Raw genomic sequence first — 72,089 nt, 5'->3', positions numbered from 1 at the left:
ATTGCCGCCATTAAGTGCTTCGTCGTACAGCCGCTGTTGAGCCCCATGAAGCCGCCTTATGGGGGCTTAACGGCGCCTACACCTCATCTTCCCACCTATTTCCCCCTAAATTTTCTTCCACTTTCCCTCCCTCTGTAAGCTCCCTCCCCCCCTCCCCCCCCCCCTCTCCCCCCCTCCCCCTCCCCTGCCAGTCATCAGTGTTATCAGGCGGTGTTTACAGTGTTACTCACGCCCTAAACACCAGGTGAGGCACCACACTGCAGGGGGCGGACACCTTACCTGGGAGGGCGGCCTTCACCTGCCCGCTTCCCCCCTGTCATCACCTGACCACCTGATTACCACCTAACCTTGGATAAGAGTCAACCTTCCTAAGTTCTATCCTTCCTCCTTCCTTCTCTAGCCTCTCTCCTTCCTAGTCTTCCTCTCCTTCATCTTAGTCTTCCCCCATCCTTCCTAGCTTCCCTCTTTCCTAGCCTCCTTCCTCTCTACCCTCCCTCCTTCCCAGTCTTCCTCCTTCTTAGTCTTCCTCTCCTTCCCTCCTTCCCAGTGCCAATACTAACAACTGCCAGTGTCAATAAAAATAAACTACAGTGCCAATAACAGCAATTTATAGTGTTTACTGTTTCCATTAAATCAGTGTAACTTGCCTCGTCTTCTGTATTGGCGCTGTTATATGGCAGTGTCAGACTAGTGGCACCTTGGACAGTGCCACAGTGACCAGCAAGTAGATGGCACTCTGGCGGATGGGACTTGAAACGCCTTTATGTTAATGATGAGTGTAAGTTATAGTATTTTAGTTAACTTTTGAGAGGTTAGGTTAGGTTAAGGTAGGCTAGGTTAGGTTTGGTTAGGTTAAGGTAGGCTAGGTTAGGTTTGGTTAGGTTAGGTTATTGTCTATGGGAGATCCTGTTAAGAAGGTTGGTGTGTGTGATCATGCTACTTCCATCAACCCTGTGCCCCCCAACCCTGCCCCCTCCTCTCCTGCCCCCTCCCGTTACCCCCCCTCCCCCCTCCCCCCATCGCTGCTGACTTTCAACTATATATAATGTTTATGATCAGGGGAGACAACAGCCCTGACCTACTGGGAGGGTCATTACACACTTCTCTCAACGTGGTCAGCAGAACCAAGGAAGAACTGTCAGTCTTGGGTCAGGAGTCACAGGTTTGCCGTACTTTAATTTTGACCCGTAATTGGTGTCTAGTGAACTCGTTAACTACACAAGGCTCAGTGAAATTCGACACGACGTGGCTGCCATCTTGGTCTCGTCAGTTTAATGAGACTCTAAGACGTGTTCCAACATCACCAGAAGGGAGATGATCTGAAGGTCTTATTAAGAATCCAGGTCGTTGCGTGGCTGGCCGGCCGGGAACACCTTCGGGCAGTCTGTGAGAGACGTGTCCGTGTGGAGGCTGAGAGTCGATAAAAGTTTATTGCCTGTACGTGGGTAATTCGCGCCCACCGACACCCTTGTAGGCACAAATTGACGGGGAATGTCAGGCAGTTGTTTATAGAGGCGGTGAGGGGGCCATCCGCTGCCCTCACCTCTCCGCCCAGTACTTAACACTTGGCCATTGACTCGGCCCGCCACGCACGCTACCCACCTTCCTCCCCGATACTTAAACCCACGTTATACGGGACCTGCATTGTGGCCCCCTCTATCGGCGCTGATGTTTACAGGGACGTAAATCATGGGGGTGAATGGGGGCTTCCTGGCCGGGGCGGCAAAGGTCCCCGTCGGGTCTTGTTAGCCCCAGGAGCGGCGTGTGGGCCTCACCCAAACTGCGCCGGGACCTGGCACTTCTGATTTACCGGTGTTGATTACCGGGCAGGGCGAGAGAGCGTGACAGAGACCCACCTGAAAATGTGGATAAAAAATCACGAAAGAAACAAAGCGAAGGAGGTGGGGAAAAAAAGAGGAAACAATCTGGTAGACGATGAAAAATAATTAATTTAGGACAGGTGAGTCTCTCCCGTAGAGTTAATGAGGTTAAAACTTGTCACTTGTTGAGATGTACCGTAACGCCACCACCTGTCTCCCTCCACCCTCGGCGCCTGCTACGACGACTACAGAAGAGGGGAGGGGTGGGGGAAGAAGGGGGGGAGGGTGAATCAGGACAACCTCGAAATGGAATAGCCGAGTCCCTACACAACACACCTCCACCTTAACACCAAAGAGAAGCAGAGGACAACACACACACTCCACCAACGGCGGATCCTTGGTCAATATTCCCGTTAGTAGAGAGAAAGTTTTTTGGTATCTAGGAGCGGGAGGAAGTGGCTGCTGAGTGGGAGGGAGGGAGGAGGGAACAGCGTGAGGAGGGAGTCTTAGGTGTTTGGTGGTGGGAGGAGAACACGAAGGCATCATTCTTTATGAGTCACGAAGAGGAGGACCACACACACACACACACACACACACACACACACACACACACACACACACACACACACACACACACACACACACACACACACACACACACACGTAACCTTTATCTCACTCCACCATCACCACCAATCAATTAGTATACCATTCACTATCGCCCTCACCATCACGCATCCCCAACACCATCACCACTATCACCATATCCCGTTATCATGGTCAATAGTCTTCACCATATCCTGTTATCGTCAGTGAAACAAATATATTTCTCTGTTCTCACCACCACAACATCACTACACCATCCTACAACACCATCACCACTACACCATCCTCACTATCTCACCATCCTCACCTCCTTTCTTACCTCACAACATTACCCCCTGTATTCTCCTTTATCTCCCCCTATTATCCTATTCTCGCTATATTATCTTCCTTTATCACTTGTCCCTCTCTTCCCGTATCTTCTATCAGGAGGTGAATGTGGATAGAAACGGGAGAAGGTTTAGGAGTATGTGTCAGTTTGTACCCGTGTGTGTGTGTGTGTGTGTGTGTGTGTGTGTGTGTGTGTGTGTGTGTCAAACATAAGAACACAAGCCGCCAACAAAATCAACCCAAACCACAAACAAGACCAACCAAGACAATAAAAAACAACCACAACAACCACAACTACAACAACCACAACTACAACAACCACAACCACAACTACAACCACAATCACAACCAAAATCACAACCAAGGCAACCAAAAACCCGTCTGGCAATCTTAAGGGTGACTCAGGATCGTGGCTGAGTCGTGAGTCATCAAATTATTGCCTTTACCGTGTCAACTGTGTGAGGGGGGAGGATGGGGAGGGATGATGGGGAGGAGGAGGAGGGGAAGGGAAGAGAAGGAGGGAGGAGGGTTAAAGGGAGGAGGGGGAAGGAATGGATAAAAGGGATGGTGGGGATGGTGCGGAAGAAAGGGATGGAGAGGGGGGGAAAGGAGGAAAGGGAGGGATGATGGGATGATGGGGAAGGGTGATGGTTAGGAAAGGGGAGAAGAAACAGGGGTGAAAGAAACGATGGAAGAATAACGAGAAAGATACGAAGATGGGAGTGGAGAGTAAAAAGAAGAGAGTGGAAAAGGAAGAGAGAAGAGGTAAAAAAACCGAGGGAAAATGAATGAGGGGGGAAATGTAATGGATAGAGACAAGGAGAATTAGGAGATCAGGAAGAAGGGGAGGGGAGATATAAGGATGGTGGAGGGAGAGAGGAAGAGGGAGAGAGAAGGAGAGAGGAAGGGAGAGAGAGGGAGAGAGGAAGGACGGGAGAGAGAGAGGGAGAGAGGGAGGGAGGGACCTTTGTCATTGACGCGTAGCAATACATTTTAACATAAAAACCTCACGAGCGAAAAAAACAAACATTATCACTCAGGTCAGAAAGAAGGGATAAAAAAGTACGAATAATAATAGCAACAAAAATAATAAAACAAATAGATAAATAAAGTTGTTTCAGACTGTGGTAGGAAATACATTGAGAGAAAATGAGATACACAGAACGGGTAACTCAAGTAAAAATGAACTTAATTATGACTAAGAGGAAAAGTTTGATAGGTGAGTAAGATCAAGAGTGAGAAAGGTTTAAACTCATCATAGGAAAGGGCAGGTCAGTGATGGAGAGAGAGAGAGAGACCAGTGTAATTGCATTGTGTGTGTCTGAGGGGGCGATGGTGGAAAGGTAGAAAGGTGGACGTACTCGTCTGCTTTGCGCTTTCTGCCTACCTGTCACGTCTCCCTTTCGCACCTGGAGGTTTAAAATGCCTCTTTAAGACCTGTCGCACCTTCCTTTCACACCTAGAGCGCGGAGAGGTGCGAGCCCCATCAGTTTGTTTGTGTGTGTGTGTGTGTGTATATGTGATGGGACCTCTATAGCCCACCTCCGCCGCCCACCATTGTCCCGCCCTGTCATCCAACCACGCCCCACCCACCCCTCAACACCGCCCACAAGAGGGAGGTGAAGTTTTCCATTTTTAAAGTTTATAAAATAATACTTCACTCTGCATAACGTGACACCCCTCCCCTCCCTTCCCTTTCCCCTCCCCCTCCCCTCCCCGGCCCCCTCCTCTCCCCTCACCTCCCCAAATGATGATGATGATGATGAGAGTAGGAGGGGGTGAGGGGTAATGGGGTAAGGGTCAAGGTAATTAAAAACCATGTTGATATATTTAAAGTCATCCTCGAGAGAACAATTGACCTGAGGATGACCCCCCTACCCCCCCCCCGCCCTCCGTCCAAGTCACTACCCTACCCCTCCCTTCGCCCATTCACCTGACAGCCACGCCCACACCAGTCACCTCCTTCACACACTTTTCTATCGACTCTTAAACACCACACAATCAGGTGGAGAGAAGCCAAAGAGATTACCTTGTCACCCTCATTACTCTGTTTTTAATATTTCCATTATCAGTTCACTAAACAACCTTAACTACTCTATCTAACTTAATTATTATCTTCAGTCATTATATATAAAGTTATTATCCCCCCCCTAACAAGTGTAAAACCAGAGGAGGGATTATTGAATTTGTGTGTCTGTCTGTCACTACACAGAAAAAAAACTCACCAAACCTGATATAAATTTTGAGGATAGTTGAGGATAGTTGAGGATAGTGACATAATAATACATCCTTAATAGACTATCTTATACTGATTGATATTTTAACTTAGTTTACCCTTTAATAATAGAAACAAACTGAAGAATTATTCGCGTTTTCTGTCTCGTGATATTAAATAAAAAAGTTGTGAAATTTTACCTGATGTTTCTTGAGTCCCGTTCAGGTGTCCTCCATCAGCTGTGAGTCTTTGGGAATGTCAGATTAAAAAAAAAACCAGAGAAGAAATTAAAGAGAGGAGAAGAAAATAAAATGAAATGAGAAGAAATAAAGAAGAAAGGGGGAAGAAAAAGAGAAGAAAAAGAGAAGAGAAGAGAAGAGAAGAGGCCTCTAAACAGTTGTTGTGTTGTGTGATGGTGACTGTCTGGGGCTAAGATGAAGCTGGGCCCTTCATGAAGTTAACCATCGCCTCTTCTCCTCCTCATCCCACTATTGTCCCCCACGTCACCTCTGCTGCCTCCACCCCACGCCCACACACATCAACCACGCCTACACACGCCCACCTTAACTAGAGTGAAAGTCTGAGAGAGTTTATTGTTTGATTGTGTTTTGGACCTAGAGGGACCTAACGGCGTTGTCATGGTGTTGGTGGGTGTAGCCAGAGCTGAGAAGTCCTAGTTATGGCAGCGTGGTGAAGTCCTACATCAGAGGGTCCTACAACACTCTCAGGGGTCCTACAACAGTCACAAGGGTCTTACAACATTCTCAGCGGCCCTACAATACTCTCAGGGGTCCTACGACACTCTGAAGAGATCCTACAAAACTCTCAGGTGTCCAATAGCATTCTGAGACCCTACAGCACTCTCAGAGATCCTACAACACTCTCAGGAGCCCTACATCTCTCAGGGGTGCCATAACACTCTCACCTAGTCTACTCAACACCACTATGAACCATTACCACCCTCGTTATGACACTAAATGGTTCTAGTATGCGCTAACTGCTACATTATGGCGTCGTTAAGTCATTAAATAAAGGTAGTATATTGGTGCGGGTAAACCATTTGAAGTACTTATGACAACAAACCAACCAACTATAATAATGTGGTTTTATGACGGGCCAAACACACCTCTACGCCAGGACGTTTTACATGAAGATTAGACACCCTAGTTTGGACCACATGAAGGGGTTAAATGAGATAATCTATTAATTTGTTTTAGACTGGATAATGATTCGACTGGTATTAGCTAGACTGGACAATAGTTAGACTGGCAGTGTTTTAGTGTTTCAACCATGATCCACCAGAGGCGCTACATCCAAAGAACTGTCAACTCCCTAAGACATTACCCCCATTCCCCCACACCCTACCCCTCCCCTTCCCACCACCCCCTCCCCACCCCACCTCCCCCCTACCATACCACCCCCTTCCTACCCCCACCGCTTCCCCACCTCCCCCTACCATACCACCCCTTTCTACCACCACCCCCTCCCCACCTCCCCCTACCATACCACCCCCTCTCTGTAAAAACGTAAACCGATAAACAACTTTCTCTTAGTCGATGTTTTAAGGCCAGCGAACAGCCTCACACTTCACGACTCCTAGAAAATTAAATACAAGTTTCATAGTTCGAATAATATTTATGTAGTCTTGCTGTATGATGTGACTCCTCCTCGCTGTATGGGAACTGACCCTATCGTTAGAGGTCTGAGTAGTAGTGTCATTAACCTAACCTAACCTAACGTAACCTAAAGTAACCTAACCTAACGTGACCTCTCTCTCTCTCTCTCTCTCTCCTAACGGCACAGAACATAACGGATACCTTAACGCGAGTCACATGACGATAGGAAAGTTGTGTACCCTCAATTCAACACACACACACACACACACACACACACACACACACACGGCAAACAGTGGGGAGAAAATATTGTGTTTTGATTTGTGAGGACATGAGTCGACCATTGCCATGTAAGGTCACTCTGACGTCACCAGGTCACGACTCAGCCACACCAACAGAGGGAACCACCCGTTTCACTTTCTCTGGCGTTTGTAACACTGTCCGTATGGGGGGGGGGGTCTGAACCTAACTTAATGTAATCTAACCAACAGCTAACCTAAGTACCTAGCTAACTCCATTCAGCTCGAAGCAGTTTGTAAATCCAGTTAGAAATTTAGCCCCACCCAGTTAAACAGTCAGCCCCACCCAGTTAGACAGTCAGCCCCACCCCTGAACGACCCAAGACCTTGTGCTGGTGACCTTTGACCTCAGCTGGTCAACACCCCCCGTGGTTTATTGAATATTCCTGCCTCCCTCACCACCACCCAGTCTCCCTCACCACCAATACCCCTCCTCACCATTACCCTGTCTCCCTCACCACCACCCTGTCTCCCTCACCACCACCCTACCTCCCTCACCATTACCCTATTACCCTCACCAGGTAATAACCCCTATCTAATTTCTGTTCGAAAAAAAAAATCCCACGAAAAACTTAAAATATTCGTTCGATTTTAAGATGAAGTATAACGAAGGTGTAGTGAGCATGGCGGCCACTCTGATTCACTCACCTATGTTGGGGTTGTTTCTCCCTCACCCCCATTACCTCCCCCCCCTTACCCAGACACACAGACATAAGCGGTGATCAAGGTGCCTATGTGGCGTCCACCCCCCACCCACACCCACCTTGGCGCCACCCCTTCCTCTTTCATTTCTCCTTCCTCCACCCTCTCCCTACCTCCTCCCCTCTTCTTTTCCTTCCCTCTAGTATACCTTGCCCCTCTCCCATCCCATCCTTCCCTCCCTTTCCAGTAGTCATCCACCACAGGGCAGGGAAGGATCATCATAAATTTATGTACTGGTAACCTACCCTACCCCTAACCTAACCTAACCTAACCTAACCTAACCTAACCTAACCTAACCCTACCCTACCCTACCCTACCCTAACCTAACCTACCCTAACCTAACCTAACCTAACCTAACCTAACCTAACCTAACCTACCCTACCTAACCTAACCTACCCTACCCTACCCTACCCTACCCTACCCTACCCTAACCTTAATTCTCTACACTGAACGTCGATCGTGGTGGGAAAGAACTGTCTCTACCAAGTCATTACTTCACTTATCTTTCCCTCTCTCTCTTACCTGTACCCCTGGCGTCATCTCACCCCCCCCCCCTCCTGCCCGCTGGCGTCACGGTGGCGTACAGATGGAGGAGGGGGTGGAGAAGGGGGGAGGGGGTGGGGGTGTGACGCCCTGCTGAGAAGGTCCGGGTGAAGTAAAAATATTCGCCACAGTGAGTCAGTGTCCCAGAGACCTTCAGAAGGCCGGGACGTCGCTCGCCCCCTCCACATGCCTCCTTCATCCCCTCTACCAAGCCTCCTCCTAAACCTTGCCACGCCTTCTTCTATAACCCTGGCACGCCCCTCTCCAACCCTGGCACGCCCCTCTACAACCCTGCCACGCCCCCTTCACCCAATCTGTCACGCCCGTTTATCCACTCGGCCACACCCCCTTCGTGACATGACATGCATAATATACCAACACTTAGGTTAGGTTAGGTTAGGTGTCTGTTTGTTTGTTATGGTTTAATAGACTGGAAGTGACCCGGGATCGAACCAGAGACCCATAGGATAGGTTGTCAATGCTGTATTCACTTCGCCACAGCTCGCAGTTAATCACAAAAATCTAGGTAATTACAATGGCATAAACAGATAGGATCAACTAAGTTCCATTTACGGTTACATAGTTAAAATGAGTTACGCAAAAATAGTTACATTTACTCAAAAGTTACGCAAATAACGCAAATAGTGTCAGTTACGCAAATAGTTACATTCAGGCAGTTACACAGTTAGTTACAGCTACGCAAATAATTATTATAGTAACAGCAGCGAACATAATATTACAGACAGACGCAACACGAAGGCTCAGGCCGCGTCAACACCCGAGATACACAAACAGACTTAAATGGCAGTAAATGGAAGGAAAAAAACAAAAAAATTAGATATATTGGAAAAAAAAAGTCGGAGGATCAAAGGAGAAGAGAAGATAAAGAAGAGAGTTAATGATAATAAAGAGATAAATACGTCAGGATGAAACAAAGACGAGATGAAAATGTAGAGGATGGGAGAGGTGAGGAGGAGGGAGGTAGGTAGGAGGGAGGATGGAAGGGTGAGGAGGAATGAGGGGGAGAGGGAGGGAGTGAAGAAGGGAAGTAGGAGGGGGGAAGGAGGGAGGATTGAGGAGGGAAGGGTGAGGAGGGAAGGTGAAGAGGAGGAATGAGGGGGAAAGGGAGGGAGTGAAGAAGGAAAGTAGAAGGGTGAGGAGGGAAGGGCGAGGAGGGAAGGAGGGTGGGAAGGAAGGTAGAGGGAAGGGTGAGAGCTGAGGGGTACTAGCCTCCCCCCCCCTTGTGTCGTCTTCCTCCCCCTCACTTCCCCTCACTTCCTGTCATTATCACCCCTCATTTCCCTCACCTCACTATCACCCCCTTCTCTTCATCACCCTTTTCCCTGACCCCCTCCAACTACCCAATCGCCCCCCTCCTATCACCTCCCCTCCCCTCACCCCCTCCTACCAACCCCCCTCCCCCTTACCACTACTCCTCTCCCCCTTCCCGTGCGTAAGGTGGTGGGGAGGGAGGGAGGGAGGGAGGGGATGACTCAGCGGGACTGTGTTATGATTCACTAAGGAAAGTATAGCCGGCTTGACTTCTCTCTCTCGGGTGGGTCATGTTCCCCACCACGCCCGCACGCCCACGCTCATATACGCCCATGTAACCGCACGCCCACGCATCCATAAAACCGTAGACATACACCTCATAAGCACTGTATCCTCCACCCACCTTTAACGCTACTTGGGTCGGGTCAGGTTAGGTCAGGTCAGGTTAGGTCGGGTCAGGTTAGGTTGTACTCCCTGGGGTTAATTTTTACTTTAGTTACCGATATAAAGTTTACTAGTGATGGTCCATTTTCTGTATTACTACCGAATTAGACGCACACACACACACACACACACACACACGGCCCCCCTCCCCATCTCTCACCCCACAAGAAATGATCATTTGTCATCCTCCCCACACCCCTTTAAATCCCTTTACCACCCCTTTCCCTCCCCTCCCCCCCAGTCAGCCTCACCAGCAGTAACCAAGAGACCGTATTTATTATCCGGTTTAAAACACGTCTTTGTCTGTAATTGGTTCTCGGTTCAGGTCGGGTCAGGTTTAGGTTACGTTAGGTTAGGATTAGGTTAGGGTTAGGTTAGGTAATTGGAGGAAGAAGAGGAGGAGGAGGAGGAGGAGGAGGAGGAGGACTAGTTAACTCTCTATGACAGGACTAAGTGGGGCTGGAGGAGGAGTATCCATTGTGTTATGAGGTCGAGGGTGAGGGTAGGGGGTGAGGGTAGGGGGTGAGGGTAGGGGGTGAGGGTAGGGGGTGTAGGGGGTGTGGGGAGGAGATGTGAGGAGGGGGCGAGTTCACATCACACAGACCCTCGATATAAATTGAATTGAATTGAAACATTTTATTTAGCCATAAGAACACAGATACCGAGTGGATAATAATAACAATATTAACATGGCTGAGCCAGTTGAGAACCTGAGCTCTCTTTGAGGCACCTGATATATACTATACATTTATCTCAAGGAAGTATTATGTAACATTTAGTATCACCTGGGATAGTACAATAGCATGGTGGTAATAAGAACATGTTACCTCGGTTATCACTTCAATATTTATTTATTTTATTATTTATTATTTGTTCTTTTTTTCTTTTTTTTATTATTATTTTGTTTATTTATTTATTTATACATACATAAACACACACACACACACACACACACACATATATATATATATATATATATATATATATATATATATATATATATATATATATATATATATATATATACACATATAAATTAGAGTGGAATTTAAAAACATAAGTATAATGGGGGAGCAGTACAACCTGGGTTGTACAGTAATAAGGTTGAACAAGAGGACAGAGCTGTCAGGATTATGTCTAGTTGGCAATTATGTTTATTGCAATGGTAATTACTTATTTATTTACATGATAATTTCCGATAAGTGTGACAAGAAATATTAATACTTCGACAATAGATATTTTTTTAGAGATGATTTAAAGGAAGGGAGCGTAGTCTTTGCTGGGATGGGTGGGGGTAAGTTGTTCCACACCTTCACACCGGGATATTTTATGGAGGTCTGGGACTGAGAGGAGCGCATGGGGGGTGGTCTTAGTAGCTCTGGGTGCCTTAAGTTGTATCTCTGATTATTCCGGAACTGGAAGTAATTATTGCCAAGCAAGTGATTGACAGATTTGTAAACAAAGAGGGCACAGCAGTAAGTGTTAATATCCTCGAATTTTAAAAATTTCAATGAAGCAAATTTTTCGTTTGATTGATCTGTTATTTTCAAGCTGGTCATTGTCCGTACAACTCTCTTTTGTGCAGTAACGGACTATCTTCTTCATATAGTCCGTTAAACAGAAGTTCCAGTGCATCTCATTCCTCTCACCACAGCAGCACCACCACCACAGCACCACTACCACCACAGCACCACTACCACCACACTTAACTCTGATCAACTAGTGCGCTGAAATAAGCTTGGTTGACGGTGAATAAACACCTATTACTTTATTCAGGTTGTCTGGCTGTTAATTAATTGTGGTGTTTGTCCTCGATTAAAAGGAAAGGTGTTTTGCCACCTCATTGACGACGGCGTTGTTGTGTGTGTGTGTTTATATCAGTAGCCATTAGAGAGAGAGAGAAAGTCGTGTTTACATTCACTCACGCGCATTGCTTTTGTTTTCTGTGATGGCGGGCGGCGGCGGCAGGTCCACCCATTCATGATTCTCTCTTGTCTCCGTCTCGTTTCAAGGGATCAGATTAACCCCGAGTAAACAGCTTATATATATTTATTTTTTCTATACGAGGAAAACAATTGGCGTGACGAAAACAGTTCTCGAAACACGACTGGAGTACATTGTATTTTGTAAGTTTATTAGGGAGGGAGGGAGAGAGAGAGGGGTGGTGGGGGGTCACAGGTGTTCAAAGAAGGCCGCCACCACCTAACCTGTTGCCAAGAACGGAATTTGACGATTGAATTGTGTTGTGTTACTCTGTATTGTCTTCCTGTCTGGTGTGTGTGTGTGTTCTATGTATCTACAGGTAAGCCATAGTAACACTCTCTTCCCTTAAACCAAGTGACTGTATTCCTAATGGTGCGGTATACATGACATCCCAATGGTCGCTTGAGGGTCCACCGAAACCTAACCTAACCTGTCCAAGATGGTGTTGTTTAGATCATCGGCCCCAAGACACTGTTGATACATTACTACTGGTTGCCTCCTGACGGTTGTCCTACACTACACTATATTGCTACAAGAAATTACTACTACTACTACTACTAATAATAATAATAACAATAATAATAATAAAGAGCAACAATAATAATAATAATATTCATTCATTAAATTCTTCCATCTCTACAAAAGGTCAAACAAGCATGTAGGCATTGCTTAAAAACAGATGTGACCTGTGGAGTAATGGTCAGCATGCTCCCCTCGTATGCAAGAGAATTCGGGTTTGATCCCCGAACAGGGTAAAAGTATGGGCTTTTTAATTTTAATAACGCCACTTGCCTCTGTCTACCCAGCAGTAGAGGACCTGGATGAAAATCGATTTGAGGATCGCGTTCTGGGGTAACGAATAACCAGTGCAGTTGGCGAGTTGTCCGGTCTTCTCGGATTATTCCTTGACACTTTGGATCATACTTCTACACCCAAACAAATTCACGCCGGCCATCCTTCAACACGAGGGACCAACCATCATCATTATTATTACATATCAGCATATCTAAGACCAAAACAGGTATACGGTATACAGAGACATTGTCGGTATACAACAATAGTAAACAGTCCGTCAATCTCCACCAATAACAGACAAAAACCTATCAGATGTTATTTACTGTACGGTTACTTAAACTGATGTACTGTACAAATGAGAGGACTAAGTACTGTGAGTGTGGCAAGCAGGTGTGACTCACAGCCAGGGACCTTCACAAACCAGACTAACTCCCCCCAAAAACAAAACAGCAACTATTAACCTTGCTGGGGTCCTCGGCATTTACACACAGTGAGTGGACGGCTGGCTGCCCACCTCACTGACTCACACACACACTAAGCGATTTATATCCGTGTTTTTTCTCTCCTTGTATATTGAGACAGATGGGGTGTTTTTCTCTTCCCCCCTCCCCTCCCTCCTCCTCCATTCTCCCCCCTCCCCTCCCTCCCCCCCCGAACTTATGAGATGTTAACTATACTGACAATTTACGCTCCGGTCTGCAGTGGTTTCCGTGTATAGTTTTAAATGGATCGGGTCAAGTTAGGCTAAGATTCCCTAGAGTTTATACGAATAATAATCTTTCTATGTAACGATATACCATTACCTCCCCCTTTCCTACCCAAACACCCCCTAAATACATTTCTCCCTCCCTGTCCTCTCTCCCCATCACCTTCCTCTCCCCTTCCTCTCCTCCCCAAATGAGTCATCCGTGGGGAGATTAAGATCATCCACGCTGTCTCGTTCCAGATACATAAAATCCCTTTACCTCAACACAGGTACATAAAACAATCCCCGGAGACGGTCAAATATCACCTCTTGGTACAGACAAAATAAGGTTGGTAAGCTTGGTAGTCTAGAGGGGTGGAGCTAGGGGGTGACACGTAGGGGATGGTACCAAAGGGGGAAGGGGTATGAATGGGGAGGGGGTATCAATGGGGAAGGGGGTACCAAGGAGGAGAAGGAGGAGGTACGAAAAAGAGGTATGCCAAAGGGGTGGAAGGGTGGCCAAAGGGAAGGGGTGGCCAAAGGATGGAGGGGGGTGCCAAAGGGTGTTCTACAGGAGATAAGTGTGTGTGTGTGTGTGTGTGTGTGTGTGTCAAAGTTGGGTGGTGGTGGCAGTGTTGAGTCATACAGCACAGCTACCAAAACTATTCACTACTTGTCTCTCATGGCACACACACACTCACACACACGGCCGAACAGATCTATACAGGCAGCCAGACACAACGACGACCTTTAGAGCCAATAAGTGACGGACATACTAACAGACACGTTCATTATATACCCACCAGAGAGACTAACAACGTACAACAACATAAACTAAACCACATTACACAAATTACCAATATGCTGTGAGTGTCGGAGCCCTGAATATATTGGCGCCTATGTTGACAAGTGTGTAACCAACGTGACTAAGAACGTAAAATGGTAATACTATCCTCAAATTGATGCTAAGTAAACGCTATATATTTAGAGTAAAGTCTTGATGTAATTCTAAAGGCTTTTGGATTATACTGTTGTGTTTAAGTCAATCTATGGAATTTTGTTATTTCTAGCCAAGAGGAAAAAATTAACAGCGAGGTTTTAAAAATTCTCCCTAAGTTTACTGTGTTTTCAGGTATGGTCGGGCCGCGTCACACTGCATCACAGTCCATGGCGGTGATAAAGACCCGACCGTGGTAAGAAAGAGGTTGGGGAAGAAACGCACGTGAATCAGCTTAGCTTCTGTGTTTAAAACTTTTTGCCAACAACTATTAGTAAAGCAGGGAAGCCCTCGGGTATCATATATACTTCACAGGTACAGTACTATACAGCGCTTTCCTACTGGCGATCTTCCAGCGTTTGAGTGCTGACAGGAGACCACTGACCGACCCACAAACTACTATGTATGTGTGCAGGATACATGTGAAGGAGTGAGTAGCCCCGCTGATGAGCACTATCTCTACGTCCTCTGCCGGTCTGTGAGAAGGACTTTATAGTGCGCCTCAACACCTCTACTGTATGGTGCCCTATGGTGTTGCGTTACAGTGTCTTTCATATTTTTCTTGATTGTAAGGTTATTTTGGGGGGGTTCAAAGATATGTGTGTGTGTGTGTGTGTGTGTGTGTGTGTGTGTGTGTGTGTGTGTGTGTGTGTGTGTGTTTTAAGTGTTGTGTAAGTAACATCTCACTTAACCAACCATCGGACACCACGAGTAACACCACCAAGCTCACACCTTACACCATTACTAACACCATCACCATCCAACCTTTATAAACACGTGTAGTTAATGCGGCCCTCGGAGACTGAACCCAAGTCTCTGTTCCTCACAACGTCCGGAATCTAGCGCCCTACGTCCTGTCCACCGCGGGATAGTCGAATTTAGCGCCGCACGTCCTGTGTCCACCAGGGGATGGTCAGGTCTAACCCTACGTCCCTGTCCACCGCAGGATGGTCCGGAATCTGGCGCGCCTCCTGTCACGAGGATAGTCCGGAATCTGGCGCCCTACGTCCTGTCCCTACCCAGGATAGTCCAGTCTAGCACCCGTCCTGTCCACCGAGGATAGTCCCGAAATCTGGCGCCCTACGTCCTGTCCACCGCAGGATCAGATCCGGAATCTAGCGCCCCACGTCCTGTCACCGCCGGGATAGTCCGGTATCAGCGCCCCACGTCCTGTCCGCCGAGGATGGTCGGAATCAGCGCCTACGTCCTGTCCACCGCAGGATGGTCGGAATCTAGCGCCCTGTCCACCGAGGATAGTCGGAATCTAGCGCCCTACGTCCTGTCCCACCGGGGATAGTCCGGAATCTGGCGCCCCACATCCCATCCTGCGATGGATAGTCCGGAATCCTAGCGCCCCATCCTGTCACCGCGGGATAGTCGGAATCTAGCGGCGCCCTGGGTCCTGTCCACCCGCGGGATAGTCCGGAATCTAGCGCCCTACGTCCTGTCCACCGAAGGTGGTCGGAATCTAGCGCCCCGTCCTGTCCACCGAGGGATATAGTCCGGAATCTGGCACCGCCCATCCTGTCACCGATGGATGGTCGGAATCTAGCGCCCCACGTCCTGTCCACCGAGGATAGTCGGAATCTAGATGTTATACCATAGTGAACCAGCCAGAAAGTTTAAGACCCAAGATATTCGGACACTATATCGTGTGTGTGTGTGTGATTTAACTTTCACTGCATTAAGTCGAGGAGAAAATTTTTGGTAAAACAGATGAAAGAATTTGGTGCAGGTGTCGTGTAGCAAAGTCGCCCCAAATGTCCGAGTTATGTTGCCGGGGCAGTCATAAACACTGACACGTCATCCCTCCCTCCCTACCTCCCTCCCTTGCCTCTCTACCTCCCTACCTCCCTCCCTCACACACACACACACACTACACCATTTCCTCTCTCCGTGTTTACAGTTGTGTGTCTCATCCCCTCTCTCTCTCTCTCTCTCTCTCTCTGTACATGATCTTTCTCCTCTTTTCCCGTAATACATTCTCTAAACACTGCAGATCCTCGCCAAGCATTACTGGAACTTACCAAATTTAATACCATAATTTCATCACCTTGATTTTACACTTCTAAATCATTATTATGACGAAAGATTCTCAAAATACTACACCGGGATATATTTAATCTTGTGGGGACTGGTAATCAAAGGTGTAAGTTAACATAATATTTACCAATGGGTCGTTTTTAACCTGTCGAATAAAACAGCTCAGAGCGTCGCCAGCCAGGCAGAGTGAGGCGTCCCACTGTCAACATGAACAGGTAGGTATATAGTCTTCAAGGTCAATCATAGTGGTGATTGTGGTTGGTGGTGATTGTGGTTGGTGGTGATTGTGGTTGGTGGTGATGGTGGTTAGTGGTGATTGTGGTTGGTGGTGATTGTGGTTGGTGGTGATTGTGGTTGGTGGTGATTGTGGTTGGTGGTGATTGTGGTTGGTGGTGATGGTGGTTAGTGGTGATAGTGATAGTAGTAGTGGTAGTCGGTCAGGCAGCTACCCACCCCAATGAGCCCTGGTGTGTATGTGACTCACCAAGTGACTCAGGGAGTATGCTTGTGAGTCATCCAAGTGACATACCTCACCAGCTCCGCCTCACACCACCACCAGTGCTTGTCGGGGTATCCAGGTCCCCCTCCCCCACTATAGTCTACCCCAGGTCACGCGTCGATACTCAAAGGTTTATAAACACCGAAATATCATCGTATTTCCACGAAGACTACTGTTAAAAGAAGTAATTTAAACAGAGGAAACGGGGGAAACATTGGGAATTAAAGTCTTACTACCACCGCCACCTTGTAGAGACTGTAGACCAATCGAGTGTCTTGTTCAGTTCAGGCCATCACTTCAGGCAAGCGTGTTGTACGTTCTCCCGTTCGTCAATAGATGGCGTTAATAGCGAATTATTATTATTATTATTTATTTTTTTACGTTCCTATGTCCTGTAATCGTCAATGGGCATCGGTCATTAAGCAGTCAGTCACTTTAATGTTTAACCGGAGCCGCAGTTACAAGCATGACTCAGGGTTGGGGAGGAAGGGAGGGGCAGGGAGGTTGAGGGAGGGAGTGGGAGAGGAAGGGGGTCGCCATTTTTATGATAGCAACATGAAGGAGCAGTAGGTCTTGACGTTAGTAATAGAGTGTGTGTGTGTGTGTGTGTGTGACCAGGAATTTAGTTATCATGCATGTTCGCCTTAAACTAATATTTGTAGACAGTAATGCAAGTGCTGTTTGGGTGCTGGACATAGTGTTGGCTGACTCACTGTGTGTGTGTGTGTGTGTGTGGTTAATACATAATACACAGTGGAAATATAGTACACATTGTTTATACTGAGACTGCAGCAGCGTGTCAGGTGTTATTTCTCGTCCATCCTGTAGTAAAAATAAAGATTATGTTGTTTACATGAGCAGCGACCATCTGCTACAGCACCCCACTAATCGTTCCTCCCTCCAAGACGAAGCTCCAACACGAACCACCAAAACGAACCTTCCAACACGAACCACCAAGACGAACCACCAAAATGAACCTTCCAACACGAACCACCAGGACGAACCACCAAAACGAACCTTCCAACACGAACCACCAACACGAACCACCAAGACGAAGCAGTGTTAGAAATGTACTCATAATCCTCCCCCAAGATGGCCCACATACCCAGTAGTTGTCAGTGAGTAATCCCGCTGAATAAACCAACAAGTGAAGAGCCTCGAGTAGAATGTCTGTCCAGGGAGGAGGAGGAGGAGGAGGAAGATTAAGTCTAATTAATTACACCGGCGACGAATCAGGGAGTGAGTCAGGGAAGTTAAGTGGAGTACCGAGACGAGGTCGAGATGAGACTGAGATCAGAAGAGACCGAGATAAGACGAGACAAGACCAAACTCAGTCCTAACTCTAAGATAAATGAACCTGTCTTCCCTAATTAAAAAAATAAAATAAAATAAAAATTGCTGAGATAATTATACAAAAAAAACAACACCATGGTTCTATTTAAGATACAAACACTGGATTTAACTCATTTCACCATTGTTTTGATCCGGAACTGAGACGATTACAAAAAAGAAACTCCAATATCATAAAAAAATAATATAACTCACACCGTAAACCCCCCCCCCACCTCCCTCCTCAAAAAAAAAATTAATAATAATAAAAATCTCAAAATTGTAATAGGATTCTACGGTGGCTAAATCCGTTCCTTTACGTCATCTAGCTTGAGGGAAAAGTTAACATAAGGAATATTTATGAATCTGGAGACGTGAATCATACGTGTGGCGTCTTGGGTCTTGGCGCCATATATTTACTCTCAGGTCTCTATAATATTGAGTTAGTTGTGTGTGTGTGTGTGTGTGTGTGTGTGTGATTCGGATAAGATTTCAGCATTTAGGGTATACACACACACACATTGGTTTAAACACACGATAATATAGTCAATAAAATTCAACCTCCCAAAACGAAATCCCCCACCCACCCCCCCCGCATCACCTTGAGACACACAGTAATTGCTTGCCAACACCTGTAGGATCAGTTAATAAAAGACAGTCACTCTCATGTTAAGGCGGCTGTCTAAAATTAACCAAACACATACAATCCTTTATACAAATACGACAGTTGGGGACGAAACTTTGGGTGGTGGTAGTAGTGGTAGTAGTGGTAGTGGTGGTAGTAGTAATAGTAATTAATAGTGGAGGTAAGTGGTGGTGGTAGTGGTGATGGTGGTGGTAGTGGTGATGGTGATAGGTGGTTATGATAGTGGGTAATGATTCAGAAAGACAGACAGACAGACATCCGGGCCACATCATAATCATCCCATACATATAGTAGAGGTAAAAAAAAAACCACCACAAAAAACCCACGTCATCCCTTCAGGAGTGATGCGTGGCGGGCAACAAGTGAGGAGTGTTGCTGCCCTTCAGTAGTTTTTGTCAGGCAGAGTCTCCCGGGGCGGCGGGTGGCTGCCTCCTTGACTCACCCTGCCGGAGCGTTCATTACTCACCACCTCCACCAGGCACTGAGGGAGGGGCGGGCGGGGGTCCTACCTAATAGATAGATAGATAGATAGATAGATAGATAGATAGATAGATAGATGTCTCTCTACCTGTTCTGTAATTAAACACCTGACATCTCTCTCTCACTAAATCACAATGAAATACCAGAGATTAATGTGATGGTGTACAATTACCGACTAAATTCCTCTTATCTCTCTATCTCTCCCCGTTCTGTGTCTCTCTCTTGTTTCTTCATGCATGTATTATTATCTCTCTCTCTCTGTCCCTCCTGTTCTTTGTGGATGAGTAAAATACAAAATAATATCCCAGATGAGTGAGTCAGCCGCTACAGTCAGGCCGTCAGCCAGCGTCAGACACCTCCTCTTCTGGTTTTTATTCGCATTGGTTGTGGGTCTCAGTTTGGGTGAGGTGAGGTGAGGTGAAGTGGGGTGGGGTAGGGTAGGGTAGGTGAAGTGAGGAGAATTGGTGGGAGTAGGGTGGAGTAGGTGGAAATGAGGTGAGGTGGGGGTGGGGTAGGAGTAGGTGAAGTGAGGTGAGGTGGGGTGGGGTAGGGTGGGTGAAGAGGTGAGGTGGGGTGGGGTAGGGTAGGTGAAGTGAGGTAAGGAGTGGGGTGGTGGGAGTGGGAGTAGGTGAAGTGGTGGGGTTATCAGTCATTTTCCGGGTCTTATAAGTTAGAGGAGGAGGGAGGAGGGAGGGAGGGAGGGAGGGGGAGGGAGGGAGGAGAGGAGATAATCCACTAAAAACGTTCGATGAGAGAGATGGAAACGTTTATGCCACAGAAAAAACGTGGAGCATACGTTTGTGGCTCGAGATTTGGACACACACACACACACACACACACACACACACACACACACACAAGGTGAGAGGAAGGACATTTTATCCTCTTACTCACACCTGCCTCAGCGTTAGGCCTTGATTAACGCCGCCAGAGAGGAAGGAGACAGACCAACCTCCCCCCTAGTTATTTCAGGACAACTCGACTCATGCAGATGGAGGCTGGGTGGCCGACCTCTCTCACACACACACACACACTGACACACACATACTGACACACACATACTGACACAAACACAGACAGACACAAATACGGTGCACACATAACACATACCTTCCACTAATTGACTTCAGGTTTATCCTCTTCACCAATATTTTGTCCTGAAAAAAAAAAACGTATAAGAAATGGTTAAAAAAAAGGTCCATACAAGTTACATTACATACATACATACATACATACATACATACATACATACATACATACATACATACATACATACAAACAATACATACATGCCATCACCTTTCCCAAGCCAGGCTCAACACTATCAGATATCATCGATTTTAACGCCACATTGACTGCCTCATTTAACCTCACCGATACACTGCAATCAACGTTATAATCACCTATCATCAGTGTTAATATATCGTTAATTAACTACGCCAGGTACAGGTGATGTTAATGTTAATTATAACCTACGGCGGTGTGTTTGTTGTGTGTTTGTTGTGTGTTTGTTGCTACTGGTGTAAGTGTTTAGTTAATAAAATAAATTACATATTACGGGTTAAGGAGCTTCTTATGTACGCCAATTAGGGTCCTGTGGTCGGTAATTACCTCTTTAATGGCTGTTAAGTAGAGATTATCGCCTTATGTGAGTCATGTAAGCATGTATAGGGACCATTGACACACACTTTTACCCACACCCTTACCCCAATGTACACCCCACCACACACCACCCTTACACACAATGTACACCACCACACACACACCCAATGTACACACACTGCTCCACCCACCCAAATGTACACCACCACACATACCCACCCCAATGTACACCACACACACCCTTACACCCACCACACTGTAGAGTAAATACTAAAGACACAGACAGACAGACATTAAAGACACGTGTAAACTAAGACACCAAAGACTGCCCATTCGTAGCCCCTAGACATGACATAAAAAGACTACATAAAAACCTACAGAAAGACTCGGACTACATAATCGTAAGCTACAACACCCATCTATGTCACCGTAGACTACATAATACTCGTCTACATAATTTACATAAAGCTAGGCTAGACATCCCGGGGCAAGATCTGATCAGCTGATGGGTGTAAACAACTGTCCCCCCTCCCTATCCCCCCTCCCCATCTCAGTTCCCAGAGTGATTAGACTAATGAGCCGACCAGTTTATTATGACTCACACAAGGCGGTGTTTTTGTACAGTACTGGTGACTGTCAGGAGCTGGTGGACTGATGGCAGGGTGACAGTCATGATGCCTCCTGCTGACTGGCGCCCGAGATGATATTATCAAGACTGTCAGAGCTGGACAGACTGGCGCCTCCTCCTGTTAAAAAGACTGGTGTTGGAGGAAAGACTGTCAGAATCACGGTTGACAGTCAAGATCTCTAGAGTACGATAACTTGACATCTTGAGTACAATAATTACACCTTTTGAGTACGATCACTTAGACACATTGACCAAAAACTAAATTAACTCCCTGTGTACAACAATTACCTGAGAAATAAGATGACTCAGTTAATTAATCCCCACAAACAGGTGCTATGAGACAGTATCTATTTAAGGTAAAGTCTCAGAACAATTCTCAAACCATCTTAAAAAAAAAATATCCTTCAACTTATTTAAACCAGTAAGACAAATTCCAACACTTACGAGGATTTTTTTTTTAAACTTACGAATCTTTGTGAATTTGATCATCACACCGAGATGACTGAGCGTTTGGGAACCATATCGTGAGAGACGTACCCAAGGGATTAATATTGTTTTATGGGGCACAACATACCCAGCTGCTTGTGTGGGTATCAGAGGTTCTTGGTTCCTTCCTCAGCTGGGCGCCTCCGGGTTATGAATCACTGGCTGGATATGGGAGAACATTTCTGAATATCAACAACTTAACTTAACCTCTCTTGCCTTACCCTACCCTAACCTAAGCACGTAAGAGCCCGAGTTATTAGAGCGTACTAACAAAATAACACCAATAACAAGATGGAGGGGATTATGACACATTGAAGGAGGAAGGGAAAGGTAAGGAAAGGAAAGAGGGATGGAGAGAGAGAGAGAGAGAGGGGTAGTTCGTGACCACCAACACTACACCAACACTTCACCAACACCCTCCCTCACTACCTGCACCTCACTGGGACGGCTCAACAGCACCATCGATGAGTAAATATTTCTCAGATGGTGATGGTGGACAAAGACGCAGCGGGCAGCGATGGGAGGAGTGGGCGTGACGACAGAAGACGCTATCTACCTGTCCGTTTTTATCAACAAAGAGAAAAATCGTTGACTTGATAGCGATTAATTGGTGCATCGGGTGCCAGAGGGCGTTGCTGATAACACAAGTGGATGTTTTTCTTATAACTTTGATTAAGAAAATATTACGGTAGAGTCTCAGTGTTGTTTAGGTGTCATTTAGGTTTGCATCATGACGAGGGACAGTGAATGCACCTTGAAAACACTGGTATGGAGGAGAAATTCACGTAGAAACCTTTCAAGAAATCAATGCCAGGACGACGTTTTCTACAGTACAGTCGCCTGCATTACACCTAGTACAGTGGCTGGTGCTTTTTATGAAATATGGCAACTCTGTTTGTTTGTATTGCATTAAAACTCTTGAAATGGCCCTAAGGAACCTCGCAATAGTAACCACACTAAGGATGCTTGATGGGTATTTATACAGAGTTGCCACATCTCAGAAAACGCCCCAGGCACTGTACCAGGTGTAATGCAGGCGACTGTACATCAGATTTCAGTTTTCGTCGGGGATAACTAATTATTTATATCAGTTAGGCTGGCAGGCGTACTACACTATCATGGAGGACGACCCAGCTATCACCTGGCTCCTATTACACTTTCTCGTTTACTATCGGCCCATCACCAGAGCCATCAGTTGTATGGCTCTGTGGCTCAAATACTGGCAGTGATAACATGGAGGTAAGACAACACCGCTGATGGGGCATGAGTGACTGGGCATGAGTGTTGGGGCATGAGTGTTGGGGCATGAGTGACGGGCATGAGTGATGGGGCACGAGTGATGGAGCACGAGTGATGGGGTACGGGAGACGGGGCACGAGTGAAGAGTGTTAAAGAGTGAGGAACAAGGTGAGGGAGTTATGAGTGACTGATGAGAGCGAGTGATGGAGGTGAGAGTGAGTAGTGAGGAGGCATGAGGGGTGAGGTACCATTCTGAAGGGGCAGAAGTGAGAAGGTCAAGGCAACCATATGAATGAAGGAGGTGAGGGGGGGGGCGTAAATACCTACTCCTCCTCCTTCCCTTCTTCCTCCTCCTTCCCTTCTTCCTCCTCCTCCTCATCCTCCTCTTCTTCCTCCTCCTCCAGGGGTCATGGGGGCACTTCCTCACCACCTTTATGGCTAAACATTACCCTTCAGGATGTCTTCACGAGGCCAGAACAGGAGCACCCCCTTAGGCCTCCTGACGGGGGTGTGTACAGCGTCTCCACCACACACTTGACTCTTTACCACCACAACAGTGAGGACCTACCACCATCAGGATCTACAACTATCACCTACCACCATCAGGATCTACAACTATCACCTACCACCATTAGGATCTACAACCATCATCTACCACCATCTTAATGTCACTAACCCGGTACCTTGAATTCCAAAAGCTCCCTCCTCCCCCCCACCAGGACCCCCACCGTCACTACCGGGATCCCTAGCACCAGGACCCGCCATCAAGACCTCGGGGCCCCCACAAGGACGACAACCTCAGTCTTCCGGTGATGAATGGAAGACTCAACTACCTGCCAGAGAGACACAAGACAACCTGGAGTGTGAGTGAGTGTTGTGGGGGAGCTTGGTCGTAGTAGTGGTGTCAGAGACCAACCATATACCTGCGGGTGTAAGTCACTGGTCGTTCTTTAATTGTTCTCTTTCTTCATCACAAATTACTTTAATATTCGTTTCTTTTTTCAACAGGATCTTCTATTCCTTATGCCGAAGAAACAACAAATATTTAATGAAAATATTCGAAAAATCTTCCAAATAGAGAAATATTCCATTTTTTTAATGAATTCGTCAAGTGAATAAAATCTTGACTGTTTCCAAAAGGTGAGGAGGAACATGAAGAGCTTCCTGAAGGGGGTGATGAGAGGTGTGGCATGATTGATGGGTCACGAGACGCCCCTCACAACCACATACTTGGTCTGGTGGAGCACCTCTGTTTCCTGGAGGAGGAGGAGGAGGGCGACGTTACTTAGAGACATCACCACAAAAACAACAAAATCACAACTGAGAAAACAACAACATCAACAACAACTCGATGACAATAAACAAAGAATTTAAGGGTCAGTTTTAAGTTATTGAGCCTCGAGGGGCGACGTCATCACTGTCTGTAGATCACTAATGTTTATCACCAATGTTTACTATCACGTGATGTTGTCAGGTATTTCTACAGTCTAATGATAAACACATGGAGACGACGCAGGGGGTGGGTGGGGGGGGTCTCTGGTATTATCTGTGTCATATCTTTACGCTTTTTTTATTTTCTGTACACACACAAACGTACACACACGCAAACGTAATAACACGCAAACGTACACACACGCAAACGTACACACACACACACACACACCCACCAATAAGTGATAAACGATGAAGCAAGAACAGAATGAAAAGATAAAGACGAGAGAAAAGGACAGAGAATGACAGAGAGAAGAGTAAAGACAACAGACTCAACAGTAACATATGACAGGGCGGGTAGTCACAGTGGTGTCTCGTGTGTGTTGTGTCATTCAGTGCCGCAATGTGCCACAAATACCAGCTGCATGACCCGTCGGTGCCACACAAGTGCCATTTAGGGCCAACAGCACCTGATGGTCACCATATTGACTACGACAGACAGGTAAACAAAAACAAAAACACTTTACACGAGGGAAAACTAAGTGAGGCACCATATGACGGGGAGGGTGTGTGTGTGTGTGTGTGTCGGGTGTGAGTGAGGTGTCGGGTCGTGAGGGTCGTGAGGGAAGTGTCAGGTCGTGAGAGGAGGTGTCGGGTCGAGGAGGTGTCGGGTCGAGGTGTGGGTCGTGTGGGTCGTGAGGGAGGTGTCGGGTCGTCGGGAGGTGAGGGTGTGGGAGGGTGAAGTGTCGTGAGGAGTGTCGTACACTGTGTACCCCTGGGAATGTGAGGAATGTACCGGGATACGCACGACACTCCAGATGAAACGAACCCGTCAGTGACTTCTTCCCAGAACCTGGAGGCACTGACGACGGTGGGGCGCTGACGACGGTGGGCACTGACGACGGTGGGCGCTGACGACGGTGGGGGACGACGGTGAAGGACGACGGTAGGGCGCTGACGACGGTGGGGCGCTGACGACGGGCGCTGACGACGGTGGGGGCTGACGACGGTGGGGACTGACGACGGTGGGGCACTGACGACGGTAAGTGACGACGAGGCTTAATGAAGTGACTCCATAGGTGACACACACACACACACACACACACACACACACACACACACACACACACAAAAGGTCAACAAGACTCATAAGGTATACTTGACCCCCAGATGACCTCACCAGACAAGCCGTCATAAACACCACCATGAGTGTTGACACCTGTTGCTCGCCCTCACCAGGTGTCAAGTGTGTCATACATACACACACACTTTATGCCTTAAGTAATCGTTGTTTTATAAGTAACTCAAGTCTTATAAATCATCATTAGTACCGTGTTTGTGTAGTCATCTCGTCATCTCGGGGGGTCCAATAAGCGAGCAGTTGCAGTGGTGTGGTGGTGGTAGTGGTAGTGGTGATAGTGGTGGTGGTGTAGTGGTGTAGTGGTAGTGGTGTAGTAGTGGTAGGTAGTAGTGGTGGTGAGTAGTGGTGGTAGTGGTAGTAGTGGTGTAGTAGTGGTGATAGTGGTGACAGTGGTGATAGTGGTCCTGTAACAATAACATATAAGGACGTTCAGGACAGCCTAGGATTTTTGTGTCAGGGTACAGAAGGGAGGGGAGAAGAGGGGAGAAGGGAGACAGAGAGAGATGAGAGACAGAGAGAGAGAGAGATAGACTATGTGTGTGTGTGTGTGTGGAGGGGGGTGGGTGTGTCCTGTGGTGGTGGTGTACTGGGTCTTCTTTACTCCCCCCATTCACCCTCCTCCCCTCCCCATCCAACTATCATCCTTACTCCTATCCCTAACTCCCACTCTCATCCCTCTCCACCTCCTCTTCTGGCCCCTTACACCTGAATCCCACAACTTGGGTGGGTAATTGTCTCAGGTATTGGGGCGTCACTCCACCTGACAGATGTTGGTCATTTGGCAGCTGGAGGTAATGGAGAGGCGACAACGAGGACCTCCCACGACCCCCAACACCAATGGTAACTAACCACATTCTTCTGTTTTTATCTCACCTCACTAATGCTACTCCCTATAACAGGTGAGAAATGTAAACAAACCGGTAAACAAAGTCGTGTTTCTATTTGAACATCGTCGGAAGGTAAATAGATCATGTGGTACTTGTTACGTGGACAATGTTGTTAGGGATGAGATGCAGTGGATGGGGGTTTAACCTGACTAAGATGAGTGTGGGGGAAGATGATGATGATGATGATGATGATGATGATGATGATGATAGTGATAATGACGACGCAACACTACACGGACGGAGGAATATTTGAGGTGAAGACGGAACTATGAGCCTTCGTGAGCCATATCCGGTAGGGGCTTCTTCTCGGCTCCCAGGTAAAGAGTGACAAGCCAACCACAGCAGCCAACCAACAACCAAAGTCTGACGTCTAGTTGACCTATTAGGCGGACCACTCACGACCAGGGGAAATACTTTGAGTTGAGGGTGAAGAATGGAGACTTGAGGTGAGGGACAGGTGAGGGGGTGGTGAGGTGAGGGGTGGTGAGGGGAGGGAGGGGTGGGTGAGGGGAAGCTGTGGTGTGTGGGTGGTGAGGGGAGGTTAGGGGTATGTGAGGAGGTGAGGACTGGAAGGGGAGGGGGGAAAGGGGGATTGGAAGGAAGAAGGAAGAAGAACAAGAGGAGGAGGAGGAAGAAGAACAAGAAGAGGAGGAGGACGGGAGGAAGAAAGAGATAATGACAAGCTAGTGAACGATGGCAGCAGGTTGTTAAGAGAGCCAGTTAGCGTGAAGTATTGCAAATTGGCGGTAACAGAAGCCACCACACTACCCAAGACAACGTGTTTACTGTGTGTCTATTGTTTACCAGGTATTGTGTCTATTGTTTACCAGGTATTGTGTCTATTGTTTACCAGGTATTGTGTCTATTGTTTCTTTGTTTACACTGTTTATCCACCACGTGCTGAGTCACAATCAATTAATCGATCAATGAATTTACCTGGCGATTTTCTCATTGTTTTTATCTATCTATCTATCTATCTATCTATCTATCTATCTATCTATCTATCTATCACACACACACACACACACACACACACACACACACACACCTGAAGAGCCTGGTAAGGAACTCAATGCGTGTTGTGGTGAGGATGGCCGCGTCAGTATCACTTAACACAGAGTGACAATATTACCTGAGTAGTGATACACTTTCACCATCACTACACACCATTACCGTCACCATAACCCCCAACATCCCTCACCACCAACAACAACAATATCACCACATCCTCACCACACCACCACCACCATCATATCACTCCCCGGAAATCACGTGATTATGGCTGTAAAACGTAAATGATACAATATACCTTTCATTAACGTGTCTTAACGCTGCCCCCCGTCACCTTATCATCGGGTTGTGTTGTTTTATAGCGCTAGAGGGAGAGATAACAACCGTATTTAATATCATGAATTAGTTCCATCGTGACGTCTTAACCTCATAATGACTGGAACCCGTTTGTATGATGACTTAATCCGTTTAATACTATGACCCATCTCTCTCGAGTATGATGTCTTTATGATTTTAGTATGATGATCAATTTCCTCGAGTATGATGATTCAAGAGTAAAACATGATAGCTGGGAGGGGGGGGGGGTCTCTCCTTGGCCATACTGATATAAGTACTACACCTTCAGGAGGGAGGCAGAGTGTTGTAGGATCTCCCGTAGCTCTGCAGGATCTACTTTCCCTAGGTAGGTGCGGTGACCAAAGAGCCGCACCACCACAGTAATGGTCCGCGTCTGCACCAGTAAGTCTACTCATTTGCATGATTGCGCTCACCACCGGAAATGTAAGGGCGCGTGCGGCGAACGTCCTGCCCGGTGATTAGCATATATGAGTTATGACGAGGACGAGCACGCTAACTACCTAACGACATAACTACCTCCCATTACCACGACACAGGACGTCAGGACCTTCACTACCACCACCACGACACAGAACGAAGTTAGGTGAGTTAGGTAAGGTTAGGTATAAACTTTAAGATACGTTAAACCTTATATTAAATCATCAATGTTTCTCTCTGTTCCTCATCAAAAGTTCCCGGGACGAGTGGCTTAACTTTCCCGCCGCCCGAGATGAAAGTCAAAGAGGCGAGGTGTAGTGTTTGTGTCGGCCCGGCCATTGTGTAGGCGCCTGTCCACACCACTAAACCCTCAATACTTGGCGGGGTTTAAGGGGTTTGACGTGCAGGGAAAAATCCAAACCTTGAATACTACACGGGTTTAGGGGCCTCAGAACCGTGCCGTAAATGAGGGAAGCATAACGAGACGCCGCGTCGTAAAACTTTAAGAAAATCACGTTTTTCCTTCCCGCCAAAAACCATTGACGGGATTTGTAGAAAACGTCCACAAAGCTGGGCCGATGGTTCTTCTGGGAGCCTCACGTCGGGCACACACAATCCTTCCCCCACAGATTCCACGAGAGTTTTAGCGATAAGGGTTTAATATTGTTATGCAAATTCTAACATTGGCACATGAAAGAAAGAAAGAAAGTCTTCCCTGTCGTCGCCAAATATACAAAGATAGTCCGGACATATTGGTGGTACCCCTGACGCAGCCTCGGAGGATCATGAGATTACATAGTGTTTTTGGAGTGTGTGTGAAGAGTTTATTGTGGGAGATGCCTAGGGTCCGTACTGCTCCTTAAGTGTCCTGGTATTACCGTTGATGGAGAGAGAGAGAGAGAGAGAGAGAGAGAGAGAGAGAGAGAGATATTAGATTTGGTTAGGTTTTCACACTTAACGAATATACGAGTGACGAACCTAATAACATCATCATGCTTTAACGACTCATTAATAAACACACGACTCATTATAAACACATCTATTACACTCACTCTACGGGACCACACAGCCTAATTACCACAACAGTGATACAAGTAACATTCTCATCATCATCGGTGTTCTAATGTTAATCCTGACACTGCTTCCACACGTTGTCCTTCTGTATAAAATTTACTTCAATCTTTCTTTAGGATCTTAGCTCTCAAAAAAATAGGTCTAGAATATACTGTAATCATAAGCAAATGAATAAATTAAAATAAATAAATAATGTCTTTTATATTACACAAATGTTCGGGAAGTTCAGTCAAGAAGTTAATAAATAAAATGGATCATATGACTCCAATACCACCTGTCCCCCCCCCCTCCTACACCTGTGCTTTACACCTGTTCCCTTCACCTGACCACTCCACCTGTTCCCTTCACCTGACCACCCCACCTGTGCCCTCCACCTGTGCTATCCACCTGTGCCCTTCACCTGTACCCTTCACCTGTGCCCTTCACCTGTACCCTTCACCTGTACCCTCCACCTGTGCCCTTCACCTGTCCCCTCCACCTGTACCCTTCACCTGTGCCCTCCACCTGTACCCTTCACATGTGCCCTCCACCTGTACCCTTCACCTACTACCTGTCCCCTCCACCTGTACCCTTCACCTGTGCCCTCCACCTGTACCCTTCACATGTGCCCTCCACCTGTACCCTTCACCTGTGCCCTTCACCTGTGTTCCAGTAGACCGTTGGGAAGGTAAGTGCCCGGGGCGCCCTACAGGTCCTGTGCCCGAGGCCTTCCTGCCATATCCTGCCCTACTCCGGAACGCTTATGTCCTGCCCCGGAAACTCTATACCCAGCCGGGGCGTGGTGGGGGGGGGAGGTGAGAGGGGAGGGATGAGGGGTTAGGTTAGGTTAGGTGCATTCTCATATATTAAATTACGGGAAAATTGAACCTACGAATCTGAAGAAAAACAACAAGAACAAGAGAAGGGTGAAAGGAGAAGAAATGAGGAGAAGAAGAAGAACAAAAACAGGAAGAGGAGGAGGGGAGGAGAGGAGAAGAACAAAAACAGGAAGAGGAGGAGGAGGACCACATTACTCTCCTCACCACACACCGCCGTCAGGAAGCAGACATTATTAAAAGAAATTACTGCCCCTTACCTGACGGCGTCGCGTGCGGGGGGAAGAGGAAGGAGGGAGAGGAAGATGAAGAAAGGAGAGGAAGAAAGAGGAAGAGGAGAAGTTGGAGAAGGAGGAGATGGAGATGGAGGAGAAGCAGGAAGACGAGAGAGAGAGAGTTATAAACATAATAACACACAGACCAAACTCATAAAACACACACACACACACACACACAGGAAGTACATGAGAACAAAAAATATCACTCTGGTGGTCATAATTTACTGTGTGCATAAAATTAAATTGTCTGAGTAAAAAAAAAGGAATAAAAAAAGTAATGTGGAAGAGGAGGAGGAGGAGGGGGGGGGGAGAGGAGGAGGAGGAGAAGTTGGAAGAGGAGGAGGAGAAGAGGAAGAAGGGGGTACAGAGGTCTTACAGGGACAACAGGTGTCTCTCAGGTAAGATCATTATTTTCCCTCACCGCTAATTTGCATATTTGTTGGTTAGGAAATTATAACAGGTGAAGGTCCCTAGGTAATGTTCTGTTCCGGGCCCACCAACCCACCTCTCACCCATCATCCGCCCCCACCAACCCACCATTAACCCACTTTCCGGGCCTACCAACCCACCTCTCACCAACCATATGAGCTACACCCTCCTCAACTGAACCTCAGCAAAATAACACCTCTGTCGGGAAGGTGTTGGCGGGGTGTAGGCGTGAGAGTGTGGCGGGCGGGTGGGTGGGTGGCTGGAACACGCCCAGGTTCCCACGCTAATTTGTTAACACCATAATCAGTGTCGCCCCCGTCGTCACCTGGAGGAGGGGAGGGGGCGGGGCGGGAGTAAGCCAGGTGGTACACAAGGCACACCTGCAGATGGAGGGGGTGATGATAGGTGTGACACAGTGTATTTATCCCCGTGTGTGTTGGCTGCTGTACCATAATGTATTAGCTACCTCGACTACGATACAGTTCACGGAATAAATCTGTATCAATGTAAAAAAGTTATTTATGAAGTTTATCTCAATTCACGAGTTAAGTAGCGGTACTAGACTAACATATAATACACTCACCACTTTTAACATTACGAACATTTCAGAATATTATCCTCTGGGGGAAATGTTTAGTATTATCGTCAGTACACTGGATGTAAGTTTAATAACCACACGTGTCTTAATTACCAATAAAATCCACTAAACTTTACTCATAAAATCTTATCCACCAATTTAATGTTTACATCATGGCAGATTACTGCTGTGTGTCTGCCAGCCGTATGATTATCATGACCTCTGGAGCCTGCAACTCACGTGCCCTCCACCGCTGCAAGGGAACCGTGCAGTATCTACCTTGTTGTTGAAAATGTGTTTTTAAATGCATAGTGTAGCTGTCGGAGTGGTGATCTGTACCAGTCAGCAGCAGGAAGAGAAAGACTGATAGCAAGCCCGCCATCACATACCTCACCTCCCCCAAATTTATGTTGGTGTTCCCGGAGTGACAGAGTGGTAATGTACGCGTAAAAATACTCCCCCACATATTGCGTGGAACTATATACTCCTCTCAAACTTTCTCTTCTACCATATTAAGACACTCTCATTCTGATTCCTTGCTGTACCATTCTTCGTATTTCCCAAGTCCGCACAAACACAATATTCGATCTAGCAATATTCACAATAGTTATGGTGAACATCGTATATATATATTTCTATCTACCACGATCACTATACAGTCACAACATAGCGAGCCTCATAACTTAGATGCTTAATACAGACATGTGGTCAGCCAAGAGGGACAACATTATTGATCCTCCAGATAATTCTACTCTTCCTATCTTCCTGTAACTAGTGGAGAACAACTACTATTCAATTTACAGACTAAATATAAAGTTTTAACCAACAACAACAACACCTGTCCTGTAAACCAAAGTCCTACACAACAACAAACAAGACTCAGAATGTGGCGGAAAGGTCAAGGACATCACAGGGTCACGAAAACTGAGATACTACAGTGGATCATTCAAGGTCCTTAAGATCATATTAAAGGTCAGAGAGACGTGGTGACCTTGGTTGTGAGGGTCACACTAGGGCCCTGGGAATGACGTAAAGTTTCTGGTCTGGAATTGGTGTGGGGATGCCAGTGTGTAGTATGAGAGGTACTGAACTTGACGGTAACCAGGGATAAAAAAAAGGCAGGAGGGAAGATCCTCATTAACCTTTCCAGAGGTCTTCCAGCACCAGTTCCAGGCCCTCTGACCCGGCCTGACGAACCTATGTAAATGAGGGTGGTTGGTATGCAGTGTTCAGCCCTCGCTCACTGAAGGAGTCAAAATATACCTTTCGTGGCTGGTGTTTGATAAAGGTGGAGAGTTGTGAAGCCCACAAAGTGTCGAGCAAATCTTCAGAGGCGAAGTTCCGGAGATACACTGCCAATTCATTAAATTTCAGCTCAAGTTTATTACCAAGTTTTCAGAAATCTTTAAAGCCAAGAGGACAACGTTTCTAACTTTTCTGACATATACATTATATCACCTGGATTAACTCACTACCTCAGTGTGTAAATAATTACTGCAGATTATGAGGAAGATCTCGCTCACAGTGAGGACATCTGACCAGCTCCAGGCAAGTTACTCGCTAAAATTACCAACAGAGGGAGTGGCCGCAGCCATAGTGAGAGGTTATCAATTTCCACGTAAATTCACAGATTGGCTGGTGTGGATGGGGGGGCGGGGAGGAGAGGTGTGGGGACGGAGGGTCGAGCACCACCAACAACGAGGTAGGACTCCCGCACCTAAAGGCTCTCCTGCCCTGCTCCAGGGGCGGTGGAGCGGAGACGTAATGCCTCAGTAGCTTACCCGCAAAATGCCGGTGGTCGGGCGGGTAAAAACCGGGTACGGGTAAGCCATCGGACCCGGCCACCAGCACCCACAAACTGACCTTCAACAATATTCGCTACACACTTTTTTAATCCAACCCAACCCAACCCAACCAAACACTCTTATTAAACTAAAGCCTTAAGAACCTCTACGACTCTGTATGTAGTAAATGTTAATAAGAAGAACAAGAACACCGTCTACAGTGTTGTCACAATTAAGGGGTTGAGAGGAAGGCTGTGTGACGCTAAGCCTCTGTACACGTTACTCAGTTAAACCTTCATACATACATACATACATTACATACATACATACATACATACATACATACATACATACATTACATACATTCATACATCATTAAAACACCAAAACAATGAATGGCCAATCAGTAGTATACCTGTAGGTGTTGACAACGAAGCATCATCATCCTCCTGTAGGTGTTCCGCTCACAGCGTCTCCAGTCATATCTCGAAGGTTATCTCACATGAACACCTGTCTCTCTCTACCTGCCGCCCACCTGTAACACAACAACAATTAGGCCTTTCTTACACCTCTAAACTCTTTACATATACAAACGTGTGATTAAGTGACGATAAATGACAATAAAAGAATGGATAACTAAAATAGGATTACCTGAACATTAGACACCCTAGCTTATTACACCTGAAGATTAACCACCCTAGCTCCACCTGGGTTGGGTTGGGTTGGCTTGGGTTAACATTACAGTGTCAAATCAAGCAAAATAAGCCAGGGTGTCTAATCTTCAGGTGATAATCCTTAAAAACAAAAACATTAAAAACTATACATAAAGAGACAAGGAGAAACAGTAATTACTTCTTTTTTAACTGCTCTGTTACTGTCCTCTGGGGCTACGGCGGTCCAACTTTACAACCAGAGGCAAGACTCACCACAAACTGGACCATTAAGAGCAACCACAAGACGTACCCTAACACTGGTCAATAAAGCACGTAACAGAGAGAGAGAGAGAGAGAGTAGTAGGGGAAGGAGTGGGTAAGTGACAAAAAAACATCGCCAGAACATCGAGGGGAGAACTCGACTGTTGATGACGATTACTCGACCGCGGATAGCCAGTACTCGACCGCGAATAACCAGTACTCGACCGCGGATAACCAGTACTCGACCACGGATAACCAGTTCTCTTCTCGCCGCCCCACAAGTCAGTCTTCACCTTTGGTTTTCTATAGTGGTGCTCCCTGATCACCCACTTGACCCCACGACCATAAATCTGGAGGAAAAACCGGGAATAGTGTGGGCATGAAGGGTGTGGGCGTGAAGTGTGTGGGTGGGTGTAGGTGTGGTGTGAAGTATACTGTATAGGCGGGTGTAGGTGTGGTGTGAAGTGTACCGTATAGGTGGGGGTAGGTGTGGTGTGAAGTGTACTGTATAGGTGGGTGTAGGTTTTGTGTTTGTGTGTGTGCGTGGATGGGTGGGTGGTTGAGCGGGGGTGTGTGGGTGTGTGACTTAAGGTGTGGGCGTGTAGGAGCACCGTAACAGTGAGTGATGCCCTCCCCAGCACCGCCCACTCTACTGTTCCATCATCCATGACAGACTCGGCTCACCTGATGAACCAATTTGTATTCTCAGGTGTGTGTGTGTGTGTGTGTGTGTGTGTGTGTGTGTGTGTGTGTGTGTGTGTCTTGGTCGGGTGTGGAAGGCAAGGAGTGGATGGCCAAGGGTGAAGGGTCAGGAGTGGATGACCAGGGGTGGATGGCCAGGAGGATGGAGAGGTGGATGACCGGGTGTGGAGGGCCGGGGGGGTTGGTGCCCAGCTAGGGTTAAAGTTCACCTACACTCTCTCCTATGCTATGTGATGCCTGATGCCTGACACACACACACACCTGCTTAAAGTAAAGTCTCTGTGTAAGGTAAGGTTATCATTGTCTGGAGTGTCAGCGTAATGTAGACGTCAGCGTTGTCAGGAATATCAGCAAAGGTATCGTCGTCAGCACTGTCAGGAATGTCAGCTATGGTGTGGCCATCATCACCATCATCGTTGTTGTATACATTAGCTTTGGTATTCGCGACCACTTCCACACTGAGGTGACGTTACACTTCCTCGTGCAGATGGGCGGGGGGTGGTGGAGGGGGTGGGTGGGAGGGGGGGAACGGGGGAAGGGTGTGGGACGGGCGGGGGAAGGATACAGGGCAGTGAGTGGCCATCCTCGTGTAATATATTACCCCAATCTCCTCATAAACAACTACCGTGGTCTTTGTTGGGAGGGGGAGGAGGAAGAAGAGAGAGAGGAGGAGAGAAGGAGGAGAAGAAAGAGGATTATTATCAAGTACCTACCGTGTTAACCTTTGTCCACTACTCCCCCCTCCTTACCTCCCCTGACACCACCCCAACATCCCCCCCCACCCACCCCCAACACAGAGTCAAATAACATGATGCAACATTTTTGGCAGCGTTTTCCACCACCAAACACCCGTCTTTCCTGATCTGACAGATACTGTATTTCGCTCGTAAGGGATAGTTTTCTTCACGGACATACACGTGTACATAGACCAGATACATATACAGGTGTTGAGGGATTATTGACCCTTTTGTATAATTAGTCTAACATATTCAGGTCATTTTGCTGTGTACTAACTAGCATGACCCATTTTAACACCATCGCTGAATTTATCCTTAAAAAAATCACCATATTAACAGAAGTAAAAATCTAAAAGGTCAGATTACTCAAAAATATATCCGTGAACTTTGATCCCAGCACCTTTGACTTCCCCAGAAGCACATTATCTAAGAGGTCATGATATATCTTACTGAGTTCACATCGTTCCATACTATTTAGGACCAATGTTGACAAGCTAGTACACGACACACGCCCCTCACACTTGTACTTAAGGAGATGCGAATTTGTTTTTATTTTACAGATAATGGATCATAAACAATAGAGCATCACGCATCTCCCACCAGGTAAACACTGTCTGTTGTTACACCATCAGGTAGAAGCAGGTTGAAGATGATAACATATTTTCTTATCTATTAGTGTATAATTGTGTGTGTGTGTGTGTGTGTGTGTGTGTGTGTGTGTGAACCACAGTATATAACAATACTCTATATATATCAATAAAACCTCAGATAAATTTGATAATAAACTTTCCGTCATTATAAACGGACTTCAGTAAGACAGATGCCTTGGCCAGCATCAGCAGAAGACACTAAGTGGTGATGGTGACGCTGAAACAGTTTATTTATGTGACGCTGACTGTCTCTCCCTACATCTACCCACTCAAGGCTTCACCATAACACTCAGGTAATAACAGGAGGTGACGTATAAACTTAATAAGCAACAGTAAAGTGAGGGAAGAAGAGGTCACCACCCATGGTAGTTCCGGATCCCTCAGTGCGTCGCCTCCAGGGTGAAAATAACGATGACCTACACCTCTAGTAGCTGCTCCTCGCTCCCTACCTCCCCGCCCCACCCTGTCCAGCCCCTCCCACTACCCAGAGCTGCACATGGCCCCCCGCGTCGCCTCAACACCAACAGGGGCTTCCTCGAGCCCTGGGCAGAGGAGCAACGCGTGGTTGGGTCGGGGCAGGGCGGGGTGAGTAGGGGGGCAGAAATACAGATGTGCACTCACGGAGCCACGCCTGCCTGCCTGCCTGCACCCCTAGGGAAATGCTCGTGTTGAGGCGTCACCTGCAGTCTGGGTCTTGTGTGAGGAGATACACACCTCGGTGATCACGGCCACACATCCTCACACTGCAGTTAACACCCACCCCAGCCCCCGCTCCTTACCTCACGGGGGACACAACACCCAACCTAACCTTCATCAACCTACGAAAACATTACACATTTACTGTACTGATCCGCCACTACCTGAACATAAAGACAGATCAGGTAATACAATCAACACCTGGATAAGCACAGGGAGGGAAGGAACACCTGGTTAATGACGTCACGATCTGTCAATCCACCCTATTAATCTTCAGGTGAACAAACTGAACAATTCCCTCAGAAAGAGTTCATTACACCTTGACCTGCCGCCCCTCTCGTTTAGTGGTCACTAATTAATTACCTACACCTGTACACAAACAAAACTCAGGTGTACGCAAATTTTTTTAAGTGTTTCATTTGACACCATTTCTTTTTCATTTAATCACGTTTAACCTATCCAATGTCTACCTACAAGGTGTCTCAGAAAATTGTATACAAACTGCCTATAATATTTTCATAATCACGTAAATACCTTTCTATTACAGTAACATCGTCCCTCCGTGTTGATGGTCAAGGTATTCCCACAGGTGAGGACAATGTTGCTCTTGTACACCGCACATACACGCGATCTCCACGAAAATAAGCAAAGTGTAAACAAAATTTTATGAGACACCCTGTACATATATCAATCCTGAACCTGAAGTCAAAACATGAGTAAAACACGAGTCGCCTTAAGGTTCAAGACACGTATTATCAACAATAGATTTATAGCCTTATGGTTACGTGACGCTTCAGGAGGGTAAACAAGTGTGTGTGTGTGTGTGTGTGTGTGTGTGTGTGTGTGTGTGTGTGTGTGAACAGCGAGAGGCAGAGAAAAGCATTGAGAGGCAATACGAGGTAAAGGACAATGAGAGACATTATGAAGCAATGAGAAAGAGTAATGAGTGAGGAAAATATGAGACGCAATGAGAGACAATTATGAGTGAGAAACAATGAGAGGCAATATGAGAGGCAGTAAAGATGCCATCACCCTCCACGACAACAAGACGCTGGTGTACTCAGACTGTGTTCACCGCCTCTGTCTACCGTATACATTAGTAGGTGCCGTCTGGTTATCTCGAACTGTGTAATTTATCGCGCCCTTGTGTTGACGCTGGGCAGTTAGAGGTAACGAGATGAGGAAGTGAGGGAAGGAGGGGGTGAGGAAGGTGGGGGTGAGGGAAGGTGGGGGTGAGGGAAGGTGGGGTGAGGGAAGGTAGGGGTGTGGGGAGGTGAGGGAAGGTGGGAGGGTGAGGGAAGGTGGGGGAGAGAGGGGGAAGGTGGGGAGGAGGGAAGGTGGGGAGGTGAGGAAGGTGGGGAGGTGAGGTGAGGGTGAGGGAAGGTAGGGGTGGGTAGGTGGGGGTGTGTGAGGAGGTGGGAGGTAAGGGGAAGAGATGGGGGTAGGAGGTGATGGGAAGTGAGGGAAGGTGAGGTGGGAAGGGGAGGTGATGGGAAGGAGAGGGGAGAGTAGGTGAGGTGAGGGAAGACGAGAGAGGAAGAGGGGAGGAGAGGGGAAAGAAATGTCACCAATAAGAAAAAAAAAAGATGGAAACTAAAAAAAAAAAAAGTTTGAGTTAACTGAACGCCATTACCCCTCCACCATCTTCCTCGGAGTCAATAAACATCTTTCTCACCTGAAGAGACACATGTTGGTTGGTCTCTCACTACTACACTGAGAGATAATACATGTAAAGGAAATTAGGAATATTCTTGTTTAGTACACGTAACTTTAACCGGTGACCCTTAACCTTTGACCTTTAACCTGTGATTTTAACTTGATCTTAACTTGTGAACTTTAACCTTTAACCTAATCTTAACCTCTGGCCTTAACCTGTGACTTTAACCTTTAACCTAATCTTAACCTCTGACCTTAACCTGTGACTTTAACCTGTACACCCATCCTTTATGAGGGTTATAGGTGAAGGAAGTATCACCTGGGTTAAGGGAAGTGTCATGCAGGTGAAGACAGTGAAGGAAAGTATTACCCGAGTGAAGTTTTTAAGTACCGGAAGTGTCACCTGGGTTTGGGAAGTGTCACCTGGGCGAGGAAAGTGTCACCTGGAAGAGGGGAGTGTCACCTGAACGAGGGGAGTGTCACCTGGGCGAAGGGAGTGCCACCTAAGACAGACCATCAGCTTCTGCACAAATAAACTTCCCTCCACACACACACACACACACACACACACACACACACACCCGTGAAATTAGAGGTAGTTGTAGACACGAGCGCTGGTGATAACTCCTCCCCCCCACTCCCCCACTCACTCCCCCACCTCCCTCCAAATACCTAACCTAGCCCTAGTGTAGGATGCGTCACGTTACAGTGGGACAGACAACCTCACACCTGATCATAATTACACCCTCACCTGTGTTGTCAGTCACCAGAGATAGATAGAGACTGATACAGGTTGAGTCTTACCGCAGATTAATTACGTGTTGACTCATGGCAAAAAGAAGACTCTCCCTCACAAACCTGAATTATCACTTCACTACATAATATTCTGGGGGGAGTTAGGTTAGGTTAGGTTAGGTTAGGTTAGGTTAGGTTAGGGTTAGACTGATTAATCTTAAGGTGAAATAAACTGAGGGTGGCTAATCTTCATGTGATCCTCCGAGAGTTACCCCCACCTATATGCAAGTCATTACACACACACACACACACACACACACACACACACACACACACACACACACACACACACAGAGCTACCGTACTAATGTAAACACACGTGCTAGGGGTGATCCACGTCAACCACATTATTTACGCAGCTGACAAAATAAGACATCAACATTACCGTCTCTCTCTCTCTCTCTCTCTCTCTCTCTCTCTCTCTCGTTAAAAATAATACCAATACCTTTTCACCTATAACTAATTCCACCTAAACTACCTTAACTACATATCTTCAAAAAATACCCAATTACCTATAATAAAAAAAAAGTAACCCCCCCCCAAAAAATAATAAACCTTGCACGCGCGAAAGTTTGGGAATGAGGAGATTATAAAGCGGTGTGTTATGAAAGTGTCGTACAGATGAGTTGAGTTATCGTTTTATCTCGACACTGACTGAGGGAAGAGTTTCAGGTGTGTGTGTGTGTTCAGTGCCTTAGTATCGTTCACTCACTCACCTTTACCTCTTCTAACTCACGTAAATAAGTGACGTAAGTTTATGGGAAAGATATGTAAATATATGATAAAGATGAATGTATGGATAAACTAAGAGGAGAAGAAAATAAAGGAGGATAATAGAAGGTATATGAAAAATTAAGGTAAGATATTAAAAAACAAATGAGACGAGGGACTTGAGGACTACGGATGTAAAAATAAACAAAAAAACAAGAAAAACGAAGGAAAAACAGACGAAGATTTCAGAAACAAGGAAAAAAGATGAGAAGATCGAAAAATAAAGCAAAACGAGACGAAAGAATACGAAACAAAATGACGCCGAGAAACAAAGAAAAAACGGACACGAACAATCGCCAAAAAACACAAACAAACAATAAGATAAATCACCTTAATAAACGTAATAAATAAAAACAAACGGAAAATATTAAGCATAAAAACGTAAAAATAAGCGAAAACAGAGACGTAAAACTAAGATCAAAACGACGCAAACTAAACCACAAAAAAGACGTAGATTAAAGAAAAATGAACGTAATTATTAGGAGCAAGGGGGAGAGTAGCACATAAAAACAAGAGAGAGAGAGAGAGAGAGAGAGAGAGAGAGAGAGAGAGAGAGAGAGAGAGAGAGAGAGAGAGAGAGAGAGAGAGAGTCGACCAGGCCTCTATTTATCAAACTTTTTTTCTTCTCTCAGTGAGGCGACGAGATATTTATTGACGTTAATTGCTGAGGAACGTAAATGAGAGACATCTGTACCCAGGAGATAGTGGGAGATAACTGTACTGATAAAAACTGAGAGAGAGACATAACCAGATGAGATATTAAGACAGTGAGAGACAAGACACCTTGAGGAGAAAGCCCAGTCAAGCCCAGTCAAGACCAGCCCAGCCTTTACCTGGTTCTTTTACCTGGACTTACCTGGCCTGGTTACCTGGGACGGCCATATCCTCCGTGTCTCTCCTCTTAACGGCAACAATCATCTTAGATATGATTAACGACAACAGTACGACCAAAACGACCCTACATTACGACCTATCTCACGACTCTCTTGATATCCTCATCTTCCTTCCTCTCACACCCCACTCACCTCATCCTCATGCCCTCTCATCCCTCAACTCTCACCTTGCTACCTTCCTCCCGTCCCCCCCACCTCCCCATGCCCCACAATAAATCCGGGTTGGGTAAGAGCTAACACGTGTGTCCTGCCTGGCCACCACACCTCTTTGTTCCGGGTTGAGTTGTTATCTGGTTTAATTACTGAGGGTATACGCTGGTCCGCCATATTGGAGGTGAGGGGAGGGGAAGAGGGGAGAGGTGGGGAGGGGAGGTGGAGGTGAAGAGAGGTGAGGTAAGGGAGGAGGTGGTGTAATGGTCAAGCTTATGATGGTGGTGTAGTGGTCAAGCTTATCATGATGGTGTAGTGGTCAAGCTTATCATGGTGGTGTAGTGGTCAAATTTATGATGGTGGTGTAGTGGCAAAGCTTATCATGATAGATAAGTAATAGAGCGTAGCGGTCAAACGTAGCGGTCAAGCGTAACTTCTTGGCACGGCAGTGTGGCGTAGCGGCCAAGCGTAGCGACGTGCGTAAACGATGGGAGTAATCGGTGCGGGTGAGTGCGTAGCTCCGGGACAAAGAGGCAGATGGTGGGCACTCCTGGCACGGTGCCAACCCCGCGAGAATTGGCACCCACCAACCATAACACGGCACCCTCCTCTTGTCCTTACTCCAGTGACGAAATGTGGTTTTAATTTTACGAGAGAGAGAGAGAGAGAGAGAGGTGCCAACTGGAAAATTTACACCTGGAGTCAACTAACACAACACTAAAACACCGCATCACAAAATTCAACAAGTTATTAAAAGGTAATCAGTCAAAATAAACTTAATTAACCTAATCACCTTTACCTAATCATAACTAACACGAAACAAATCACCTAAAAGATCAACCAATTAACTCAACTAATATAATTACCCTTAAGAATAACAAATAAATCAGTAACTTAAAAGCTAAAATATATTCCACTCTTAAAATAAAAGACTAAGGTAATTTATCCCTCTAAACGACAAACAATCACTCACCACCAACAAGCTAACACACGTGACCTAGAATGGTGTGGTTGAAAGAGGGAAACACGAGAGACATTCCCAGAAATAGAGAGGTGGTTCCGGCAGACAGGTGATAGAACTTACTAGGAACCTGAAGGGGGATAAACACGGCCTCTTTTTGCCTTGTCCTGACGCCCTGTGATGCAACCCTCTGCCTAGCCTGCCACATCACCCCTCCTCCCAGTGACTACCTGCCAGTCTGACACTACCTCCCCATCATACCTGGGTCGCTTGATACACCTGTTTGTCACACCTGGGCCACCTGCCATATTTTCTAAGCACAACTACATCTCCCTTAGACCACCTGCACCTCCCCTTGACCACCTGCATCTCCCCCAGACCACCTGCACCTCCCCCAGACCACCTGCACCTCCCCCAGACCACCTGCACCTCCCCCAGACCACCTGCACCTCCCCCAGACCACCTGCACCTCCCCCAGACCACCTGCACCTCCCCCAGACCACCTGCACCTCCCCCAGGTAACCGGGACGAACAATAATTCATTAAGACAACTGATCATTTCCCCTGACGTCACCCCCCGGCCTCCCACCAGCGCACTTCCCACTTCTAGCGCCAAGACTGTTAAAGACACGGCTTGTATATCCCAACAACAAGTGAAAACGTAAACAACTTTGACATAATTAACACGTGCAAGGCTCTCTCTATACCTCACTAACACCCAGAAGTGACCACCACACATCAGGGATAAACAAACACTTATGAAAATGTAAACAACACCTGACTGGAACATTAAAATATATACGAGTTTAATGAGTGAATTGTGTGTCTCATGCAGTAAATCACCCAATGTTTAGCTCTCCGCTCGTGTCTCACCTCGAGGCAAAAACACACTGGCGGTTGTTACACCTGCCACGGTCGAATTAACGCCGGTAACCACAATCACTTTTTGACTCATTTGATGACTGAAACAACACGCTGACGCCTAACAAAACCTGGCCAGGAGTCCCGACACACAGGGGAAACAAACTAAGGCTTTTTATGGTGATGATCAAGGTGAGGTGAGGAGGAGCCCCCAGCAGCTAACATGGGTATGTCAACCTGCCGCAGTGATGGACCCGAGACATTAAAAGCAAACTTGGGAGACGAGAAAAAAAAAAGAACGGGAGGATGATCACCTTGGCTACAGTACCTGGTGGTGACGTGACGCTTGCCTCGCCCTCCACCTACAGACAGACTGTACACACATGTTGCCTACAGCGTATACAGGGGTCTGTCAGCCTTCTACAGTGACGCCCTCAAGACATTAAACAGCAAACTTGGGAGACGAGAAAAACGATGAACTTCCTCAGGTGATAAACATTACCTGGTGTAGTGCTGATGGAGGCGGGTGGTGGAGCTGAGGGGAGGAGGGGGGGAGGGTAGGAGATGAGGGGGAGAGGTAGGAGGGTAGGAGATAGAGGGGGTAGGGAGGAGGAGGTAGAGGGGTGGGAGATGAGGAGGTAGAGGGGTAGGAGAGATGAGGAGGTAGAGGGGAGGGAGGGTAGAGCAACCTGGTGAAGGGTAAGATGAGGTATATTATGAACGATCATAATACTGTACTACTAATCATCTCTAACAGCTGATCAATTTAATCAACTGGTCTGATATGACACAGATGCACAAAGACAGAATAACAATGACCAAAGACACCTGACACTACCACCTGACACCCCCACCTGACACTACCACCTGACACCACCACCTGACCCCACCTGACACCACTCCCCCCTGACACCACCCCACCTGACACCACCACCCCACCTGACACCACCCACCTGACACCACCCCCACCTGACACCACCCCACCTGACACCCCCCACCTGACACCACCCCCACCTGACACCACCCCACCTGACACCACCCCCACCTGACACCACCCCCACCTGACACCACCCCACCTGACACACCCCCCCACCTGACACCACCCCCACCTGACACCACACCTGACACCCCCACCTGACACCACCCCACCTGACACCCCCACCTGACACCACCCCACCTGACCCCCCACCTGACACCACCCCCACCTGACACCCACCCCACCTGACCACCACCTGACACCCCACGTGACACCACCCCACCTGACACCACCACCTGACACCACCCCACCTGACACCCCACCTGACACCCCCACCTGACACCCCCACCTGACACCACCTGACACCACCCCCACCTGACACCACCATCAACTGAAACAGGTGAGGTAGATGACGTAATCGCCTTTTTCTGTAGATGTGTCGAACTTTGATAACCTGGCCACCATTACGGGGTAGTGCCACGTGCTGCTTGGATGTGCACGCGCGGGGTTCCACGTGTGGTTAACCCAGCACGTGCAGGTGCCAGGCGGTGAGTAGTGCCAGTGCCAGAGGAATATACTCGGGGAATCCCAGCGGGCGCCGGGATGTACACTTACGCCGAGCCAACACCCTCGGTGGCCACCCCTGCACATTATGTCACACACACACACACACACACACACACACACACACACACACACACACACACACACACACTTATGCATAATCATACACACACTCATAAGAGGACGACAAACACATACACTTGCATATGCTACATACATACATACATACATACATACATACATACATACATACATACATACACAGCCCAGATGGTGCTCAACCAAACTGTTTACATCACAAAAGTGTTTAAAGAGCAACAGTAAACAGCTGATAGAGGCGACACCACCAGTCCAGTGCCACCATGACTGATCCAGTGTCACCTAGTGCTTCATGACACAGACAACCTCATGACACAGGACACCACAACCTCATGACACAGACAACCTCATGACACAGACAACCTCATGACACAGACAACCTCATGACACAGACAACCTCATGACACAGACAACCTCATGACACCAGGGACACCAGACAATGACACAGACAACCTCATGACACAGACAACCCCATGACACAGACAACCTCATGACACAGACAACCTCATGACACAGACAACCTCATGACACAGGACACCACAACCTCATGACACACATCCTCATGACGACACCCTCATGACACAGACAACCTCATGCACACAGACACAGACAACTCATGCTCATGACAACCCCACAGACAACAGACTCATGACACAGACAACCTCATGACACAGACAACCTCATGACACAGACAACCTCATGACACAGACAACAACCTCATGACACAGACAACCTCATGACACAGACAACCTCATGACACAGACAACCTCATGACACAGACAACCTATGACACAGACAACCCATGACACAGACAACCTCATGTGGACACATGTCATGACACAGACAGACACAGACAACCTCATGACACAGGACACCACAACCTCATGACACAGACAACCTCATGACACAGACAACCTCATGACACAGACAACCTCATGACACAGACAACCTCATGACACAGACAACCTCATGACACCAGACCTAAGATAAATTGTTGGTGTCATGAGAAGCAACAAAACCCACGAGAAAAAAAAATTCCCTTAAACGAGAAATAAATGTTCTGTGCATTACGATAACCATCATCACTACCTCAACCTACAAACACTGCTCACCTGCACGAAACAACGCCAGCTCGAGCATTCATTACCGCCTGACATACAGTAGTTACACCAGATATAAGTCTTCTCATGTTGTCTTATTAATAACACTAATTCAGGAATGGTGTGTAATGGGGTGTTTAATTGGATGAGATAATCGGTTCGGATTCCTTATTGAGGAGGTTCGAACAGGTGTATGTGTGTGGGGAGGGGGGGGGGTGAGGGGTGAGGGGGGTGAGAGGGTTGTGTGGGGTAGGGGGGTAAGGGGTTGTGTGGGGTAGAGGGGTAAGGGGTTGTGTGGGGTAGGGGGTGGGGGTTCATCAGAGGCCATGAAACACCTTAATATACTTGTGACTCACTCTACCACCACCACCACCACTACTACTACCACCTCTACCATCACCACCATCACCTCTACCACCATTACCACCGCTAGGGGGAGAAATTGCAATGTGGTGGGATGATTCAGCCTTAGAATCTATAGACTCAAACTATGACCAATGTTGTGACTAGTCAGTAACACACGACTTACAACACAACACGTAACACAACCTACCCACAACCTCCCAATTATCTATTCCAGGTACGTTTATAGTTTTCGTTAACTATATTGAAAGTGGATACCTGTAATTAGGTTAATTACTTTCACAGGTGTAGACGATTTAACTAATTAACTTTACCTTTGAGTTTGTTACAACCTAAACAAACTTGAACCTAAAAAAAAAAAAATCTTAAAATATAATTTTTAGTCATTTTTTTTTCTCGGGGTAATAATGTTTAAAATTCTCATACGATAACTTGTTGATGTTGGTACGACCCTTAAGTTAGACGATAGTGTCCCGTTGCGTACGATGACTAAACACGCACACTTTTTACCGCCTCTTGAGACGTGGTTCTGCCCTCGTGGAAGCAACACACGTCATTAGGAAAAGTCAACAACATGAAAGGTGAAATCCAGTCTGGCTACAAAGCATGAAAAAGGTGTTTGTGTATTCTACGTACAATACCTAAACGCATTAACCTGTCAAACCTGCCTCTGTGTGTGTGTGTGTGTGTGTGTGTTGGATCCCCGAGCACCAAGGAAAATGGCTAAGAAATATATAATACGTCTCTCCAACTCAATTTTAAATCACCATCGAACAGCAAACACAGGCAGCGTCTCAGGGCACCTCCGACAGCTTGGGGTCAACCTATATCAACAAACACGGGGCGGGTCTAGCTGGGCGGTTATACTATTAAGAGTCTGTGGTATTAGGTATTATTGTGGCTGTTGTGTGGGAGGCGGGCAGCGTAGGACGTGGGTAGTGTGTGTCCGTCCGTGTGTCCAAGACTGTATGTGTCCGTCCGTGCGTCCAAGACTGTATGTGTCCGTCCGTGCGTCCAAAACTGTATCTATGTCCGTCCGTGCGTCCAAGACTGTATCTATGTCCGTCCGTGCGTCCAAAACTATATCTATGTCCGTCCGTACGTCCAAAACAGTATCAATGTCCGTCCGTACGTCCAAAACTGTATCTATGTCCGTCCGTACGTCCAAAACTGTATCTATGTCCGTCCGTGCGTCCAAAACATGTCCGTCCAAAACTGTATCTATGTCCGTCCGCACGTCCAAAACTGTATCTATGTCCGTCCGTACGTCCAAAACTGTATCTATGTCCGTCCGTACGTCCAAAACTGTATCTATGTCCGTCCGTACGTCCAAAACTGTATCTATGTCCGTCCGTGCGTCCAAAACTGTATCTATGTCCGTCCGTACGTCCAAAACTGTATCTATGTCCGTCCGTACGTCCAAAATTGTATCTATGTCCGTCCGTGCGTCCAAAACTGTATCTATGTCCGTCCGTACGTCCAAAATTGTATCTTTGTCCGTCTGTACGTCCAAAACAGTATCTATGTCCGTCCGTACGTCCAAAACAGTATCTATGTATCCAAAACTGTATCTATGTCCGTCCGTACGTCCACGTATCTATGTCAAAACTGTATCTATGTCAAAACTGTATCTATGTCCGTCCGTCCAAAACAGTATCTATGTCCGTCCGTACGTCCAAAACTGTGATCCGTCCGTGCTTCCAAAATTGAATATGCAAACAAATTACCATAGATTTTGACGGCTCTTTCTGAATGCGTTAGAGGTTAGTCAGTCACATGTCCGCCTTCCCTGACCGAACAAGTGTAATTTTACTGCGTGAGGGATAATCCTCAAGTGTAACATATCAAGTACCGGTTAACACGGAGCTATTTATAAGTGACTATAAGTAACTAACAAGTAACTGTAAGTAATTTCAGGGCAAAAGTTAAGGTTGACAAAACAGCAGAGGGTTAAAAATCTACGACTGTCAGATAACTAAAAGGATATCAAAGAGTCAAAAGCTGTCAGAAAGCAAGGACCCCAAAATCTGTCAGCAGCTAGCGTACAGCCACATAAAACTCAGGGGGGGGATAAAGACATATTACGAGGTCCAACTTGAAGGCAGAGACCAACGTTTGAGTATAAAGTGATGTTTGAGTAATTAAGGGAGACGACAGGATGCGGCAGTGTGCTGTTGTAAGGTCTAATAATAGTAAGATTACGACACCAATGACAGCGATGGTGGCCGTAAGAACCAACCAACCAACAAACAAAAAAGTAGTAGTCCCTCTCTCGTACTACTAAGAAATGGTCACTCCAGATTCGAACATTTGTGTCGATGTGTTTCGGGAATATTTTGCATAAATTCGTGTTTTTTGTGAGTGACGGGAAGTTAATTTACACCATGGAGGACATAGATAAGGGTGTTATAATACAGCAGACGCCTAGAGAGGAATCTTAATTGGCATATTAACTCCGGGAGGGTCTGGGGGAACGTGCGAGTGTGGCGCCAATCTTTACACACGGAAATGACGCCAGGTTTGTTGATGAACGAAGCTGCTCCTCCTCCTCCTCCTCCCCCCACCACACAGGCTTGGCACCGATGCCTGCTAGTGCCGCCGCTGCCAACGTGAGTACAGGGTGGTGCACAACCTTCCTACTCTACCGCGGGATGAGTGTTGTGGCGTCCCTGCTACTGTTGGGGTATAAAGCAGCCGTCAGGAGCGAAAACCATGGAGGACGGAGAGATGGAAGTATGGAGCGGTGTGTGTTGAGGGCCTGACGGAGGGGAAGACGGTGCCGGTCACCACTAGAGGTGTCAGGTCTCCGGCACTGACTGTAGTTTGGCATTTCCGGAGTTTCCCGCCCTTCCTCTTGGATGTTCTTCCCGCCCATTCCCCCCTCCCCCCATCCCTAGCCAGGCCTGACCTTGGGTCCGGCACTACAACTTCGAGGCCACGGACGCAACCTACATGCCACAAGGCCCAGCACGGCCAACGGACGCTGGCCACAGATCACTAATGCTAATCACGGAATCACGTACAGTACGTTAACCGATCACCACGAGTACGGACACTTACTTTGGGCAGCGGGGGAACACCACACACATCTGATGATCAGTATCTTACCTTGTATCATGACCCACGGACCACTGATAAGTCCAGAGTAACGTACGCACCCCCCCTACATAAACCACGAAAACTCCACCCACGACACCCTGAACTACGGACAAAACTCATCATAAATAGCCCCTGAAAAAACCACACACATACATACACGCCACAACCACACTACCACGGACGCAGCCACGCACACTACGGACAGTCTTCCAACAGAGAAAACGGGACAGCAGGCGTAACTATTTATCATCATCAATCATCATAATTATCACCACAGAAAACGTCGCCTCGGTCCCCCACCCACCCCCTATGAAGGGCATTGATCATGAACTTCTATTTAAATTAACTAACACATTTAAGGGACTCCAAATCCTTAAAAAAAAATCTTAAGTTATATTTTCCCCCTTAACTATTGACGTACATAATTTATTAACTAATACACCATAAGGGTTTGAATCCTTAAAAAAATAAAAGGTTCAAAATCTACTATATTTTTTACCTTTTACAAAACGAAGTAAAACCGTCAAAGATTCAAAATTTTAATGTTCCCTATTAAATGATGACATCAGAACGAATCGACACGACTCACTTCAGTTATCATTATCTATAACGTAACAAAATCATTCTAACATCAAACTAACAATCTCAAGTAACTTCAATCTCTAATCTCATTCACTTAACAGCTTTAGAAACTTGACGTGTGAATCATTTAATGCTCCACGACCAAACCCTTACGAAAGACAACGAGGTGATTTGACAACCTTCTTCCGTGGAGCATCAAGGTATAGTCTAAGGCTGGGTTGAGTAGTAGTGATGTGGCGAGGGGTGATGTGGCGAGGGATGATGTGGCGAGGGGGTGATGTGGCGAGGAGGGTGATGTGGCGAGGAGGGTGATGTGGCGAGGGAGTGATGTGGCGAGGGAGGAGCCTAGGTACTGAGTTAGGAGATGTGTGTTAGCTCTAGGGATGTGTGTTAGTGTGGCTATACATTCACAGGCCAAGTAAACATTCACCAAGGGATGTTATGGTAATGTATGTTTATGACTATATAATGTTTAGGTACATTTGTCTGTGTTGATGTGTTTAGGTAGATGTTTAGTTACATTTAACTTGAAGAATTCGTTATCTGTGGCCAAGGTTAAGTGTGGCCAGGAGTAAATGTGGCCAGAGGTAGGTGTAGCCAGGAGTAGGTGTGACGTCAGATCTACTATACCTATTCGACACTCTACACCAGAAAAGGTGTAGAGTGGGTGGGTGTGGGGATAGCAAGGTGGATTATTTTAGTAATGACTCACTCTCTACCACCCATCAACTTCAATACAACCAACCAAATAAATCCAGATACACAACCCGCGTTTTTCACACCAGACGAGTTTGAATCCGGATCTCCACGCCAGAACGTCAACACCATCATAATAAAAACATTACGCTCGGGTGACAATTGCCTGTCTATCGCACGCCCCCTCCCGCCCGGACACTCACCCCGTACCACCACCTCCTTCAACTCACAAGAAACTCTTAGTAACATGTATTTCAGGCAGTGAACATCACCCTGTACTTTTTACCAGCACTTTGTCGCCTCCTTCTACCTACCTACCTACCCTCTCCCCTCCGACCCCTTCTCTCTCTCTCTCTCTTTCTCTCTCACACACAGCCCAACCCCCCAAAACTCTTACTTCTACCTTCCTCCACCACTTCTCCTCTCATTGTGCCCCCCTCCCTCCTCCCCACCCCCTTCCTCCTTCCTCTACCCTTACCCTCCCCTTCCTCTTCTCCCTCAGTGGGCGCTGGTAACATACTATACCCCCCAACCCCTCCCCCTCTTCGCAATCTAGTACAGGAGTAATCTTTAATTTGGGACTGTGTGTGTGTGTGTGTGTGTGTGTGTGTGTGTGTGTGTGTGTGTGTGTATCATGTCCGCTTGTGGAATTAAAATGGATATGACACCATCAGTAAGCTTGTCTCTTTTTTTGGTGTTAAATGAATACGACTTCCGCCCTTACTTATACAATATGCGTAAAATAATAGCATTGTATTCCCTTTTATAATTCAAGTAAAACTCTCTATTTAAACGACACAATAATGAGGATCAATTGACCATTAGACATGACCCTCAGCTTATTACACCTGAAGATCAATCAAACTAATGTTACCTGGGAAGTGGATTGGGTTGGACTCGGTTAGGTTGGATCAAGTTTTGTATCGTTACCTGGATAGCATATTAGGTTAAGTTAGGTTAGGGTGTCTAATCTTCAGGTGAACTAATACATCAAATTTATGTATTACGTAAAATAACCGACGAAATTATATAAAATAAGAAGAATTTTGTAAAGGTGTCAAACTTATAAAATAATCATACACTGTTTTGTATTTACGTGATATGAATGTATGACTACACCTGACAGTCACATGTGGACACCATCGATTCATACACACACATGTAGACGGACGTGCATATATATGTGTGTGTGTTCAGGTTCAGGTGTGTGTGAGGGTGAGTGAGTGAGCAGGAAGTGAGGGTGAGTGAGTGAGCAGGAAGTGTGAGTGAGTGAGTAGGAGGGTGAGTGAGTGAGTAGGAAGTGTGAGTGAGCAGGAAGTGAGAGTGAGTTGGGGGGTGAGTGAGTGAGCGAGTAGGAAGGTGAGAAGGAGAGTGAATGAATTTGAGTGAATGAGTGAGTGAGATGAGTAAGTGAGTGAATGAAAGAAAGAGAGAGAGAGAGAGAGAGAGTGTTGTTGACGTTACTTATAGAGATACACATGTGCCGTGAGTGGAGACAGGCTCATGATAAACACACAACCTGAGGATATTAACTGCATATTTCTTCACCTATGCATGCCAGCGCAGGTAATAAGCCACGTGTGTGTGTGTGTGTGTGTGTGTGTGTTCCCCTACCTCCCTCAACACTCAGCCAAGGAAGACTGCGGTGAGGTGGAAGAAGACTAACACAAGTAAAATTAATTAATATATATATAAAAGAAATACACCAATTATCTTGTCCTTTCTATCGTGTCAAGGAACAAACGTTAGGAACAGCAATAAACTCGTGAGGTTAAATCTGCAGAAGGTCGGCCATTACACGTTAGCTAAATGAATCACACATACCTGTTGTGGAATGGCCGCTACCTTTCTTATTATAATCCAATTCATGTTTCCAATATTTATGGGGGTATTTTTTGTCGATTTCATGAGGTGGGGAAGTGAAGGGGGGAGCAACTGACCTAGACTATGACTCAAATAAATCTCCCACATTGGAACGAGGCGGGAAAAAATAAATAAATAAAACTACACTGAATATAATCACAAAGCGACGATGGACTTGCCACTACATCATCGTACCTCGGGGAGTATAAAAAAACCATCATGGAGGAATTATATTGTATGATTTTTAACATTAACGGACACAAGTTGGACAGTGCTCAGTGGTCCGTTCCTGCTAAACATCACGTACTTTCCATTCGTTTACCCCGAGAGCACATTAACTTCTTGATTACATTGATAAACCTCTTGAGTACGATATCACTGTACTCAATAGATTTAGGATATCGTGCCGTAGGAGTGAATTAAGTCATCGTACTCTAAGAGGTTAGTTAAGAATACGGTATCATTGGCTTCCTTCATCGTTTCAGGAGTGTCGTCTGAAATCCTGAACGCTCTTAGAACTCACCAACACCTTCTCTCGCGTTACGTCTGTGTTGTATGAAGTAAAATAATCAAACTATGTCCTTGTTTAATGGAGCCTGACACCTTGGGACTCGCGACGTGATCATAAAAAGCTTCATGGGTTAAGTTTAGTTAAGTTAGGTTAGATTTGATTAGGTTAAGTTGGGTTAGGTTAAGTTGGGTTGGTTTGGGATAGGTTGGGATGGGGATAGTTTGGGTTGGGTTGGGATAGGATAGGTTGGTATAGGTTGGGATGAGAGGTGTTTTGTTTACACTGTACTGTATATAGTCTCGTCTCGTGAATCTGATAACATTTACTAAACCAGATAATTCCATTACGTTTAACACAAGACGTACTGTAGTAAACAAAAGCAACATTAAATTCTACCTCGTATTTGAGTCTTACGTAATAAAAGACTTTATAATACGAGTAATTAATCAATCCACTGACAACAACACAACAGGTAGGTAACGACACACCCCAGGTAGGGAAACTCTTACCTGCCCGCGCACAAAAACATCACCTGCGTAATTAACACAAGTCTTACCTTCAGCATGTAATTCACTCAAGGGCGTCACAAAACACTGTAATTATAACTCAGGACCGGACGACCTACTCTCTCGTCTGCCAAATGATGACTGAATTTACCGAGATGTGGACACAAGGTTGAAGTGGTCAGGGTGATGACACAGTGAAGCAGTACCGAACTCGTGAACCCCTATAATCAATAAATCCAACGACTTATATTAAATTAAGTTTGAAGTTGCAATACGAAAGGGAATATAATTTAACCCTGAAAACTAAATTTAAGAATATTACAACACTAACTAGACATAGGAACATAAGTATGCATACAAAACAGACATACAGACATACGAACATAACACACACGAGAACCAGACACACAAACATACGAACAAAATATACACACACACACAAACATACACACGGACCAAACATACACACAGACCAGACCTTATACAGAAACATAACGTACAGTATACAAAAGCCATCAAAAAAAAAGCGAAAAAAAATCGATCTCACATTACTCTCTACCTAGTGTTAATAAAGCCAAGTCATTGATGTAAGAAAGAGTTGCTATACTCTACCTGCCAGAGACATTTTCCACATCACCTGTGTTTTGGGGGTGTCGGATGGGGGAAGGGGATGGTGGGGGATGGGGGGTGGGGCGTAGGGGAAGAGGGGGAGGTGGGCTACAGAAATCCACCTGTCTCTTATGGAATTTCGGTCAGGGTGTGTGGGATGGAGGGGAGGTGGGGTGGAGAGGTGGGGTGGAGATGGGGTGTGGGGAGGTGGGGTGTTCAAGGGTGGGGTGGTGGTCAATAATTTTCTGATAGATGGTGTGTGTGTGTGTGTGTGTGTGTGTGTGTGTGCAGGAGGGGTAAGATCCTTCATACGTTTGTCTGTCTGTCTGTCTTTGTTTTTCTGTCCGTGCGTCTGTCTGTCTGTCTGTAGGTTAGGTTAGGTTAGGTTAGGTTAGGTTAGGTTAGGAGCCAAATAAATCCCCCAAAATCGAGAAAAAACGCAGAAAGTGTGAGGGAGGAAGGAGGGCAGTAGCGAGATGAGCCGGCAGTAATCCCCGGTGAGCTGTGAGCTTTGTCCACTCCCACACACCTTTGTCCAGCTCTCCACCCTCACAAGTACTGCTAGCCCCTCTGAGGATACACCTGTCGTGGGGTGTAAGTGTAGGAGGAAGACTGTGTGTGTGTGTGTGTGTGTGTGTGTGTGTGTGTGTGTGTGTGAAACGGTAGGAGGAGGAGGTATACCCACACCTCCTCCTCCTCCCCCCACTAGCTATCACGGATCTTAGAGGAGCTTAGTGGAAGATTAACGAACACTGATACTCTTGAGGCGTTACACACACACACACACACACACACACACACACACACACACGTGACATAACTACGTGTGTTGTTGGTGGTCTACACATGTAAACACACCAAACACGTGACCGCCATTGGACACTTCATGCATTTGTGTTTACGAAGGTTTAAGTAACACGTGGTTGACCTAGCGTGTTTTAGTTTGGGGAGTGAGTGACGCCACGGGATGAGTGACGGCCAGAAATGAGTGACTGATTAAAGTATGAATGGTCAGGATGAGGGACGTCTATGAGTGAGGAGAGAGTGAGTGACCAGGATGAGTAACAGCCTTAAGTGAGTGAGAGACGAGTCAAGGATGAGTGAAGAGGAGAGAGTGAGTGGCGACATTAAGAGGATGAGTGGCAGCAAGAGTGGCGGTGAGTGGTGGTGGTTGTGGATGGAGGGTCACAGCGTGGTCTGGTAGAAGGGGTGGTGAGTGGGTAGTGGTAATGGGTGGATGGGTGGTAATGGGTGGATGGGTGGTAGTGGGCTGGTAGTGGTGGGTGGTGGTGGTGGTGGGGTGGGTGTAGAAGTCATTTAGAGTGGTATTTCCGGACGAGTGTAAAGTAACACATTACCAACCTTCTGTATATACTACACCACCAGCCAACACCCTTGACACACGGACAGACAGACAGACAGATAGTAACCCACACCCACCCCCACACACCCTCTCATACCATCCTGTCATTCTCCACCACCAGCAGCTTGGTTTCTGGGCCATGGCACCCTCAAGCGACACGGTGTATATCCCTTTATGGCACTCAGGAGGCCCCCCCCCCCAACTCACGCGGAAGTGGTACCCAAACAGAATGTGAGGGCCTCGCTCGACCCCCTGCCGGTCAGATCCACTCAATGAGGCGCGTGCCCTTAGTAATGTCGCTGCCGGCTACGGTTTGCTTAGCGCTGGTTTGTGTTATCTGGTCAGAGCTTATCGCTAAGTGGATTCCGGGCGAATTTCTTGTGTATTATGGATAAAAAGATATGGTAGGGGTGGAGGGGTGGAGGGGTGGAGGGGGTGGGGGTGTCCGGAAAGCGCCCAGTCAGCTGACACCGTGACAACAACAACAGCTGAGGGAGTCGTCCGCCTCCCCTCACCTGTACAAGAAAAAAGCTACCTGACGCCTCACATAACCTTGACTACTGATCAACAAGAGTGACTGAGACTCTGGCATCACCTGTGTTAACCCATACATAGAAAACTCCTTCACGGGGGTTAAATATTTTTCAGTCAAGTCACGAAAGGCGGGTTCCTCGCTACTCACACACTACACAGATGAGGAGGAAATAGTGCCAACTGATGTGACAAACTAAAAAAAAAAATTACTAGAGAAATGATCTAAATGAACCAAATTTTGAATCACACTTACGAAAATAAATTAGTTTCGTTTTAATATCTTATACAAATGTTCTGTGTGATTTTGTTTTTTCATATTCCACTTCAGGTGTTGGGCGGAGGTGATGTGCTGGGAACGGAGTGACAGACATTCGTATGCTAAATAGTCCTCGTATCTGGAGACGTTAGAACATATTTAACCAGTTCACATAAGCTACACTACAGAAATAACCTACAGGATAATTAACCAAACCACAGGAGGTTCTACACTCTACAGGAACTACATGTGAGTGTGTGTGTGTGTGTGTGTGGCGGCCACCTGGAGTCAGCCAGTAATATGTCAGAGGCTTTACCAGGCTTAACACACTGCCCGCCACTCCAGGTATGTGTGCCCGACCAACTTAATGGCCGATCAACACTAAACCAAACCATTTGTTTAATTTGTACTTGAAACTGATTTAAACTGCAGGAAAAAATAAATAGGTAACCGGTACAAATTAGCGGCTCCTTAGACCATGTCGCTGCACACAGCCATCTTGTTGACATCAGGAAGATAACGAAAAGTAAACAAGAACACAACCAGTTATATTGTGTCTCAAGAACCCTACACCAAGTTGATGTACCCTCCCTCTGTGTCTTGTGTATCACCCATAGTGTACCATAACACCTAGTGCATCACATCACCAATAATGAAAAAAAAAAAACTAAAAACGACAATTTGTGATTTTAAAACGATTTTCTTTAAGTATCTACCTACATTACTATGGCATTTCAGGACAGTACTATAAGACTTCCTTGATAACAGTGATTATTTCGAAACACAAAATTTACGACTGAAAACAAAATAAAACAAATGAAAAACAAAAAACACATTAAAAAAGAACAATTGAGCCTCTGGTGTTAAGCATCAACAAACACACACTGATGTTCCTCTGATATCATCGTGACAACATGGATCCTACTGACTGATGGTGTTTAGATACGATGAACTCGGTGATAACACACTTTAAAGGTGGAATGCCAGGACACACACACACACACACACACACACACACACACACACACACACACACACACACACACACACACCCCCCCCTGTTTCTTGTATTTAGTGTCTACGTCACCCACCAAGTGGTGTTGGTGATCAGTGTGTGTCAGTGTGAGCGATGGGCAAAGAGAGGAAGGAGGTCTCACGTCTTACAATACCTACCCCTGAGTCTCTCCCCCTTAGCTATGTTCCCCCTTACACCCCCTTATAGCCGCCCCCTGACTGAGGTTACCTATCACTATATTTGATTTTCATAGTTTAATATTACCCCTTCCACCTTACCTCTCCCTCCCTCCCCACCATTTCTCTACCTTTCAACACCAGTAGCACCTTCTCCCCCCACCCCTCACCACCACCATGACCGCACGTGCGTGGTTGTGGTGCGTGGTTGTGGTGTGTGGTTGGTGTGGTTAGGGCGTGGGAGGTGTGTGGTTTGTGGCATGTGTGTGAGTGGCCGGGTCGGTGTATATGTGAGTATGTGTGTTTTTATGTGTGTCTTTTGTATGTATGAGTTTTTATTTTAATGTGTGTGTGTGTGTGTGTGTGTGTGTGTGTTTTGCCTTACCTCAGCCTTCTGGCTGCCAAGCTCTTTCAATAAACCGTTAATTATTAGTATTATTTTATTATTAATTATTAGGATAGGGTGCACAATAAACTAGCTCCTCGCGGCAAATATTCGAAACTAAATGAAACTTTAATATGAGAGAAGGAAAATATTATTATTATCCTTATGAAGGCAGTAAGAGCCACCTTATGTCAACAGTTGCTGATATATTGGTCAGTGTTATTTGTGTATTAACTCCTTCATCAACACAGTACAGTAAGACAATAACACCCAGCTCGAGGCTAAACTTAGCGCTGGCGGAGTAAAGTAAAATAGAATAATAAAGATTTAGGTACTCAAGGCTGGCAGGAATGTGGGATATGGCACTTAGTCGAGTTTCTGGGGCGTATAACAGAGAGGAAAAAAATGCTAAACGACTCTCCCTTGGTGTGTGGTGTTTACACTAGGTGGGGGAGTGTCGTAGTAGAGGATTACTCGCCTCTCACTCGCTACTCACCTGCATCTTGGGTGACATTGCATCGTGTAGTCTGGGGGAGGGAGATTATTCAAATGAGTGTAGCTTGGCAAGGGGCGTCACCACACCTACCACCACACCTACCACACCTACCACCACACCTACCACCACGCCTCAGATCTGTGTAAACTATTAAGGTGGTAATTGTGTGTATGTGGAAGGAGGGAGGGAGGAGTTGAAAGAGGGAGAGAAGGAAGGGAGGGAAGGAGAGAAGGAGAGAATCAGAAAGGTATAGGGAGAGAGGAGAGAAAGTGAGAATGTTCCTAATGTCCTATTGTCAAGTTATGGGGGTAGGAGGAGACCTGTGACACCTAACTCTAGATACTACTTCTCCTCACGGCACTTTAAACCTACCTATGTATTCCTTTATAAGATCAACGTAGTAATTAGGTAAACAAGACTGTATCATCGTCAACTAGTCATTATCTAAGATTTAACTGTCAAATAAATCACGTACGGTTGTTTTATGATATGTGTGAATAAATAGCCTTTTAAATAACCCTTTGAGTACGACGATTTAACCCTTTCAGTCTATTGTCACCGAACTCAATCGAACTCATCCCAGGTTATAGTATTTGAGGAAAGAAATATCGTACTCAAGGGGTTAAGATACTTTAATGAGGTGGACTGATTGATTACACTGAGAAAGTTGAAACTGTACTCAAGGTTTAAAATATCTTAAAGAATGCGTTATTTCACTGTACTCAAGGGACTAACATTGTACTCATAGTATATATATTATGTCACGCCCTTAACCTAACCTAACCATCCCTAAATTATTATTATATTTTACGACGTGTAACAAACATTAACTTAAAAAAAAATAATAATAATAAAGTCTCATCATTGGTGGAGATAAATAACCCTAATAAAATAACAACCACAGCTACAGCCAGCCATGTAATACCACCACAAGACAAACACTCATCTCTCGCACAAAAACTAGAGCACACGCAGAGGCAGCCAGCGGGTGGTGCCCTCTGCCGGCCACCACGACAACTACACCTGATATGGCTTCCTCAACACTCTTTATTTCCAACTACTGATACAAGTGCGCAGTTAAGCTACACCCTCAGAGATAATATCCAACATTGTATAATTATATACATTACTGTACACTGATAAACATTCTTGTACACTGATAAACATTACTGTACACTGATAAACATTCTTGTACACTGATAAACATTACTGTACACTGATAAACATTCTTGTACACTGATAAACATTACTGTACACTGATAAACATTACTGTACACTGATAAACATTACTGTACACTGATAAACATTACTGTACACTGATAAACATTACTGTACACTGATAAACATTACTGTACACTGATAAACATTACTGTACACTGATAAACATTACTGTACACTGATAAACAATACTGTACACTGATAAACATTAATGTACACTGATAAACATCATTGTACACTGATAAACATTACTGTACACTGATAAACATTACTGTACACAGATAAACATTACTGTACACTGATAAACATTAATGTACACTGATAAACATCATTGTACACTGATAAACATTACTGAACACTGAAATCCTACCTTCAAGACTTTAATTACTTGGTTACAGGGGACATAGTTAATGCTCTTAACCACCCTAAGACTTGACCACTGAACAACCACAACCTGTAACAAGAGATACAGGTACAGTACAGGTAATATAAGTACTGTACGTGTTCAGTAAGAGACAATATTACGCCTGATATTAGTACAGTGTTTGTGGAAGGGTCATGAAATTAATTAAATGTGAAAATTACTTAACCGAACGTAATATAGATAGATAGATAGATAGATAGATAGATAGTGTGTGTTTGTTGGTATGTGCTGTGAGTATGTGGGATGTGTTCAAATCCTGTCACATCCCTGTTGATATTACACCTTCTTCCTCTAAGACACATACCTACACACATATATGAGTATCAACATAGCAACAGGCAGCCCACAGTATACACGCACACGCACACGCACACACACATCACCTCCCACAACCCACGCTAATTGTTGACTCGTTAAGGAGGAAAGTGACAATTGTTTTCAGGTGAAGTGTTTCTCTGCTGGCTCAGCTGGTCGAGGAACTGGTGTGTATATGTGTGTGTGTTTGAAGTGTTGTTTTCTTCATGTGTTTGTTTTCTTATGGGTGTTTTTGTTTGTGAAAGGACAACATTAGTTTGGCATTATAACAAGACACAGGTACAGGTGACAAGTACAGGTGTGAAAATAAAGGTTACAGATATAGTGCAATAGAGAGATACAGAAGCAATACTACAGACATATTAATATAGTAGGGCAGGATAGGGCAGGATAGCAGGGCAGGATAGGGTAGCGGGAATGGAGTAGGACAGGGTAGGGTAGAAGGGTAGGGTGGGGAGGGTGGCGTACGTGGAAGGGTGCAAGGGTGACAACAATTTTTAGCGTGGTGTTTTGAGACAGGGTGAAGGAGGGAGAGAGGCAACACAAGGGCCGATGTTATCAAGATAATGTGTGGGTGATGTGAGGCAGCACGTGGTGGCCGCCATACCACGTGCTGCCCTGGGGTGGAGGAGCAAGTGTAGGAGGGGGAGGAGGAAGAGCAGGAGGAGGAGGAAAGGAAGAGGTGATTTGAAACAACGAAGGAAGATAGGAGTCAGGTCAAAGGTTGTTTGAAAAGTCCCCACAGTAATCTAAGGTCAAAAATATTACCTTTTTTTTTTATGTAAATCTCATCTTGGACAAAAAACACAAACAAATGGTGCCATAGTGTCATCCATGGCACCATGACTGTACTCTGGGTCGGCTGTGACACTCAGGACACAGCCGGACACATTTACATTCCGGACAAGCCGACACCCCCAAGAAAAATTCACAACAATCAAAGTAGAAACTTGAAATGGCGTCGAGTCTAAACAATTATATATTCAGAGTTTTTTTAATAGTTAACAGGGGTGAGGAAAAGAGGTGGGTGGGGAGGAGGGTGGGGAGGAGGGTGGGGAGGAGGGTGGGGAGGGAGGTGGGGAGGTGGGTGGGAGGAGGGTGGTGGGAGGGTGGGGAGGAGGGTGGTGGGGAGGAGGGTGATGGGGAGGTGGAGTCAGGAGGCGAGGGTAGATATGGGGAGAGGAGGTTAAAGCAAAAGTGAAATGAGGAGAGAGAGAGAGAGAGAGAGGAGAGAGAGAGAGAGAGAGAGAGAGAGAGAGAGAGATGGAATTAGACAAGAAAAATAAAATTGTGATCTTAAGAAAAAAGTCTACTGAACAATTACCAAAAGTCAGTTAACATACAACACAGTACCTTTGATTACATAACAGGATCCAGTACCCGTAATACAGGTCAAGTTGATGTAATGATCTGATAATTACAGTAGATATTGTCGATAAGTATTGTTATAGGTTTAATGAGGAAGCTTATAGGTGTAATTTATGTCCCTTCTTCTTCTTCTTCTTCTTCTTCTTCTTCTTCTTCTTCTTCCCTACCATCAGACAAAACACTTTCCTTCCATTCTTGTCTCCTTCTCATCCTCCCCAAGTCACTCCCTCACCTCCCCTCCCCTCCCTCACCCTTCACCCTTCTCTACCCTCCCTCACCCCCAGACCATGGAGGTAGGGACACAGGAAGCGTAGATGCATCAGGTTACAGTGAAGTGTTTTAAGAGCGATGTACAGTATATACCGAGGAATGTGACCACTCATACACTACAATGAATTACTCGGTACCTTCACCCCACCTGAGTCAAGAAACACTCCTACAGGATACTTATTTATCCTACACGATTTAAGGATACCAAGGCAGAAATCCTATTAAGGTTCAGGTGATCCCAGTAAGAGTATAGAATTATTAAAAGATATATTTGGATTATTTTCACACTATTCTTCTAACAGCCTCACACACACACACACACACACACACACACAACTGAAAATAGTACAATAAAAATCAACCTAACCCAACCAAACTAAACCCCTCATAACCTAACCAAACCAAACCCTCCTTAACCTAACCTAACCTAACCAAACCAAATATCACTTCCGCATTTTAGCAGTAACAGACGGACGCTCCCAGACTACCGCTGATCATGGCCTGATAAGGACCCCGGCTACTCAACTTCTACTCATAAAACCAACTTGGAATTGTAAGTGTGAGTTTAAAGTGTTGTACCTGGCTCTCAGAGAGAGAGAGAGAGAGAGAGAGAGAGAGAGAGAGAGAGAGAGAGAGAGAGAGAGAGAGAGAGAGAGAGAGAGAGAGAGAGAGAGAGAGAGCTTCTTCATCTTCTGTTTACGGACTGGACAATACTGTTCGGTTAAAACACCAAAACAAACACACCGCCTTATTATTATTATTATTATTATTATTATTATTATTATATATCAAAACATACCATCTATCCCAGGCACTCTTCTTCACATATAATTCCTTTTTACTTATATAACTTAAACTTCTATGTACAGTTCCGTTCAGAAGTTGGTGGTGAAGGGTGCATAGTCTGCTGTACCCTTCCTGGATGACAGGTCACTGCACCGACCCTCCCACCAACACACACAGTGGAACTGGCAACGGAGCAGTGTGAGTCGAACAAATACTCATCAAAAGGAGATGGGAAGGATATTGATATGAATATCCTGCTGACGAGAGAAAGAAACTGCAGTGATAGGAGTATCCATTAGTTATTATGATGATTAGAATATCAAAATACAACAGGGTAATTGGATTCGAATGAACACCATAAGAAGTAGGTGAACAGAGCTCATATATCAAGAGTCTTCAATGTATTTATTACTTGAAGTTTTTCGTATAATACTCTCTCTCTCTCTCTCTCTCTCTCTCTCTCTCTCTCTCTCAAATTCTAACCAGTGATAAAGGTTCAGTATTTAGCACAATAACAACTAATAGGTGTCAGGAGAGCGACACTAAACCATTAATACACCAGACAGATAATACAAGAAACATGATGTGATCAGTGGGGGAAAATGTTGGCCTACCAGCTTCTGAGGCAAAATATATGAGATGTAATGTGTGTGAAGAGGTTAATGGTGGCGCACGATCTGTATAAGACAAACACTTCATAAACAAAGCTTCAGAAAAAAATCGTTCACCAGTTTCAGGGTGTCAGGTTAGTCGTTGGCGGTCGAGATGGCGCTGGAACAGGCCAATTGCCGAGGTATTTGTGTATAGAATGTCATAAACCTAAGCTGTTCCATATAGTATCTATCTGCCCGTTTCTATCGTCTATCTAATTAGTGTGTCTGGAGGGTGCTATTAGTAATTTATTGTTATTATATACACTGAATACAAATAATGGGATATATTTTAATATAATAAACCTTTTTAATATATTATAATCATCATCATCCGTTAATTATTTCTTATAGTGGGAAAAACAAAACAAGAAGGTTAGTTTGGGCTGGTGTCTGCCATGCATGATTATTGGCAGCGGTGGGGCGAGAACGGCAGAGAGGAAGAATCGGCTTACGTGTGGTTAACGGCAGCCAGTGTTTCTAAACGGAACTTTACCTGTGTAATTATTATTGAATTAAACAATATAGAGTAAACCCTAAATAAACACAAAATTAGTTTATGGAACACAGTTAGGTTAGGTTAGGTTGTAGAATAAACAGATGCATTATGGGAGGACTAATTACTCGACACAACACCAGAATCCAACTAGTAATATCCATCAAAGGAAATTTAGCCAATCAAAATGCAGAAAATTACTCTAAACCAATCAGAATGCAGGAAATTACTCTAAACCAATCAAAAGGGCAGTTTATGACTCTCACCCCGTTTTCTATGTAAGAGGGGACTACGATCCTATTTTCTTTCTTCTTTTAAGCTGTATACATTACAGTAAAAGGTAAAGCGACTAACCCACCAAATTTAAAATATTTTAAAGGCAAGAATATTTCCTTTAGTCTAGAAGAGCGTAATTTATTTATTTATTTTTATTTTTATTTTTTTCCCCAGGTGGGATAATGGGTCTCGTTACCACTTACCACGCTTTTATCTGTGTAAACAAAACCCACTGTTATGGTATTGGTAGTGTACAACATTATGGGGTGGTAAGTTATGGCCTCACTGTCTCCACCACACACATTGTCTCAGGCTACGAGAACGCCTGTTGAAAGAGTTGGTGGTAGTAGTGGTAGAGGGTCGGGTGGTGGCAGCAGGAGGGGTCAGGGAAGAACATAGTGAAAGGAAGATAGTAGTAGGAGGAATGGGATTGACCATTCCAGAGGAGATTGCTGCCACCGAACATCAAAACTCAGTTAAGCTCACGGCAGCCCTCACCGACCACATAATAGCCCAGAACGCAACAGGTGAGGTGGATACCAGTAAAATAAACAAGATTCGACGGCTCATTACGACAGAACGACAGTACGGCCAAAGTGATAAGTTGCAGCAACTGATGCTGCAAGTACCAGAGAATTTGAAAAAAAAAATGTAGCTATAGCACAGGAGGTGGGCGCCTCGAAGTGGTTGACTACTTTACCGATAAGGGCAAATGCTTTCAGTCTTAACAAACAAGAATTTACAGATGCCATTGCTCTAAGGTACGGTAGGCCAGTAGAAAGTTTGCCCTCCCAATGCGTGTGGCTCTTCCCATGACATCGATCACGCCATGGTGTGTAAGAAAGGGGTCTTCATATGCATGAGGCATGACGAAGTAAGGGACCTCACAGCAAATATGTTGAAGGAAATCTGTCGTGATGTCATGGTAGAACCGACCCTCCTTCCATTGGACGGTGAGACTTTCCATCAGAGGACTTCAAACACATCCAACGAAGCCCGTGTTGACGTCAGTGCTCAAGGATTCTGGACGAGGGACAGCGAGCCTTCTCCGACATCAGGATTTTTTATCCCATGGCCGCATGCCACCGTAACTAACTCTCGATGCTGCACACAGGAGGAACGAGAACGACAAGATAAGGGCATATAGGGAGAGAATTCAGAACGTTGATCAAGGCAGCTTCACTCTCTAGTGTTCACAACCTCTGGTGGGATGGGACCAAGTGCAAGATGCTTCTACGCCAGACCCAGGAGGTGCTATCCGAACAGAAGCAGCAGCCCAGAAGTTAGGTTACAGCCTGGATGATATGTCGACTGTCCTTCTCTCTCCTTAGGTCTGCCTCAGGGGAACGAGAGCATCGGCCCCAAAGCCGACAACAGTTTCAGATATTGACTATGAGGCTATAGTCACTGAATGCCGCATAGATCTACGGCTCAACTAATTCAACACAGCTAGGATAGCTACTTATGCATAGGATAGTCAATTTTAAGGTAATAAAATGGCTTAAGGCCACTTAAAAAAAAAGTAGTAGTAGTAGAGGGAGGGATGGGGTGGAGGCAGCAGTAGAGGGTAGGGAAGAACAGTGAGGGGAAGGTGGTAGTCGTAGTAGTAGTAGTAGTAGTAGTAGTAGTAGTAGTAGTAGTAGTAGTAGTAGTAGTAGTAGTAGTAGTAGTAGTAGTAGTAGTAGAGGTGGGGGTGGGGCAGGGAAGAAGAACATGGTGGGGAGGGACGTCATCGCCAGCCAGATACTGCTCTTGGTTACCTGCACAAGGGACTCGTCTTGGACCATCGCCAACGCCTGAGGATTTGAGGCGCGTCGAGAGAAGGGGAGAAGTGAGAAAAGAAGGGGGAGGGAGGGGAAGAAGAGAGTTGGGAGGAGAGAAAAAGAGGGAGGGAGGGGAAGAAGGGAGTTGGGGTAGAGAAAAAAGAGGGGGAGGGGAAGAGAAGAGGGAGTTGGGAGTGAGGATGGAAAGGGAAGAGGGAGGATGGTATGGAAAAGGAGAAAACCAGGCGATGGAAAGACTTCTTGTGGGATGGAAGACGGTGTGTGCTGATGGGAAAGGAAGGGGCTGAGGGGTAGGTGAGGGAAGAGGAGGAGAAGTGAGGAAGGTGAGACAGCAATGAAGAGGTAAACAAGAGACTGAGGGGTAATTGAGGGAGAAGCAGAGGGGAGAGGGAACTAGAGAGGGAGGAGGGGGGCGTACCTGCTAATGACTGTCGTGAGATATTTACACAGGCGGCGAGAGGGCTGGACAGGTGGATAAAGGAGGGATGGGGCGCCCTGGTGAGTGGGGGGAGGAGGAGGGGGAGGAGGGGAGGGGGAGGAGGAGGAGGAGGAGGAGCAGGAGATCAGGACTTTGAGGAAGGAAGATGATTATGAAGAGGTGAGGAAGAGGAAAATGTGAAGGAAGAGAGGAGGCAGCGAAGGAAGAAAGACATGCGTAGCGACGAAGAAAAAAGCTAAGAGTGAAGAGGAGCCACTGACAGGTAAAGAGATTGGAGATGAAATAAGGAATAAGAAAGGAGAGACAAAGAAAATGCTGAAGAACGCGACACGGAGAAGATGGAAGAGATGGGGATAAGTTCTGGGAGGAGGAGGAGGAGGAGGAGGAGGAGGGAGGAGGAGGAGGAGGAGGAGGAGGAGGAGGAGGAGGAGGAGGAGGAGGGAGGAGGAGGAGGAGGAGGAGGAGGAGGAGGAGGAGGTTAAGAGAGGGCAATAACGTCTTATGCTACACTGAATCATAAACAATAATAATAATAATAATAATAATAATAATAATAATAATAATAATAATAATAGCAACAACAACAAATAATAATAACAACAACAACACCTATACAGTTCATATAAAAGGTTAAACATCTCTATAATATATATATATGGAAACTAAACATTAAAGATCCTATGGTGATATTTTCCCTTTAATAGTTTGATACACTTGTGTTTGTACATACGATCAACACACACGCCACACGGTATAGTAAACACAGGAGGGAGAGATATGAGACAACATGATGAAAGAAAGTAAAGGAATAAACAAATTAAGTTGCCTGAGACGGGATAATGAAGACGGATAAACAAAGAAATGGGAAAAAAGTCAGAAAAACAAACAAAAGAAGAATAAATCAGTGTAGATAAGAGAGGAGGTGATAAATTAAGTGACGGAAGAGAATTGAAATGCAAGAAGAAGAAGACCAGAGAGAGAGAGAGAGAGAGAGAACACCTGAGCTCAGCGGGGGGTTCAGGTTCAGTTATTTCTTGGTGAGAGGGCAGGTGTGAGGAGGGGAGAGGGAAGGGAGAAGGGAGGGGGGAAGAGGAGAAGAGGGAGGAGAGGGGAAGGAAGGGTGGAGGAGAGGGAAAGGGAGAGGGAGGAGAGGGGAATGGAGAGGGGTTCAGTTAAGGGGAGGTTCAATCTCTGGTAAGGGTTCAGTTCTTGTTGAATTCGCATTTGGTAAAGGTTCACTCACAGTCTCACTCAAGGTTCAAACTCAATCGAAGTTCAGTTTTATCCCAGAGTGAATCCATATTTCCGAACACACACACACACACACACACACACACACCACACACACACACACACACACACACACACACACACACACACACACACACACACACACACACACAACCACACACACACACACACACACACACACACACACACACACACTACTCCAAACAAACAAACATGCACAAACACAAACACTCAGACAAAAACTCTGATCTGTAGAAACGCAATTAACAGCGAACCAGGCGGGGAGGGGGGGTGGAGGGAAGGAGGGGAAGGAGGGGGAAGGAGGGGGGGAGGAAACCTGTCAGGGCATCAGTTAACATCCTGGGCTTACTGTGGCTCCCTCCCTCCTTCCCTCCCTCCCTCCCTTCCTTCCCTTCCCTCCCTGGCCCTTCTCCACACTGACAGATGGCACCCTCTACCCTGGCACTCCTCTCCCCCCTCTTTTCTCCTTCCCTCCCTGGCACCACCTGCAGCTGGTCCTCAAGTGCCACCGCGGGAGGGGGAACGGTGAAGGAGGAGAAATGGAGGAAGAATATTGTGGGGAGGAGTGATGGGGAGTGATGGGGGAGTGATGGGGAGTGATATTGTAGGGGAAGGGGGAAATAAAGTGTGGTGGAGTAGAAGACACACACACACACACACACACACACACACACACACACACACACACACACATACATCAACATCAACACTAACAAAACGGTATTAATTAAGTTAGTAAAGCAAGCGAGTGAATAAACATCACTCACACTCAGACTCCATAAACCCAAGCTATCAGTCGTGTCGGTCACCTGTTGGATGTTGACAAGAGACACCTGTAATTAAGATGATTAATGTTGCTGCAAATTCCACGTGGCGGCTAACATGACAAGGGTTTTATATCTGTGTGTGTGTACTGGTAGGCTATCTAACTATCTATCTGCCTATCCATCTATCCATCTGTCTATCTATCTATCTATCTATCTATCTATCTTTCTATCTATCTATCCATCTACCCATCTATCTATCTATCTGTCTATCTATCTATCTATCTATCTATCTTTCTATCTATCCATCTATCTATCCATCTATCTATCTATCTGTCTATCCTTATCGCGGTATTTTGAGAATTTTTGCCTCGTTGTTCCCAGCCCGTTCAATCACCATCCAACCTCACCACCACCATCACCACCACCACCAACCTCACCACCACCACTATCACCGACACTATCACCACCAACCTCACCACCACTATCACCACCACCACCATCACTACCACCATCACCACCAACCGCACTACCACCACCCTCACCACCACCACTGACACTATCACCACCAACCTCATCACCACCACTATCACCGCCACCACACCATCATCACACCACCACCACATTTCCTCACCAACATGGACGCTTATACGCATATTTGGTGGGTCCTTTGCGTATTTTGCAGTCTCTTTGTTTGGTTGTGAGGGACGCCCAGGGGCTAATTACTCACCTGACGACTATTGCAGGTATTCCATTATCTGTTAGTCTGACCAATGATGCTTCTCTTTTTCTCTCTTCTTCTCTTCTTCGTTTCTTCTCTTTTTATTTCTTATCTTTTCCTCTTTTTCTTCTCCTTCTCTTCTTTATCTTCTCTCTTTCTTCTTTTATCTTCTCTTTTTCTCTCTTTCTTTTCCATCTCTTCTTCTTTATCTTCTCTCTTATTTTCTCTTTTTTTATTTCTTCGTTTCTTCTCTCTCTTCTTCTCCTTCTCTTCTTTATCTTATTTTCTCTTCCTTGCCTTTTTCTCTCTTCTTCTCCTCTTTCTATCTTTCTTTTTTCTTTCTCTTTCTTCTGTCTGTTCTTTATACACCTCTCTGTTCATTATCACACCTGCTTGTGATATTATACCTACTTGTCCTAATTATCACGCCTGCTTGACCTAATTATCACACCTGCTTGACCTAATTATTACACCTGCTTATGCTAATTATCACATCTACTTGTCCTAATTATCACAACTCCTTGTCCTAATTATCACACCTCCTTGACCTAATTATCACACCTCCTTGATCTAATTATCACACCTCTTTGTCCTAATTATCACACCTGTTTGATCTAATTACTACACCTGCTTATGATAATCCCAATAGTTGAGTGTTATCATTAATACGTTTCCTGTATAATAAAACATCTACCTTTTAACATAATCTTCACACCTGTGACAACGACGGAAAAGAACAGGTATATTACTGTCATAACCACTGCTATTAAGGTATACTTCTGATATAACGCCAGTGGTATACTTCCTCAATACACCAGTGGTAGGGTATACTTCCTCAATACACCAGTGGTAGGGTATACTTCCTCAATACACCAGTGGTAGGGTATACTTCCTCAATACACCAGTGGTAGGGTATACTTCCTCAATACACCAGTGGTAGGGTATACTTCCTCAATACACCAGTGGTAGGGTATACTTCCTCAATACACCAGTGGTAGGGTATACTTCCTCAATACACCAGTGGTAGGGTATACTTCCTCAATACACCAGTGGTAGGGTATACTTCGCTAATATAACGCGTGGCTGCCAATCTGTCAACGCCAAGTTTGCCAAAAGTATCCATTTATACTGTCCAGATGGTGTGTAGCGACCGCCCCGCCAGCCAGGCCACGCAACGCACCCTACCTCCCTCTCTCTCCCTCCCTCACCTCTTTTCCTCCCTCACCTCTTTCCCTTCCACTCTCCCTCACCACTTTCTCTAACTTCTCTCCCTCCTTCACCTCTTTCCTTTCTCCCTCCCTCACCCCTTTCCTCCCTCCCTCCCTCCCTCACCGCGGTCGTGGGAGGCACTCGCTTAACACACTGACCACTTTGTTGTCATTGGCTGGTGGCCATTGTAGGAGGGGGGAGGGATAGGGAGAGTAGAGAAGATGGGAAGGGGGGGAAAGGGAGGGTGATGGGAGGGGATGGTATAAGAACTGAAAGCGGGAGATGAGGAAAGGAGAGGAGAGGGGAGAGATGTAAGTGAGGGGAGAATAGCGAAGGGGGAGGTTAAGTGAGGGAGAGTAGCAAAGGGAGGTTAAGTGAGGGAAGTGAAAGAGGGAGGTTAAGTGAGGGAAATGGAGAGTGGGAGGTTAAGTGAGGGAGAGAAGGGGAGGTTAAGTGAGGGAGAGTAGCAGGGGAGGAGGTTAAGTGGGGGAGATTAGCGGAGGTTAAGTGAGGGAGAAGGGGAGGTTTAGTGAGGGAGAATGGGAGGTTAAGTGAGGGGAGAGTAGCGAAGGGGGAGGTTAAGTGAGGGAGAGTAGCGAAGGAGGTTAAGTGAGAGAAGAAGCGAAGGGGGAAACAAGGATGGGATAAAGGAGGGAGAGGAAGGAGGGATAAGAAAGATAAAAACAAGAAACACTTCAAGATTAGTAATTCATGAGTGTTACAACCAATCACCCACAAGCTTAAAGGTGTGTGTGTGTGTGTGTGTGTGTGTGTGTGTGTGTGTGTGTGTGTGTGTGTGTGTGTGCGTGCGTGCGTGCGTATGTGTGTGCGTGTGTGTGTGTGTGTGTGTTTTACTGAAGGAGGAGTTACCATAAGCGACCAACCATAGACTCCACGGACCTCCCCAGCCATAGTTGACGCCGGTGAAAAAAAAAAATTTTGTCGTGTTTACATCTATCTCTCTCTCTCTCTCTCTCTCTCCACACCTGAAAATCATATATTCCACGTTATCCTGACAGTGTTGGACAGCATTGCATATACTATATATATAAACTATGCGTATATAAAAACCATTTGAGAGTGACGCAGAGTGACGCAATCCATGACACAACTAGACAGTGATCAGTTTAATGCGGCAGGAACCACCTCTGTTGATACACACTGATGATACGTAAACATCAACACGAGGGGGGGGAGGGAGGGGTGGGAGGGGGGAGATAATCAACAACTATCTAACATAATTTGAGAGAGACAGATGTGATGATGTTTGTATAGAGCGAGCGATGTTTATACTCACCCTCACTCACTATTTAAAACACATTTATCCCCAATCACTAACAAACATAAATGGATAGTGAGGGGTGGTGAGGGGTGGTGAGTGAGCGATGGTGAGGGATGGTGAGGGGTGGTGAGGGATGGTGGGGGATGAGGAGGGATGGTGATGGGTGGTGAGGGATGGTGAGGAATGGTGAGGGGTGGTGAGGGGTGGTGAGGGATGGTGGGGGATGGTGGGTAGTAGCAGCAACGTGAAAGAAACATCAACAGTATTAATCATCACTACTTACCTGTATGATAAGAAGACACACAGGTGACTCGTACACTAATAGTAGATCAAGAGGGAGGACAAGTGTCAATTATTTACTGTCACGTATTTGTAAACT

This window comes from Homarus americanus, unplaced genomic scaffold, assembly GCF_018991925.1.
Source record: "Homarus americanus isolate GMGI-L3 unplaced genomic scaffold, GMGI_Hamer_2.0 scaffold52806, whole genome shotgun sequence".
In the NCBI taxonomy this organism is placed as follows: Eukaryota; Metazoa; Arthropoda; class Malacostraca; order Decapoda; family Nephropidae; genus Homarus; species Homarus americanus.
The sequence above is the reverse complement of the archived record's forward strand: the minus strand, read 5'-3'. Positions refer to the sequence as shown.